The sequence below is a fragment of the Seriola aureovittata genome, chromosome 3 (genome assembly GCF_021018895.1).
Source record: "Seriola aureovittata isolate HTS-2021-v1 ecotype China chromosome 3, ASM2101889v1, whole genome shotgun sequence".
Taxonomy (NCBI): domain Eukaryota; kingdom Metazoa; phylum Chordata; class Actinopteri; order Carangiformes; family Carangidae; genus Seriola; species Seriola aureovittata.
In genome coordinates this window covers 30,688,271-30,742,245 of record NC_079366.1, presented here as the reverse complement: position 1 = coordinate 30,742,245, position 53,975 = coordinate 30,688,271, and the positions used below count along the sequence as shown (strand labels likewise).

Below are 53,975 nucleotides of genomic sequence, written 5' to 3'. Positions count from 1 at the left end.
CAAACATCACACGAGAGGGAGTGATGCAGTTCTGAGCGATGTATTAAGCAACAACAGATGATGATTTGTTTGTTTATTTAATTATTTGTTTGGTGATGTCAACACAAATAGTTCTGCAACTGAACTGTTGCTAAGCAACACAGACACTGTCCTGCACAGTGACACTAGCTGCTACCTCGTCTCCTCGTTCCCTCAGCGTCCAGGCTTCTTCCTTCATCCTCTCCTGACGACCGCACATCGTTTCAGTCAAATAAAATTCTAATTTCTGGAAAAGTTTTCGTCTTTGTTCGTTACAATCTAAGATCGATAACGACCTTAATGAGACGCTGATTAACGGTTGATAGAACAGCTGTGAAGAGGAGTGATACATGCAGTTTGACCTCTTGAGCCCTAAGGATGCTGGGAGGTGCGTCTCACCTCCACTGACACACAAGATAGATCAAGACCAGCTCCACAACCATCAGGTCCATTTGCAAGTGCTTGGTCACTGTGGATGGGAAACACCTCATAGAACTTATTCCATGTGTCAGTCACATTGTGACTGTTACTACAGCTGAGTAAACTGTGATAAACCAAAGGAAAAATTTAATTTTTTTTTAGAATTTATTTTAAATTAGACGGTGGATGACACCATCATGACAACGGCCCCATGCACTGATTTCATCCAGCAACTTCACGACTACAGCTGGTAGAAATACCTCAAAGCACAAACTCTAAGGTTTCAGTGGGGACGGGGCCGGGCGGACTCTACGTCTGGACACGTGGACAGCCAACATACCCAACGCGTGCCAAAGGGGTTTTTTACCTCTTGAAAGGAAATCTGGTGCTACGTGCACACACTGCAACCGTTGGCCATTTCGTTTACCCTGCGCATCATCACTTTCTGCCTGTGTGCGGGAAAAAAACAACTAGATTGTATAATGTCTCGGCTCTGAATCCAGACCTGGTAGTAACAGTGATCCGATCACAGTGGTCAGCTCCAGGTGCGTCAGTTCACACCTGATTTAAATGCGTCTCCACGTGCGTCTGCATTGACCACCAGTGATCGGATCTCACTTCCTGCTTCATATGAAAATAAACAGGCATGTGCTGCTGTTCTTAGCCAATCAACAGACGGGTCCGTTGTCAATGTGCTTGTGTGTGCGCAGTGGCGATTCTAGCTTGAATGGTGCCCCCGGCACGTGACATGACGTCATTGACTTAATGCGCAAAAAAAATGTTGGCATGAGTTCAAATGTTTTATCTACACACACACACACGTGCGGGGAAATGTGATCCAATCACAGGTGGTCAATCGAGACGCACGTGGAGACGCATTTAAATCAGGTGTGAACTGACGTAGAGCTGACCACTGTGATCGATCACCTGAGACGTTAATACCAGGCCTGTATGAACACCTCTCCTCCAATCAAACGACTCGGTCGGGATTGTTCTATAATTAAAAAAACACCACACTGATGAAAATGTGCGCCACAAAACAAATCATCAAGAGTGCGTGAACTTCCGGCGCCCCGACCGCACGCGGGACTGGAACCCTAAACTATACAGTCCATCCACTGCAACAGGTCCAGAAAACATGAAATAAAAGACCCAAAACTAATATAAACGAAGCAGTTATAATTCTGTGGCTCATATTGATAGTTAGGAAGGATAAATCAATGTGTTACAAACCGTTTCTTCCTCCAGATGAACTCGTTAATTAGGAAAGATGACATCCTTTCATTCAACAAAAAAAGCCCGCCAAATCCGGGAGAGACTGTGTAATATAAAAATCGATATAACAACTAATAAAACGACAGGTTTGTCTCACCGGGCCACGACAGCAACCGGAAGTCCCAGCTGTGTGGAGGTAGCCAGCATCCACACACCTGCTGACCATCAGCCTCATTATGTTTGTACCTCTCACCTGATTGGCTGTTGCCCCTGCATACTTCCTGGTGTCCTAGAGTTTTTTAAATGTTCACTTAGAAATTTAGGGTTTTCTCCTTCTCTTAGTCTCATACTTAAGGAATCACTTAAAGACCTTAGTCCTTAGTGACCAGAGTTCACCTGGTGAAGTTCCCGTCAAAACAAGAGGACGACGAGATAACAATCACAAGTGCTAATGGCAGCAAATCAAGTCTCCATGGAAACAGTAGAAGTTTACGGCTGTAAAATCCCTTTCACTGCTGTAAATTCCTTCACTGTTTCTCCTTAAAAGGAAAGCTTCTGAAGAGATTCTGTGCAACACCCTGAGGTAACTCCCTCAGCGAAGGAGAAATTAAACCTTTAGTGTCAAACTTAAGCAGAAAACTTCAGGTGTTTTGTGCAGCGTCTCCGCAGGTACGAAGACATTTTGTCTTAAAGCTCGTCCACAGATCGGAGCTGGATCTGTCTCCCTCCATGAAACCTGATCTGTAGAAAACAAAGTTACAAGCTGAATTTCACGGTCAGATTTCTGAGTATTCAGAGAGCGAACATGTTTTCCATTCCTCTCTCGCCCCTCCGACTCTCTCATGAGTTACAGCCCAGCTGTTTGAGCCGAGTCCATCAGCAGCTCCCCGAGGACTCGGACGACCACGATGACGTCTGATAACAAACTTCATTTTCTCACCCTGAACTCACAGCGGGGAGAAAGAAGTGGCATTTAAAGGGAGTAAGGCCTCCTTCAAAAAGTTCAGAAGGTGACTTAAGGTTTTCCACACATTGACCTCTGACCTCTTCTTCCACTGTTGTTTAAAGTTACCAATAAGAACCAGACACATCGAGTGACAACATAGAAACTCATGTGCTTTCATCCAGGAATTTAAGGGGTTTAGAAACTTAAAATAAAATTGTTATCGTGGACGATTCATCAGCTGATTCCATTGATTAGAGACACAAGAAGGTTGGGAACCGCTGCATCATAAACTGGAACCAATTTAAAATGTTCATGTTAGAACTGTGATATCAGATTTAATTACTTCTCTGGGTTAATTGACTGATACTGTTGATTGTTTTATCGGTTTATTGATTGATGTATTTCCTGTAAATCACAACTCAATCATCCACCAAACATTAAATCTGACAGAAGAGAAAACACAAAACACATGGCCCTTTCACCTGCGGTCATGTGATTAATAATTTAATATTGTACATCAGAATGACGAGGAAACAGTGGATCATTGATCTGTGAATGATAGTCAGTGGTTGTGTTGGTCACAGTCCTCCTGAGTGAACGTCAGTCCAGTCTTTCATCATCAGCTTTCTGTCTGAGCGCCACCTCCGAGCGGACGGCGCTCTTCATGGCTCTCTGCATCAGCCAGGTGGACACGTGGATGGTGAGGAAGGCGCCGCCCGCCGCCCACAGCCAGTTCCTGCGGAGCCAGCTCTGAGGCTTCATGACGCTCTGCATGGAGGAAGACACAAAAAACTTTATTTATACAGCACACAGTATACAAGATTACCCACTGTACAGGACTGGCATCAATTTTACAATATCAATCAAAAACTTAATTATTTTCATTATCATTAAATAATTATTAGTAATTTAGTCAATAAAAGACCAGAAAACAATGAAAATGTCAGAGTGTCTGAGGGAATAAATATCAATCAGTCTGAAACTGACACTGAAAAACCTCCTGATCAATAACAGAAAAAGAAACACTTACATTGCAGAAATGGATGTTCTTTCAGTTGATTAATGTCTAATAAATCAATTTAATACATACATCTAATACAAATTAACGATACATTTTTCATTTACTTACCTTTTCAGTAAATAAATAAAAGAATTTTTCATTTTGATGCCTGAATTTTTAAAGATGATCATGCAAAATGTTTAAATCATCGATGCTTCAAATCTGATGCTGATTGGCTGCAGCCTCAGACCTGCAGGCAGGACTCGTCCGATTCCTCGGACCCGGATCAAGACTAAAGGAGACCGGGTCCCTGAGTTCTGCAGCTCCCTGCCTGAAGACCTGAGACCTGCAGAGTCAGTAAAATAACTACCTTTTCAAAAAGACCAAGTTGTTTATTTCCCCCTTTTTATCTTCATTTTATTATTTTCATTTTATGTTTTTATTTGTTCTCTGTATTTTCAGTGGCCAGATTTTATTTTATATATAGTTTTTTGTTGTTGTTATTTTTTGTGAATAAATCTGATCAAAAATGTCCCCATCAGATGTACTGTATGTATTCTGTGAAGTAAAATGACGTCCTGAGAGATGAACTTGTTGTGGGTGAGTGTCCTTACAGCAGCACCTTGTGGCCGTTAGAGGAACTGCAGCTCTGACTTCAACAGTAGGAAGCTGGACTCATACCTGAGTCCGGCTGGTTCACTTGCTCTTGGCGGCGGCAGGAGAATCTGCAGAAGCGGCTTTGGAGTTTAAAACGTAGGTGACGATGCCGGGCTCAGGGATGTACTCCTGCTTCGCTTGGTGCAGCAGAGAACTCGACTGCAGGTTGTACCAGCCCCAGTGCATCAGACCCAGAGTTGTGCCCATCACAATCAAGACTTTGTTGTTCTGCCAGAACTGCCTCAGGCCCATGACTGAACGGCACTGAGCTGAGAAACACAAACACAGATGAGGGTCAGTTCCGCCTTGATGCAGAATAATATGATTCCTCTGTCCAAGGAACAGCTGACTAAAATGATTTAGATTCAGAGTTGATGTCCAGGACAGTTCCTCTGCTTTAATCTTCTCATCATCACAGGGATGATATATTGTGATTAACTTTCTCTTTATTTTACAATCTTGGAATATCCAGGGGTCAAAATCATTTCATTGTGATCACAGAATTATTTGTCAAAGACCTTTTTATTGGCTTTTTAACAAATGCACAGAATGCATATTTGTATAGTGTAGTATGACAGGTGTGCCAGTGTAGCACTGAATTGTTATATAAACATGTTTAAAAATAAACATATATATGTCAACTTTACATAACGTGCCCGTATTAAAAGTAGCACAACATGCAACTTTAACCCCTTCAGCCCTCTTCAGCACCAGACCTCTATACAGCCCAGAATTACTTGTATATAAAAGGTTCTTCTCCACTGGAGTTTTACAGAGAGCAGCTGGAAGTCGGGTTTTGCATTTAGAAAAGAAAGAGAGGAAATAAATCAACAACAAAGGAGGGATTTAGAAATGGATACATTTCTATAAACAGTTTTACTAACAAAAATCAACTGAACAACAGATAAAAAGAGGAAATTAATCCTTAATTTGACCGAAGATTTCTAAAATATTCCAGGAAAGGTCTCCACACCTTCGGGAACCTTTCTGTGTAAAGTGGGTTTTGATCTCGATCTGGTCTGACGTGGTCTAGAGGTGAAAAAAGCAGTGAAATCGAACTATTTACAAGAATAAAAGTGGGTTTCAAACAGCGTTAAAGCTTTTACTGAAATGTCTAAAAACGCTTTCACAACAAAAGACTGACAATCAGTCGCTCAGTGTTGTAAGTCAAGTTTCTCTAAATTTATCTCCTCAATCAGAAGCTGACGTCAGAGTTGTGTAATACTGTTCACCACAATTATAAACTTTTTTTTGTAAGATAAAAGACTAGAGATTTTTTTTATATAACAAACCTGTTTATTTTAAGACTAAGAAAAAGGGTAGACTAATTAATAACTAGATAGAATAAGTAAATTAATTAATGACAATGCAAATATTTTGATAATCAATTCATCATTTCAAGTTTTTTTCCCCCAAGCAAAAAAAGTGAGAGAATGTGATTCTCTTTATCTAAAGATAAATAACATCTTTTAAAGTTAAATTAATATCTTTCAGTTTCCAAAACAAAACATTTTAAGATGCAACAGAAAAGTTAAGCGATTTGTGACTGTGAGAAATTATTTTCTGACAATATATAAACCAAACAATGATTGAATAAAGATTTTTTACCTGACAACAACATAAACATTAGTTTCAGCCCTTGTGTAGATACTTATCTGAGACACACTTGTTCGTACTTGTATATTAGGGCAGCAGCTAAAGATAATCTTCATTATCGATTAATCTGCTAATTACTTTCTGGTCACTGTGACAGTTGTATCATGTTTAATAACCGCAGCAGACTCTTATCTAAGCTGCTAACATAGCTAGCTGTGACGCGCTGCTAACATAGCTAGCTGTGACGCGCTGCTAACATAGCTAGCTGTGACGCGCTGCTAACATAGCTAGCTGTGACGCGCTGCTAGCTGACCGTTAGCCGCGCGGTGAGACTCGTTAACTGTCTGTTTCACGACGCTGAGACACAGAAACTTAAAACTTTACCCAAATTTAAAAAACTCAAACAAACCGAGTTGAACAAACCTGTCGTGATGTAACTGAACCGCTCACCTTCACCGACCCGCTGCCTCTCCTGCGCCGACCATACTGTCCAGGTCCGGGTTGAAGGCGAGCGACGAGCTGCCTGAACCGGTTCACCTGCAGCGCTCAGGCCGAAGTGAGATAGCAGTCTTTAAAATAGTCTTTATAAATCATAAAATGTCTTCATTATGATTTAATATAGTTTATTACACATAAAATATTCAGTGACACGTTTAAAACGAAACCTTAAACTGCGGCGGTGATTTTAAAACATGTTTTGTAGTCAGGCAACAATGTAGGGGGCCTACACAGATCACGTGACTCAGGCGGAGTTTGCCCGGGATTTTGCCTTCCAGGCTCGTGGAACGCAGTTTTCTTTATTTTCAAGAAATGAATAAAAAGGTCAATAATGTCCAGGCCAGAGAAAACTTTATAAACTTATCTCTAAATATAATTTATTTTAGTTTTTATACTTTTTAAAATTTGTATAATTTGTTAACTGAGAATGTTGTGGTATTGCTTGTATGTATTATCTTTACTATCATTATTATTATTATTATTATATCCAAACAGAATATGGTTTTCCTATAGAAATGAGTAATTGATGTTAATGTAATTAAAGTCTACTGTATTTAATTAAATAATCTTCTTAGGAGTCATGATATATTCTTTAAAATGTCTGTTACTTGATCTGTACAACATCCGAGGTTGTGATTGTTACTGTTCCATGTTTACAAAATTAAACATTCGATTTAGAAAAAATTAAAAAAAAAAAAAGGAACAGTAACATCTTGACAGAACTTCTTTAAATTTGGTACAAGACTCAAGGATGAACTGATTAAAGTTTGGTGGCTAAAGGTCAAAGGTCAACATCACGGTGACCTCAAAAAACACTTTTAAGCCATTACTCAAGACTTCACACAGCAACTCGACACAATTTCCCAGAAATAGTTCATATTAATATGACTAGATAAACGGATGTAATCTGGAACTAGTCTGAGTGGAGGAGGCAGACAACCACGAGGAGGTGAGTCTAGTTTTTCATTGTTTTGGGTTATTATTATGTTCATTCAAAATCTGATTAATGTTCACCTGATATATTTTTATGTGCAACAGCAAATGTAATATATTAGTAGGGTAATTTATGTTTACAATGATTTAAACTCACACAGGTATTCTGGTCGTTTGGTTGAGACCCAGACAGCCTGCAGTGTGCAGCCATGTTATGATGATGTGTGTTTCTGTATTTCCAGAAAGAAATTAAGTAAATGAATTCTTTTAAACTCATGCACACCTGGAAGTCCATCCTGTTTCCAAGTGTGCAACATTTTTTAAATAGTGTGTTGGACTTAAGGGCATCTAAAATGGCAATTTTCCTAAAGTCCGTTTGCTCTGCTCCGATTCAGTGATGAGTGTAAACTTGTAGATTCGGTTTATTTTCACACGGAGAAAAATTCAAGTGAACCAAAATGCATCATTACAGACCAGATGAACACGTTCCCTCGTCTGATTGGTCAGATTGTCTGGAGCAGGAATAAACACAGGACGAAGGTTACAGGAACCATCAAGCTCAGACTTGTGGGTTCACCTGCTGCTGGAGTCAGATCCAGTTCAGAGCTCTTTCACACCAAAAATAAACTGCTCCAGAGTTCGTCTGGGACCGGACCAAGACCACCTCCTCGAAAGGGTCTTGGTGCGATTGTGTTGGTCCTCACCTGAGAGCGATTATTGTTTTCACACCTGAACAAACAAATCGTACCGAGGGGGAAAACCAACCAGGGTTCGGTTTAACTGGACTAAAAAGTGCAGGTGGGAGAACGACCTAAATCTTCTTCATTTAAAGGGCATCATGTTAGCTCTGCTGTGGGGCCACCTCATGTTGGGGCTTTTTCTTTGTCCTGTGAGAACAATTGTAATTATGAGCCACTATATTATGACTTACGAAAAGCGTTCGTGTGTGTTTTGTCAGCAGTGTGAGTGTTTTCTTTCCTACAGTGAACACAGGGACACTGAAGAACAATGCAGTGTAAACCTGAACCCAGGGTAAAGAGGTTCAGTGAAGCTGGTGTTGAAGGTGTGGATGTGGATCAGTGCATCAGAGAAGACTCTGTAGAAGGACAGAGTGCCAGCAGGATGGTCCACATACACTGCTACTCTGTTCGAGACAGAGGAGGAGGAGGAGGAGGAGGAGGAGGAGGAAGGAGGGAGGTCTGTTCTTTTGAGGGGGGAGAAGATGCCGGATAAGGAGGAATTGCGAACTTCTCTTTTGTTGTGACTGGCACAGTAACCGTCGGCATCAGTGTAGATCAGACTCCAGGACTGATTGTTTTGTCCAAACGCACAGTCATCACCGGCTCCTTTCCTTCTGATTCCTCTGTAGGTCACTGATAAATAAACTCTTCCATTCAACTTGACCTCCCAGTAGCAGCGTCCAGTCAGAGCATCTCTACACAGCAGCTGAGGCCACAGCTCAAACCTGTCCGGATGATCATGGTACAGCTGCTCCTTTGACACGATCGACACCGTCCGGTTGTTGTCAGACAGTTTGAGGTTTGTGTTCACTGTGTTTGTGTCCAGTGTGAGTTCACAGGCGTCTGATGGAGAGAACAAGACACAACACAGCAGCAGTTTATCATCAAAACAACTGATGGATCTTCTCTCAAACTGAGAGTTGACTGCAGATACACAAGCTTTTTATTTAAACATCTTTAACATGCGCTGCCTTGTTTTCATGAATCTAAGTGAGGACACACTTACACTTCCTCAGACCAGGTTTCAGCCTCTGCTCTCCACCATGCTCCAACCTGGAAGAGGAAACAAAGTCAGACTGAACCTTCAGAAACTTCCTCATCAATAATTTGTTCTTTTTTTTCCCGGGTTTTTACATGCATAATATAATTAAAACAGTTAATAGCAAAAACTACACAAATTGATAATATCCTACAATTAGCTGAAGATATACAGATGTTCAGTCTGAAAAGAGACAACAAGCTACAAATAGTCAGACAATTGAATGAATTGAATTTATATCTGGAGTTAAAGTGATTTCAGTTGGGGATGTGTTCACAGTCCTTCATGGAGAAAGCTGATTGTCTAAATGTAGATCTACGATGTTATATTTTGCAGTTGCCATTCACCACGCTTCTAGTAACTCTTCATAAACTTCACTCTGTTAAATAAACGTTAAACACCGAGGAGGTATTTTAGTCTGTTCATACCTGAGAGTCTCCAGTCTACATTGTGGATTCTTCAGTCCAGCAGACAGCTGCTTCACTCCTGAGTCTCCTGGATGATTGTAGCTCAGGTCCAGCTCTCTCAGATGGGAGGGGTTCGATCTTAAAGCTGAGGCCAGAGAAGAACAACCTGCCTCTGTGACAAGACAGCCCGACAACCTGGAGACACACACACACACTCCTTGTATGTGTGAATTATTTCATTAGAATAATTGGTCATCAATTAAAAAAAGGAAGTTGAATCCTGACCTGAGAGTCTCCAGTGTGCACTGTGGACTCTCCAGTCCAGCAGAGAGCAGCTTCACTCCTGAGTCCTGCAGATTGTTGTTACTCAGGTCCAGCTCTCTCAGACTAGAGGACTGGGAGCTGAGAACTGGTGCTAAATTCTGACAGCATTTCTCTGTGAGCATGGTGTGATTCAACCTGAAATAAACGAATAAAGAAAAATGTCTCAGAACAATAGGACATGGTTCAGTATATTTAACAACTTAATTTGTTGATAGTTTCTATGATTTAAATTGCTAACATTTTATGATATGATCATGGCCAAGATTAGGCAGATTATTGAAACTAAAGAAATAGCCCTGTGTAATAAAACAATAATAAAAAAAAAAAATATTAAAAAAGATTTGTTTCAGCTGTAGGTTTATCTATGTGGTATGCAAAACAAAAATAGACCATAAAACATTTCATATTTGAAACACAATACGGTGTTAATTTTGTCACCTGCAGTAATGACTGATGTTTGTATATTTTAGCTAGCTAGTTTAAGCTACGACTATCACATAGCATTACAGTGTGATCTGACCTGAGAGTCTCTATTGCACAATGTGGACTTTCCAGTCCAGCAGAGAGCAGCGCCACTCCTGAGTCCTGCAGGATGTTGTGACTCAGGTCAAGCACTCTCAGACTAGATGACTGGGAGCTTAGAACTGATGCAAAGTCCTCACAGCATTTCTCTGTGAGTCCGTTTTGATTTAACCTGATAATAATGAATAAAAATAAAAACATTTTCATCAAGATTCAATGTTATTTATCAGTCAGAATATATACATACACTAATCTAACTGTGGTCAACATTTAAGCAGACCTAAAAGTATCAAAAGACTTAAAAGACAATAGAGATTAAATGTTTTAGGTACAACACAGTATAACAGAAAAGCATCAGAGTGTGATCTGACCATAGAGTCTCCAGTGTACAGTGTGGACTCTCCAGTCCAGCAGAGAGCAGCTTCACTCCTGAATCCCGCAGATCATTGTTATTCAGGTCCAGTTCTCTTAGTCTAGAGGACTGGGAGCTGAGAACTGATGAGATTTGCCCACAGCAATCCATTGTGAGCCTAGTTTGATTCAACCTGATATGAAAAGAAAAAAACACATTTTCCTTTTTGTTTTACTTCAACATCCCAAATATGTTTAGTGTAAGTGAGCTACATTGACCATGAGAGCTCAACACACTGCAATTGCAATAAAGAGTATTTAATGTTTTGGGTACAACCCAGTATTACACAAAAGTAGGACACTGTGATCTTACCTGAGAGTCTCCAGTGTACAGTGTGGACTTTCCAGTCCAGCAGAGAGCAGCTTCATTCCTGAATCCCGCAGATCATTGTTACTCAGGTCCAGTTCTCTCAGTCTAGAGGACTGGGATCTGAGAACTGATGAGATATGCTCACAGCAATCCTCTGTGAGCCCAGTTTCATTCAACCTGATAAAATTAAACACATATTTTCCTTCTTGTTTTACTTCATCGTCCTAGATATCAGTTCAGTAGAAACCAGAGGAATATCCCTCTGTTGTACAGTTTCTCAGCAGAACCCATGTTTGTTTCACCAATAGGGAAACACAATGTCATAGTTTGATCTAACCTGAGAGTCTCCAGTGCACAGTGTGGACTCTTCAGACCAGACAGTAGCTTCACCCCTGAGTCCTGCAGGTCGTTGTTACTCAGGTCCAGTTCTCTTAGTCTAGAGGACTGGGAGCTGAGGACTGAGGCCAGAGCTCCACAGCTTCTCTCTGACAGATTACAGCCGCTCAGCCTGAAAGAGAGTTAGTGATAAATTAATCACATTCATATGGTTGGTCTCACTGTGTTCATGAGTCAAGCAATTATGTGTTAAGGTCCTGGGTGACAACAACATGTTTCTTTACCATTACTGTTTTTTATTGTCTACATAATATATAAGTATAATATATATATATATATATATAATTTATAAAACTTTCAAAAAATACAAAAAACTTTTTTTTTTCGTCTGTGAAAACGACCCCCGAGAGGCAAGTGAAAAAAGATTTTGGGGGGCGATCTTTGTTTTTTTTAATCTGTAGAGATACAATCACACTGTAGAAACAATTTGAAAGTTCAATTAATCGACTAATTAATCATCTTGTCAGTTGACTAAGTGTTTCATTAGTTGAAAACAACCCTACACGTGATACTGTTAGTATCTACAGTTATCTGTGCACCTACAGAGCTTTGTTAGAGGCTTTGACCACTGGCAGCAGCCTCAGAAGAGCCTCCTCTGAAGCAGAGTATTTCTTCAGGTCAAACATGTCCAGATGTTCTTCTGAGGACAGTAAGATGAAGACCAGAGCTGACCATTGAGCAGGAGACAGTTCATCAGTGGAGAGACGTCCTGATCTCAGGGACTGTTGGATCTGCTTCACTAGAGAACGATCATTCAGTTCATTCAGACAGTGAAACAGGTTGATGCTTCTCTCTGGAGACGGATTCTCATTGAGCTTCTTCTTGATGTAGTTCACTGTTTCCTGATTGGTCTGTGATCTTCTTTGCTTTTCAAACAGATCTCGTAGGAGAGTCTGATTGGTCTGCAGCGAAAGACCCAGGAGGAAGCGGAGGAACAGGTCCAGGTGTCCGTTCGGACTCTCCAATGCCTTGTCGATAGCAAACGCGTGGACTTTTGTTATAGATGATCTGCTGAAAATCATTCTCACCTGTTCGCCACACGTTTGCCCCAGCTCAGACAAAACGTTCTTGTTTCTGTTAAGGAGCGCCATCTCCACATAGAGAGCTGCCAAAAACTCCTGAACACTTAGATGGATGAAGCTGAACATCTTGTCTGCATCATTCCTCCTCCCACGTTCCTCTTTAAATATCTGTGTGAACATTCCTGAGCACACCGACGCTCCGCTCACATCAACGCCGCTCTCTATCAGGTCCTTCTCGTAGAAGATCAAGTTGCCCTTTTCCAGCTCATAGAAAGCGAGTTTTGCCAATGAATTAATGTACTGAATGCACTTTTTTTGGTCATATCTCTGTTTTGTCTGATGAATCTGAAACCCCAGGAACTCTGCATACATCTCAGTCAGGGTCTTGGGCAGCTCTCCTTCCTCTCTGGTTTCCAACACCTCCTCCAGAACTGTAGCAGTGATCCAGCAGAAGACTGGGATGTGGCACATGATGTGGAGGCTTCGTGATGTCTTGATGTGGGAGATGATGCTGATGGCCTGCTCCTCATCTCTGAACCTCTTCCTGAAGTACTCCTCCTTCTGTGGGTCAGTGAACCCTCTGACCTCTGTCACCACGTCAATGAAGTCAGAGTGGATCTGATTGGCTGCTGCAGGTCGTGTGGTTATCCAGAGGCGAGCAGAGGGAAGCAGATTCCTCTTGATGAGGTTTGTCAGCAGCACGTCCACTGAAGTCGACGCGGTAACATCAAAGTCTGGGTTCTGGTTTTTACTGGTGGAGCAGTCCAGTTCTAGGCGGCTCTCGTCCAAACCATCCAAAACAAACATGAGTTTGAATTTACTCTTGTCGTAGTTGGTGTTTCCCGACGACTGCAGAGTTGTGAAGATGTGATTAAGAGCTTCTTCCTTGATGTCTCTGGTCTCTCTGATACATTCACGAATCAGCTCTGCCAAACAAAACTTTTGTCCCCTCCATAAATTTAATTGTCGGAAAGTAAACGGGAAGATGAGCTGCACGTCTTGATTGGCTCTCCCTTCAACCACGTCCAACACAAACTTGCGCACAAGAAATGTTTTGCCAATTCCTGCAATCCCACTGGTCAGCACTGTTCTGATGGGTTTATATCTTCCAGTGGGGTGTTTGAACATCTCATTAGGTTTAATTGGTTTTTCTATTTCTGCTGGTTTCTCAGCGTTCTCAATTAGCCTGACCTCGTGCTGTGTGTTGATGTGTGTGTCGCCCCCAGCTGTGATGTGCAACTGTGTGTAGATATCATCCAGACGCTGCTCATCCTTCTTCTGTGCCCACCCCTCCTGTGCACACATAAACGTATCCTGGAGGTTTGATTGAAGCAGTTGTTGGTAAAATGAAATGGGTTGTGGCTCTGGTACTGGAACAATCACATCTGTGTGAGATAAGTAAATAAATAAATGAGGCTTAGCACGCCTCTTTTCTCGTTGCAAAATGCATAAACGTCTTGTGCTGACGATGAAATTTATTTCCTCATTGAAATGAAACTGATGTAATAGTATAATGTCAACACTTCCCTCACGTTGTCACACAGGATGACACATTAACATCCTCTTCTTGTTGTTTGTTGTACTAGTTTACTGAAAAAATGTTCAGTAATTTTTCAAAATAAAATACATTTTTGTTGGAATATTTGAAATTTAACTGTGAAATATTATTGCTTATTTTTCTTTACTCTCAGAATCTAGTTTTTATTGATTTTATTAGAATTATTGCAGCAGTTCCTAAAGTCATCCCTCATTGTGGATGTGAAGTCCTCACTAACTTTAAGTATTAATCTTTTCTCAGGTGGTGAAGCTCTTAGCGATGTGTAGCTCAGTTAGCATTCATACTTCATCTACCTGTTGATAGGTGCAAATTTATCGTAATCACAAAAGATTTACACAAGAACTAGTTTGTTTGCTCTTTGAATTAAAGTGATTTTGACACTTGGTAAAAATAAATTTGCTTCCCATTCAGCCTGAATACACTTTTGGCAGTAGAGGTGGTTGGTGCCCCTGATTCAATAGTGTTGCATTAAATCAACTCATCAAAAAGATTTAAGACCTTTATAATGTCACACAGAATTAAATGTTGTACTTTTTTCACTGGTCTAAGAACGACAGGTAGAAATGAGGCCTGCAGTTAATTAATATACATTTCTATAACATTTGTCAGCTTTATATAACTGCTAGTAATAATAATGATTTAATGATGATTATAATAATAATGATCACCAATTAAAAAGTAAGTAATTAATTAAAGATAATAGCGTCGACACATGCCAGGGACCAGAGCAGCTTTACCTTCAGTCTGAGAGGAGGACGATCGTCTGTTCTCTCCGACGTCACTGATCTTCACTGAGACACACAGATATTATATTAGACTTATCACTTCAATGAGAGTTTGTTTCTATTTTTATTGATAAATCACAAAAAACTGGAAAAGCACTAAAACCATGTACTGCTTTGATCAATACAGATGCAGAATAAATCAGTGGCTGAAAGTTAAATTATTTTTTTTGTTCCAATGATGAAATTAAAGCCGATAATTATGTTTGATGATGTGATCAAAAAATCAACCATCAAATATTTTCTACAGGTATTTTTTGCGAGTTCGATACGAATTCAGTTTTCACTGGTGCCTCCTGGCAAAAGCCAAATATCAAAACTTTTTTTAACCAATAATTGTGAAATGACAGTATATTTGTGACCTATACATTCTTTACTTTTACTTATTTTGCTGTTAGTCTGCACATGTATCATTTCATTTTGAGGATTGTGTTGCACGTGTCAACCCACAAATAAAGTTGCAGGACAGAGAGAGTGTGAGCGACTGACCTTCTGTTGCTGAGCTGGAGTCCGACAGACTCTGCACCAGATCGTTCCTGTTCATCTTCTCTAAAACCGTCCTGCTCACCTCCAGAGCTCCATGAAATCCACAGGTCTGCACCATCAGATCCACCGTGTCCCGCCGCTCTGCCTTCTCCAGCTTGGACACTTTGATGGTGTGGTAACCTCCCATGATGTCCGGCTGCTGCAGATACCATTTGAAGTCCTTGAATTCCTTGTCTCTTAAATCCTCCAGAGACATCAGAAGTTCCTCTGGCAACATTGTGGCTCCCTGCTAAAATCAGGACGTAATGTCAACCTGGAGGAAAACATCTGTGGGATGGAGTTATTGTACTTTTAGTCTGGCCCGTATACTTCCACATCCAGGCAGATTCTGACTGTTATCCTCCAGTACTGACTAACAGCCGAATGATTTTTTGTTTGTCCCCAGAATTGATCCAGATGTGGAAGTAGCATCTGACAATCATCATCATGTATAAAAAGACGAAGACTCTTACCTGTCCCTGGAGGTTTGGAGAACATGACACGAGTCCAGCTGCTGCAGTTAAATCAGTTAAAGCAAATGGGGAGTAAGGAAATGAGGAAAAAAGTGAAGTTCCCGCTTCTGCTTTTCAGGTTCCTCTTTTCATGGGAGTTCCTGAAAGAAATGCACACGACATCAACACAACTGCATATTTTGTCTTTGTGTTCAGTTAACTCTTGTTGTTGTTTACCTTTACCAGCTGATGTGGTCTCTCAGGTCTCCAGGTTTTAAACATGCGGTCAGACAAAGATGCAGTCAGACAAAGATGCGGTCAGACAAAGATGCAGTCAGCTGATGTAACAGAATTTATTAATCACAGAGTTTCTGTAAATTGCACCAACTTTTAAAAAAAACTGCTGGTTGCTGTGGGACTTGAAATTTAGATCTAATTCCAAGACAAGTAACCTCAGATTTAATCCAGGGAGTTCATTTCCTCAGGTCACTAAACAGTATTTTTCTTTTTGTCTTGAGGCCCACTAGTATCATTTCAGTTTTGTTCTCATTTAACTTTTGAACTAGTTTAACACACTGAAAGACAAACCTCCAGGATGCCGTGTCGCATCGACACCTTACTTTCATCAGTTTAGTGTGAGGTTGCCGATTACTTTAGTCAGAGCTGTGTTGAGTTCTGTGGTTTGTTCTAAAGCCTGACTGAAACTGGAATCACTCCAGGTAATTGTTTTCTTCAAGAAAGGAGTTTATTTGCACCGAAAGAATCTTTTCAGGTATCTAAGAGTAGAAACAGTGATGAAACTCCTGGTGGGACGATGTAATGTAATAATAAACCTGATAATTCTGCTTTCAGTTTGAGAACAAGATGTAAATTCACGCAGGTTGACGTCATTAAACACAAACTGTGTAGAGAAAATGGCTGCAGTCCCTCCTCCTTCCCCGTTTGCTGATGTAGTTCTGCTATCAGTCCACTAGATGGAGCACATTACCACACCGTCTGCACAGGGTGGAGGAGCACCTGTATTCAGACTCTAAAGGTAACCTACACTAAACAACCTTTCACTCCCTTCACTGACCGTCAGCAGCTGTTGATGATCCTAAAGATTTTGTGGAGAGCAGGTCAGTTCAGCTCATGTGTTTCAGACCAGATCAGAAAAAAGAAGATGGCTGCTGCCCAGACCTGATACAGTAAAATCAGATATTAAATATGACTAAAAATAAAATCACAGAATATGACTGAGTTCCTGTTGAACTTGTCCGATTACCTCCTGTCACTATTCATTCATCTTCAAACTAAATATGAAAGTCAGCACTTTTAAAATTTGACCTCAAGTTAAGAGTCACAACGCAAACCTGTCCTTTTGTTCTTTGTTCTGTAAAATAGTACACTGACATACTGTATGTGTGAAGCTGAGGACCAGCTACAACAAAAATAACTATTTAAATTCATCACAGATTTATTTCCTCGCATTTAAAACAAATGTACACAGTACACACACTGGAATATTTGTTTAAATATAACATTGATTTTTACATTTCTACACATAAAGACAGTCAAACAAATGTTTTTGGTCATCAGGTTGATTTAAATATGTTTGGAACAGAAATTATAACATGTCGAGCAGTTCGAAGTGATTTGTTTTGTAACTTTGAAGACGCCTGCGAGAATAAAGGTTTATCTACACAGGAAGTGCTGTCCGTCTCACATGGACATCGTGTAGGTTTTTGATTGGTTGATTTTTTCTACACAAGAGAACCAGCTTCCTCCGGTGAACACAGAGACACTGACGAACCAAAGCCCCAGAACCCGAACGCAGGGTAGACAGGTTGAGTGAAGGTGGTGCTGAAGGTGTGGAGGTGGATCAGTGAGTCAGAGGAGACTCTGTAGAAGGACAGAGAACCAGCAGGACAGTCCACATACACTGCTACTCTGTGAGAGACAGAGGAGGAGGAGGAGGAGGAGGAGGAAGGAGGGAGGTCTGTTCTTTTGTTATTGTGCCACACAGTGTAACGATCACCATCAGAGCAGAGGAGACTCCAGGACCGACCGTTCACTCCAAATCTGCAGTGATCCCTGTTTCCTCTCCTTCTGATGTTTCTATAAGCCACTGCTACATCAACCTTTCCTGCCCACTCCACCTCCCAGTAGTGGCGACCAGTCAGACCATCTTCACACAGCAGCTGCCAGTTGGCAAACCTGTGCAGATGATCATGATGCGGCTGTTGCTCCTTTACTGTTGTCACCGTCCGGTTGTTGTCAGACAGTTCGAGGTTTGTGTTCACTGTGTTTGTGTCCAGTGTGAGTTCACAGGCGTCTGATGGGGAGAACAAGACGGCAGCAGTTTATCGTCAAGACAACTGATGGATTCATTGTTGGTTATTAAAATAAAAACCTCTCAGGGATTCAACCTTTTGGATCTTTCAAACCGAGAGTTGACTGCAGATACACAAGCTTTTTATTTAGACATCTTTAACATGCACTGCCTTGTTTCCATGAATCAAAGTGAGGACACACTTACACTTCCTCAGACCAGGTTTCAGCCTCTGCTCTCCACCATGCTCCAACCTGGAGGAAGAAACCAAGTCTTAATTAGTCCAAGTCTCAAAACACAGTTACAAAGTGCTTCACGAGACAAGATAAAATTGAGGACAAACAATAAAAGAATAAATGATAAAATTTGAGATATTAAAAAACAGTTGAAATGTTTTGCACCATTGGGGGTGGGGGTGTGGGGGGGTGTAAGAGAAAAGTGTGATAGTGAAGTTCAGTAAAAATAAATTCGATTTTTAAGTGCCTTTTCAGGAAAGCACACACCCCAACCAAAATCTTATCAGCATCACTGAAACAACCGGTTCATGAGAAGAAATGTTGGGCTGATAGAGAAGCAGTGTGAGCTGTTGTTGTCTGTTCATACCTGAAAGTATCCAGTCTACACTGTGGATCCTCCAGTTCTGCAGACAGCAGCTTTACTCCTAAGTCTCCTGGATGATTGTAGCTCAGGTCCAGCTCTCTCAGATGGGAGGGTTTGGATCTTAGAGCCGAGACCAGAGAAGAACAACCTGCCTCAGTGACAAGACAGCCTGACACCCTGTAGACATAGACATAGACAAACACACTTAGACAACTGACTTTTCTTTCAGCTTGTAACCTATATATTTGTTGAATAACTGGTTAACTGGTTAAATCCTGACCTGAGAGTCTCCAGTGTACAGTGTAGACTCTTTAGACCAGCAGAGAGCAGCTTCACCCCTGAATCCTGCAGGTCGTTGTTACTCAGGTCCAGTTCTCTCAGTCTAGAGGACTGGGAGCTGAGGACTGAGGCCAGAGCTCCACAGCTTCTCTCTGACAGATTACAGCCGCTCAACCTGGAGGAAAGTTAGTGATACAGGACTGTGACACTGTTTCTATGATTCACAAAGCATCACACTTCTTGATTTCACTGAGTCAAGTTAGAAAAGCCATCACTCATTAGGGTTTTGATTGAAGAAACTGAAGCCTGACCTGAGAGTCTCCAGTTTACAGTTTGGACTTTTCAGTCCAGGAGAGAGCAGTTTCAAATCTGAATCCTGCAGGTCGTTATTACTCAGGTCCAGTTCTCTCAGTCTAAAGGACTGGGATCTGAGAACTGATGAGATCTGCTCACAGCAATCATCTGTCAGTCTGGTTTGAGACAACCTACAAGAAAAAAATCTTTTTTGTTTTAGCTGCTTCATTTTTGAGCCATGCTCAGGGTCATTTAGGAGGACAAGATTCAGTGTAGTTGTCAGCAGGTAAAGTTATCATTAGGATCTTATCAGTACAACTCATTATTTTTTAATTATATTTTTCAAAAAGGAACTTAGATTTTTTTGGATTATAATGTTAACAAAAGTAATTTTCCAGCAAAACTCATACCCTTGTAAAAAAACGCAGCTGTCTAAGTCTACAAGAATTTGTTGAATTTTAAGATATAGTTAATTAGGCAAAGCAGTTAGGCTACACACAGATAGCTCCACTTTAGCTTGTTCATGATAATTCAATTTTAGCTTAACAAGCCTATTATACTAAAACATACAAACAACAAGTCTTATGTTGAAGTCTGTCCACCCTCTAATAGTGTTAATACTGTTTCCCTGTCATGCTATCTGTAGGCTGAGATATTAATTTAGGAGTACCAAAGATGGGGGGAGGGTATGATAGATGGCAAATGTCACTTCCTAATAAATGACTCAGTAGAAAGTGAAGGAATATTTCTGCATTGTAGAAGGATTTTAAGAAAAAAAATGTTTTGTTTCAGCAGTGGAGAATCACAGTGTGATCTGACCTGAGAGTCTCCAGGGTACAGTGTGGACTCTCCAGATCAGGAAACAGCAGCTTCAGTCCTGAATCCTGCAGATCATTGTTATCCAGGTCCAGCTCTCTCAGTCTAGAGGACTGGGAGCTGAGAACTGATGAGATCTCCTTGCAGCTTTTCTCTGTGAGTCCGGTTTGAGTCAACCTGATACAAAAATTCATGGAAACAAAAATTTTCTTTGTGTTATAGGTGGTAAAATTTCAAAGACTGTTCAGTGTCGGCAAGCGCAAGTTTGAAGTAGAATACACTATTACACATCAGAATGTGAGCTGACCTGAGAGTCTCCAGTGTACAGTGTGGACTCTCCAGTCTAGCCGAGAGCAGCTTCACTCCTGAATCCTGCAGATCATTGTTACTCAGGTCCAGCTCTCTCAGACTAGAAGACTGGGAGCTGAGAACTGATGAGATGTCCTCACAGCATTTCTCTGTGAGTCTGTTTTGATTCACCCTGATAAAATAATCAATGAAGAAAAAATGTCTTTGTGCTTTAGGTGATAAAATTCCAAGGACTGTGCAGTGGCTGTAAGCACAACACCATTTGTTCTGTTAAACAGGAACATTAGCAGTATCCTTTATGATTGACAGTGCTCTCAGCATTATTGACATTGAGAAGACAGTAGAAATAAGGGGAACATTTTTGTTCCATCACAGACAACACTATATATTGGACATTATACAAAATGCACTATTACACAAAAGCATCAGAGAAAAAAGCATGTGATCTGACCTGAGAGTCTCCAGTTTACAGTGTGGACTCTGCAGTCCAGCAGACAGCAGCTTCACCCCTGAGTCCTGCAGGTCGTTGTTACTCAGGTCCAGTTCTCTCAGTCTAGAGGACTGGGAGCTGAGGACTGAGGTCAGAGCTTCACAGCTTCTCTCTGACAGATTACAGCCGCTCAACCTGAAGGAGAGTTAGTGACAAACAATTTTTCTATTGGCCAAAATGTAAAAAGCTTCACAGTAATATGGTGGCCTTCTCTTATCAATGATCACATTAATTGGTCATAATTGGTGAAACCCTAACCCTACATGTTTAATTAAGTTTTCTTGAATCCTACACATGATAATTATCGTTAGTATCTACAGTTATCTGTGCACCTACAGAGCTCTGGTGGAGGCTTTGACCACTGGCAGCAGCCTCAGAAGAGCCTCCTCTGAAGCAGAGTATTTCTTCAGGTCAAACATGTCCAGATCTTCTTCTGAGGACAGTAAGATGAAGACCAGAGCTGACCATTGAGCAGGAGACAGTTTATCAGTGGAGACACGTCCTGATCTCAGGTAATGTTGGATCTGCTCCACTAGAGAACGATCATTCAGTTCATTCAGACAGTGGAACAGGTTGATGCTTTTCTCTGGAGACAGATTCTCATTGATCTTCTTCTTGATGTACTGAACTGTTTCCTGATTGGTCTGTGAGCCACTTCCTGTCTGCGTCAGCAGGCCACGTAGAAGAGTCTGATTGGTCTGCAGTGAAAGACCCAGGAGGAAGCGGAGGAACAAGTCCAGGTGTCCATTAGGACTCTGTAAGGCCTCGTCCACAGCTCTCTGGTAGAAGAGTGTTGGTTCGGGTTTGTTTCCGAACAGTTTAGACCACCAGGAAGTTGATTGTTCTTCTGACATCAGATTGAGTCCAGACTTGATGAAGGTCAGATGGACATGAAGAGCAGCCAGAAACTCCTGAACACTCAGATGGACGAAGCAGAACACATTGTCCTGGTACAGGCCTCTCTCCTCTTTAAAGATCTGTGTGAACACTCCTGAGTACACTGAGGCTGCTCTGATATCGATGCCACACTCTGTCAGGTCTGATTCATAGAAGATCAGGTTTCCTTTCTGCAGCTGCTCAAAAGCCAGTTTTCCCAGAGACTCAATCATCTTCCTGTTCTCTGGACTCCAGTGTGGATCTGACGCAGATCCTCCATCATTCCTGACGTTCTTTCTTTTTAGCAGAACCACCAGGAAGTGGATGTACATCTCAGTCAGGGTCTTGGGCAGCTCTCCTCCCTCTCTGGTTTTCAACAGCTCCTCCAGAACTGTAGCAGTGATCCAGCAGAAGACTGGGATGTGGCACATGATGTGGAGGCTTCGTGATGTCTTGATGTGGGAGATGATCCTGCTGGCCTGCTCCTCATCTCTGAACCTCTTCCTGAAGTACTCCTCCTTCTGTGGGTCAGTGAACCCTCTGACCTCTGTCACCACGTCAACACACTCAGGAGGGATCTGATTGGCTGCTGCAGGTCGTGTGGTTATCCAGAGGCGAGCAGAGGGAAGCAGTTTCCCCCTGATGAGGTTTGTCAGCAGCACGTCCACTGAGGTGGACTCTGTAACATCAGTCAGGATCTCAGTGTTGTGGAAGTCCAGAGGAAGTCGACACTCATCCAGACCGTCAAAGATGAACACGACCTGGAACTGATCAAACCTGCAGATTCCTGCTTCTTTGGTTTCAGTAAAGAAGTGATGAACAAGTTCCACCAAGCTGAACTTTCTCTCTTTCAGCACATTCAGCTCTCTGAAGGTGAATGGAAATGTGAACTGTATGTCCTGGTTGTCTTTGTCTTCAGCCCAGTCCAGAGTGAACTTCTGTGTTAAGACTGTTTTCCCAATGCCACCCACTCCCTTTGTCATCACTGTTCTGATTGGTCCGTCTCTTCCAGGTGAGGCTTTAAAGATGTCTTCTTGTCTGATGGTTGTTTCTGGTCTGTCTGGTTTCCTGGATGCTGTTTCAATCTGTCTGACCTCATGTTCATGATTGACCTCTCCAGTCCCTCCCTCTGTGATGTAGAGCTCTGTGTAGATCTGGTTCAGAAGGGTTGGGTTTCCTGCTTTAGCGATCCCCTCAAACACAAACTGGAACTTCTTCTTCAGGCTAGATTTGAGTTGACGTTGACAAACTGCAGCAGTAGTTCCTGAATTAAGACAAAGCAAACAACAGCAGTGAGTGGATGTTGGTGTAAATGTGAGAAAGCTGATGGTGGAACGACTCTTACTGCTCTGCAAACTTTCAGCCAGATCATCCTGCTTCATTCTCCTCAGGAAGTGTAAGGTGATCTCCAGAAATGCTTCTCTGGTGCTCGTACTCTGCTTTCCATCCTCACCGTCCAACACCTCCTCATCCTCATTCGTCTTTAAGCATTCTGGGTAATCTGGACTCAGAACCTTCTGAAACTTCTTCAGCTCGTTCTTTACATAATTGACAATGTTCTGCTCAAGATGCTGGAACAAAAGCATACATACAATTTCAAATTAGGTTTGTTTTGCTTATTTTCAGTAAAGTAAAGTAAGTAAAAGTTGTGCTTTAACATTTATTCACCATATATATGGCGTCCAGGTCTGTCGGATGCTGCTGGACAGACTCATCACGGGGAAACTCAAACTTTTGCTGCTCAACCCTAAAGAAAACATAGTATGATGTTTCCATATTCCAACAGACGTGTTTTCAGATATTTCTCTTCAATAAATTACATGACTTAAGCGATTTAAAAACAAGATTTCAGATGCTGCTGAAGATGGCTGCCTCAGTGTCGCACTCTGGTACTTTTTCTGTTTGTGTGTTGTTTTCATTGCTCAAATCAGTTGACAGATTCTTTTTGCTCTTTTCAGAAGAACTGCAGAATAACAAACTCATCTGGTTTAAATTCTTACTTTTCTGGAGCAGAGTTTTCACCTCTGAAGTTAACAGGTTCAATCATGGACCAGTTGCTCTTCATAGACAGACAGTCGGGTATTTGCTGATGAACCCTGACAGAAACAGGAATGACAACAGAAGAACTGTTTAAAACTTATAGAGGAACAGGATTTTTATCAGCGGGTAAATGTAAAAACCACACAAAATCTATGACACGAAAACTTAAACCTTTGTCATCTGTGTAGCTGTTATAACTTATGTTCAATTTGCTGATGAGGAGGCAAAAGGACAAACAGCAAAGATCCATGAGTCGACCCTTGTGTGACTCCATAGAGAATGTGCCATTTACTAAAACTAAAATAACCTAGTGAGACACTTAAATTTTGATATCACAGCCGTGATTTGACCCAGTAGAGAACAGTATGACAGAAACTAACACACCTGTCAAACCTGTAAACTACAAACTTCTCCACTTGAGCACTGTATTCTTTATTCTTTATTTACAAGGATAGCCCCTTGAGATGTCCCATCTCATTTTCGAGGGGGTCCTTACAGCTGATACAAAACCAAACGAAACACAAAAACGACATCATAGTAGGAAATCATAATAAAGGTAAATACAACACAAGACAATTAGACGCAGAGACAACCACACTCATACACATGTACACTCGAACTTTGCTCCCATAGTCACCCCCCCTTCCAGCCCATACCATAATCAGAGACAATCAGCGAACCATCTGCGAAAATACAACTGCAAGGTGACAAGAATGAAGATACATATAATAAACAGCATAAGGGAGAGGAGAGAAGAAAAATAAATAAATAAATAAAAATAAAATAAAAAATAAAAGAGAGAAAGATCAGAAACAGGAGCAGGATGTTTGAAGATGAGTAAGAAGAGATGATTTGAAGATATGGAAAGAGGTAATAGACCTGAGTGAACGGGGAAGATTGTTCCAGTCCTATTTCTTTGTTGATTCTGGGTGTAAGGAAGAAGGGATGATCCGTATGCCTTAAGCTGTACTGTGAACTAAAAGGAATTAGGTAATGTTTCAGATATGAAGGGAAATTGAAATGAATACACTTAAAAATAAACAGTGACCAATGGAGTTGCCTTCTTGACTTGGGGGCCAGCCAGTTCAAAGAAGTCCTAAGAAGCCATCTTCAAAAGCTTTAAAACAGCAGTTTCAAAGCTTTTCACACTTGTTCTTCCTGACGAACCCGTCTGACTTTATCTTCTACAACCCAGACTCCCCGTTAAATTCAGTCTCAAATAAAGTTTGACAGGGTGGCCTGACCTCACCAGTTCCCATTCAACCCACTCTTCATCCCATTGTGCTTGACATCTTACCTGCTATTCCAATAAATATGATTTTTTAACAATTCATTGATTATCAGAACTGTTGGTCATTAACTTTCTGTTAATTGACAAATCTGTTAATGAACTAGCAACAGATGTAATGAAGTACGGTACGTCTGCAGAATAACAAACTAATCAGGTTTAAATTCTTACCTTTCTTGGTGTCCATCTCCGAAGTTAAAAGGTTCAAGCTTGGACTCGTCACTCTTCATGGACAGACAGCTGGGTGCAGGACAGTCTGGTCTCTGCTGATGAAGCCTGATAGAAACACAACAGACAGACAGTTTAAACCCCAAGTGAAGTTTTTTAATCAGCAGGTCAAATCTAAGAACAAGATATAAAATGAAAGGAAGGATATAAAAATTAACCAGGAGTGGACTCTCCATAGAGCAAGTCTTATTCACTCACGTTAAAGTAACTAGTTAATAGTTTGATTTTGTTTTTTTTGCATCCACTTGGATAGTTTGCTTTTGGCCAAACGTATCAGCAACTGAACTTAAAATGGAAAAGAACAAGGTGAAAAAGAGCGTCAGGTGAAACAACACCAGCAGATTCAGCTTCTGCTCTCATGTTGAAAGGTTTTAGGTCCTGCCGCCGGAGTGACCATGGCGATTAAAAAATGACAGATTTCCATAGTTTGAAAATTACTGGGAACATTTGGGAAAAGTTAATTATTACATGACATGATGAGATAAGAGGCGTTGGAGAAGGTGACAGCAGTGTTCTCTGAAATGATCAACATCAACAACACATTGTGTGAATGTTGCAAAAGAAACGTTCTGCCAACCATAACACAGAACATGATGCAGTGCTATGGGAACGTTCCCTGCGAGCTGGGACTACGTTGACTTACTGAGTTTTTGAAGGAAGTTCTCCTTCAGACAGCAAAGATGGATCCATGGACACACAGCTGGGTTTAGGTTCAGGAGAGTCTGGTCTCTGCTGCTGCTCTGGCCTTCAACACAACACACACACACAGAGGTTTGAGTGTGAATAATGATGGAGCAGTGATCTGAGTCATGGACCGTTAGAGATCCTCATCTCACCTCTGAACTTTGGTCTGAGTCTCACACAAACACAACCTGCTGTCAGCACTCACACATTATTCCTCGTCATTCCTCTCAGTCACATGACGAACATACAGATCTCTGACTGGGAGGAAACTAAAAACAAACTAATTAGTTAACTTAAAACCTTAAAATTGTTTAAGTGGAAAATACAAACTCAGAATGTGATGAAAAACATGACCATATTATGAAAAGTTCCTCTCCGGACATGTTTGAAACTCTGTAAAAGTACTCTGCTATCATTATCATATTTGTTTAACATGGTCTTGTGTTTGTGACATGTGTTTTGGTATTAGACCACTAGATGGAGCCCATCACTCGCACCATCTGCACAGGGCTGAGGAGTTGCCAGACTGTTGTGGAGACAGCTTCATGTAAATATTTACATTGCATTATTGTGATACTATAGATGATGTACTTAACTGATCCTAAATAAGGAAATTATGGCATCTGTGTAAAATGTAAATGATGAACAAATCACTCAAATACTTGTTGCGACGTTATTCTTTCTTCTTCTTCACTTATTTTCACCTTTTAAAGTGCACCTAGGCTCATTCTGAGCACTATTATTAATCTTACAATAAACAGCAATGTGCAAAAGTTTCAAGCATTTGAATAAAGTGAAGACGTTTTTAGAAATAACACCATGAACTTCATGTGCAGTAATCAAACATAACCTGTGACCCCTCTCGGTTAAGACACGTAAACAGGAAGTGCGCCTGTATTCTGACCGTTACGGTAACTAAACCGTTTGTGACTGTTTTCGCTTTTTTCAAACAAACAGACATCCGTTACCATAAAACACATTTTCAAACTGATAACTAACTAATCGTGTAACAGCTGAACCCAGTTTTCAACATTTAAATGAACGTTTAGTCGTTAAAAGCTCGAGGAGCCATCGGGCGGTCAAACCTGTGGTCAAACAGCCTGGACACGTCTCAACGTTCAACAGTTTTATTTACACAAACGTCGGTGTGAACACGAACAAAAGGCTGAAACTGTCAGACAACAAGAGTGATTTCAGAAGAAAAGACAGAAAACTTACATTAAAAACACACATTCACCGTCGTCTTAGCAGGTGGAAATCATCTGCGTCACAACGAGGTTTTGAAAGTGAAAGTTTGACAAGTGACAACATCCGTTGGAGCCCCTGCAGATATGGGGAGGCAGCCCCGTGCAATTCAACTATATCACTGGTTAATTTTCTTCCATTAATAAAACACATTTTCACACAAGCATTTGGGCAATAAGATCTTACTGAAAATATAGTACTTATTTGTGTAACTGTTTTTTTGTTTTTAATTTTTAAAGGAAAAATCTAACTTCATCTAAAACCCATATTCAAAGTTATTTTCAATGTTAAAAAAAAAGTGATATAAAATACCAAAAAAAAGTGATATAAAATGTACATGTTACTAGACAGGTTTAACTGCATAAAACAATTACAAAAACTTTTTTATAATGATTTTTTTCTTAATCTTAGTCTTCTGTTCTTTTATCAGCACACTGCTGCGTCTTTGGGCAGTTTGTTCAGGTAACCAACATAGATATAAAAATGTAGATACCTCATTGGCTGGCACTTTGTGTCTCTGCTGTAATATATCTGATTCGATCTGCCCCCAGTAACTGCATTTAATCCGAACAAGCAGCTAGTATCATGTTCAACTTTTCTCATGGTCAATTTCTCACACACACACACACATATATATATATATATATATATATATATATAATATATATATATATATATATAGTCTTTGCGTTTAATATTTCTTTACACAGGAGGAGACCATCCCTCCAACACTGAACACAGGGACACTGAGGAACCAGGTCGCAGCTCAAACCCAGGGTAAAGAGGTTGAGTGAATGTGGTGTTGACGGTGTGGAGGAGGATCAGTGTGTTAGAGGAGACTCTGTAGAAAGACAGTATGCCAGCACGACAGTCCACAAATACTCCTACTCTGTTAGAGACAGAGGAGGAGGAGGACGGGGGAGGGATGTCTGTTTTCACGCCACTGTGCCAGAAAGCGTAACCATAACTCCCAGAGCAGAAGAAACTCCAGGACTGATCATTTCGTCCAAACCTGCAGGCAGCACTGTCTCCTCTCCTTCCAACCTCTCTGTAAGTCAGTGCTATATAAACTCTTCCTTCGCACTCAACCTCCCAGTAACAGCGACCAGTCAGACCATTTCTACACAGCAGTGGCCAGCATCTGTCTCGATGATCAGGATACAGCTGCCCCTCCGTCACTGTCACCGTCCTGTTGTTGTCAGACAGTTTGAAGTTTCTGTTTATTGTGTTTATGTCCAGTGTGAGATCACAGGCATCTGAGGGAGAGAACGCAATAGATATTTTCATGACAGACATTTTGACTTGTCAAATGACATGACATTTATGAAATAAATTATATGAATAAATTGTTAAATATATAAACAAATGATGAAAAAACAAAAAAATTTGTGAAACTGAGAAATTACTAAAACTCAACTTATTATGAAATATTATTGAAATCACTTTATGTGTTCATGTTTATTTTAATTCCCGTCTGTGTTGTTTCCTGACAGTCTGTCACCTCTGTATTGTCGTCCAATTAGTCCTCTGAATGCATACAGCAAGACCAGAAGTATTTAGACGTTTATACTTTTTTTTTTCCTTCAGGCTCTGAGCTTTAGCACATTCAATTTGAAATAAAATGTAGTGGAACAAATAAATAATAAAGTGGAAACAGCTGATCACTCATGCAAGTTAAATGTTCGATACGTCAGAATTTATATAGAAAAGGTGTTTCCATTTTTCATTAAGCATATAAACTCTTTTTCGAAAAAGGCGAAAATCACCTCAAAACCTTTGTTGCGTAATTTAGTGCTTTTTCAAACTTCCATTTCCATCAATTTTTCCAATGCAATACTTCAAATTGTGTATAAAAAATACACTGGAAACACCGATAATTACTGCCTGAAGTCTTCTATCCACAGGTATCAGCAGCTTTGTATCTTCCCTGATGATTTCACTCCAGCTTCCTTCAGCTCTTGCTTGTTGTGGGGTCTCTCTACTCTTCTTCAGTAAGAGGAATGCAGCTCAAATCGGACTGAGGAAAAGCTGTCCAATAAGTTTTGACGTATTGGGCTGAATTTGAGCACAGAATGCCTCTGGCAGTGGGATAGTTCCATTGTAGATCTCCCTAGGCTACAAATACCTACAAATTTTCATACATCTGGGTGAATCCTACTGCAAGGGCTACTGTAAAACATGACATTCCTCTGTTGGCAAATCATCAAAATTCACTGTGCTGCCACCGACACGCCGTTCAACGACCCTGAAAAAGCTTAGCAATTTAACAACGCAAAGGTCTTAAGATTACATGAACCCAATTTGAGGTTGACCTGATTCAAATTCTAGGAGAAGTTTGTTAAAGTACGACGACTGAAAATGTCAACAAAATGGCGGACTTCCGGTTGGGTTTAGCCAGTGGGTCCAGAAAGCTTTTTTGCAGATTTCAAGACAATACACATGCCTACCAATTTTCATGCATCTAGGTCAAATTTACTGTGGGGGTTACTTTGTTGGAATTTTCTAGGGGGCGTCCTTGAGCCATTTTGCCACACCCACGGCCAACACCCAAAGCGAGTTAAGCCACATCTGATGCATGTGCTAACTTTTGTTAGTTTTCGTGAACCCCTTGCCCCTCAAAAATGCTGAAAGCCATTAGGGGGCGCTATAGAGCTCAAATCAAACTACTCATGAGTATAAACATGTCTGCCCGGTTTTGTGAGTTTTTGAACATCCTAAAGGCCTCAAAATGTGTTTGAAAAAGGAAAATCCAAAAAAGCCCACTTCCTGTCTGGTTAAAAAAAAAAAAAAAAATGGACTAAACCCTTTATGATGCGTCCAATAATCCCTCTGAATTTCATAAACATCCGAGCCGGAGCCCATCTGTCACGCCCAAGCCCGATCACTATTGAAACTTGCAATTATTGACTGCCCTAAGGTCTGTGCCAATTTACATGAGTTTTCAAGTATGCTAAGGCCCCTCAAAAATCAATTATTCCATAAATAATAATAATCCTTCCAAAGACAATAGGTTCCTTGAACCTCCGGTGCTCGGCCCTAATAAGATAATGACTTTATTGGATCTTGAATCGAATTGGATCTTTTTCTCTCATTTGAGATAATTTATTCCAAAATGTCCTTTTTCAAAAGTAGAAACCTTCCCCGTGACACCTTTATTTTATTCTAAGTTTTATTTCTTAATGCCACATTTCATGGCAGCAATGTCACCACCCTCTCACTTTTCAGCCAGTCACAATCCCTCTGCCTTTTAAGCTAGCAAACTCAACAACTGCTACCATATTTAGCCAGTTAGCACCTGTGGCTAGAGCAACAATAATATCAACAATTAAATGTGACATTTTGAAATAAAAGTGTTAGTAGGAAAATGTTGACATGCAATATAAGCAGACTTCTGCTTATTGTGAAATAAAAATGAACTATAGAGTATTATGTATGTATGTATTATGAATATAAAAATGATAAAATATTTTATAATTAATAGTTGAGTTTTAAAAACTGCTAAAATTATTTCACAAATTTATGTTTCATATCTATATTTTAACAATTTTTCATGGGATTATCTATTTCATATTATTTATTTATTTAACTGAACTGAGCACTCTGGGCTCCATATCCATGTAAATAATAACATTAACAGTGGCTCCTTTCCATCAAGTCATGTCAGTGAGTGAACACGCACTATAAAAGGGATAATACATGGTATGTTGTGGGTTTTTTTTAAGATCTTTGGTGATTTTGGTGAATAATATTGACTAATTCCAGCCTGATGTTTAACATGTGCTACCTTATTTTCATTAAATAAATCTACACTTACACTTTAGCAGATTCAGCCTCTCTTCTTCATGTTCCGCACTGGAAGCAAGGTGAGACAAGTTTATTTGTATGGCCATTAAGACAAAATATAAAACAAACATAAGTCAGTGTATTAAAAAAAGACTATAAATAGACACACAGGAAAAAACAGAGCCAGAATAAAATCTCATAAATCTCATCATCAACAATCTACATAAACTTGCCCCTCTTACTTCTGATCTACACACATTTACATTGCACAATCTGTAAAACTTTATTTGTATTGTACCTTTCATACAGGTCAGTACAATTCAAAACGCTTTGCAGATGAAACTATACATTTTACACTTCCCCTTCCTCTTGTCCACAACTACACCAAATTTCAGGTTGATGTGTAAAAGTTTTACAGCACTATTAGTAAGCAAGTAGCAAGGCATCTATAAAAAACTTCTACTAAACAGTTAAAATCGGAATTTCAATAATTCAAGAAATCTTTTTTTCTTTAAATTGTATATTAAATTATAAAAAGCCTCCTTCTTTTGAGTGGCTGTATATTTTACTTACTAAAAATCTGGTTTATACAGCATTTAATATTTGACAAACAGAAACAACAGTGTGTTATAATGAAGCATAACAGTGTCATCTGACCTGCAATTTTCTGGCGTAACCTGAGGACTCTCCTGTCCAGCAGAGAGCAGCTTCACTCCTGAGTCCTGCAAGTTGTTTTTACTCAGGCCAAGCAAACTTGAGGACTGGGAATACAAACCTGTAACCAGGGTTTGACGGGTTCTCTGCTGCAGTCTGCAGTCACTCCATCTGAAGAAAAGTTAGTGATGAATCAAAACGCTGATAGTGTCTCTGTTTTCATTCTGTTATCTCGACATAAAAAAGCTCCACGATCTTGACATAACAAAGCTCCGTTATCTCAAGATAACAGAAGAACTGCACTATTCAAATTATTACAATCATGAAAAGTACCTCACATCAGTCAATCAGAGATTAGTATCACAACATGCCAAGTTCTTAGAAGGGTTGGGACAAAATAAACATGAGGCACAAATTAATAATGAGAAGAACAGCTGAAACGCTAAGCACCGGTTTTAAGTTCAGTGTAATGTGTTAAATGACTGTTGTTTGTTAAAGTTAAAAGCTGGGTTTTATCAGTGACTACCATTTGAAAACAGGAGAGTGAGCTGTGTTTTGGAGCTGCCTTTTTTAGTTGGAAATTCTACTAAACTACGCAGATGCTGTGTGCACAAGGGCAGGGCCTTAGGACAGGTTTCTCCAGCGCATATCTCACTGCTGGATGTAGGGTTTGAAACGACTTGCTAACAGCTTTCCGAGTTCTCAAGAATCAATGAGTACAGAGAAAACGCTTGCTTTGCACAAGATTCAAATGACCTCCAACATGCACGCCAATGATATGGTACCATAAAGTTATTTTGTTTTTCTATGTAGGTCACCAGGACATACATACCTATGTGAACCCATGTTTAAGTATTAAGAAAATCTTACATTATGGCAGTGAACCCTTCTGTTTCAATGGTTATTCATGTTTAGTAGAAATATGAATTATGTGGTAAAAGTATGAGTTTTGAGCTCACATCAACAGTATAGCTATACAATAAGCTAACCAGGCTTCTCTGCACTCCAGTCAGAGTAATAGCTAAGACTTGTTAGTTATAGTATACACATCCATATTTTACATTTTAGTAAACCCTCACCAATTTTCCACAAAAGGAAAGGATTATCACATATGAAGATTTAATGCCATTACAATCCTGTCACAAAATTAGAACTGAGTGGGTGGGCTACAAAAGGTGGTGATTTAACCTGATATTTTCTGGCATACACAGAGGAGACTCCCATCCAGCAGAGAGCAGCTTCGCTCCTGAATTCTGAAGGCCATTGTCTTTCAGACTGGAGGACTGGGATATTAAAACTGCAGCCTGGTCTTCACAGCTTCTCTCTGACAGATTGGAGTCACTCAACCTGAAGAAGAGTTAGTTGATGAATGATAACACTGGTAATATTGCTGTTTTCAAATGTACAACATTTCTGTCAGTTCAAACTTCAGCAGGTACTTGTATCTGATATCTGTATCTGATACCTGATGAAGTGCAAGCAGACCAAAACATTGTAAGTTTATAAATATTAAAGTAGTTATTGAGACAGTGTGAAGCATTTTTTCATGTTTTATTCAAACTTGCTTTCCACAATACACCTGTCACATATGCTGGTGTGCAGAGATTTTTTCAGATTTTTTGAGTGTATCTACTTACCACATTTTAAGGAATGCCCTGTCTGCGCCAAACACTCAGATAATTAATCATTTATTTATTGATTTAAAACAAAGTTGAATGCTGACCTGCAAGTTTGTGTTCCTGGACTTTGCAGATTGTTTTCATTCACATCCAGCTCTCTCAGACAAGAGGAATGGGAGTTGAGAACCAATGACAACTCCAGAAAGCTATTCTTCGTGAGCCTGGTTTGACGCAACCTGATAAAAATGAACAAATTTAAAGAACATGGGTGTTTAGTAGCTTTCTGCTGCTGTTTTGGACCACCTGAGGGGACCCAGAATGGATAAGGGAAACAAAGAAGGATGCATCTCCAAGCACTAGTGAAAAAGTCTTGTTTGATACACACTATAAGTTACATTACAAGACTTGCACTTGGAGATCCTTCAGTGTTTCATGGTATGTCCACATACTAACGGGCACTGCAGAAAGAACTATTGAGAGTAACTAAGTGAGTAAGTGAAAGTTCATGGTATCAAATAAATTTGTGCAATGTTTTAATGCATTTTATCAACTGTAAAAATATAAAGCTCTGTTTCATGAATAGAGAATATGTATATTTCATGCAATGTCAAAAACATGGACCATACACATTTAATGAAGGAGGTACAAGACAGTGTTACACAACAGCATCACAGTGTGGTCTGACCTGAGAGTTTCTATCTTGCAGTTTGCACTCTTCAGTCCAACAGATAGTTGCTTTACCCCTGAATCCTGTAGGTTGTTGTTATTCAGGTCCAGTTCTCTCAGTCTAGAGGACTGGGAGCTGAGAACTGAAGACAGAGCTTCACAGCTTCTCTCTGACAGATTACAGCCACTCAACCTGAAGGAGAGTTAGTGGTAAAGACAAACACTGATACAGTTTGTTTTGAACAATGAAAAAAGTAACTTTCATGGGATGCCTCTGAGCCAAATACTTAATCAGTCATTTGTAGATTGATTAAAGAAAAAGCTTAACCCTGACCTGAGAGTCTCCAGTGTACAATGTGAACTCTCCAGTCCCATAGAGAGCAGCTTCAAGCCTGAATCTTGCAGGTTGTTGTTACTCAGGTCCAGCTCCCTCAGAGTAAAGGACTTGGAACTGAGGACTGCTGAGAGACCCTGACAGCATTTCTCTGTGAGCCTGGTCTGACTCAATCTGATAAATAAACAACAATAAATATTATTTCTCTTTATGGCTTAGGAATTTAGCCATCCAGATAAATTCAGTGCCAGTGAAAGGGTTTGTTGTACTCATCATGGCATTCAGGGTATGCTGTGGCATGTTAGTAGCTGGTAAAAGCCCAAGGGCTTAATTGTCATTTACACCATATCGCCCACCCCATTGGAGATTTTGTATGTTGCATTGAATACAAAAACTAGACTATACAGTATATACCGGTAATCAAGATGCAATACAGTGTCACAACAGCATCAGTGTGGTCTGACCTGAGAGTTTCCAGCTTACAGTTTGCACTATTCAGTCCAGCAAACAGCAGCTTCACTCCTGAATCCCACAGGTTGTTGTTACTCAGGTCCAGTTCTCTCAGTCTAGAGGACTGTGAGCTGAGAACTGAGGCCAGAGCTTCACAACTTCTCTCTGACAGATTACAGCCGCTCAGCCTGAAGGAGAATTAGTGATAAAGACAAACAATGTTCAGTGCAAAAACTTTGTCTTGAAAGAGAATTTTAGTTGAGTAATTATTTCCATGATTTTTGGTCATCAATAAGAACTATATAGTAGAGTTAACCCTGCCACAGCGTCCATGATTAGAGTCCAACTGGGAACCTTTGTTACATATTGCTGTCTCTCTAATTAAGGCAAAAATGCCCAAATTATAAAAACACAGATTGTTTCAGCACATTTTACATGGCTGTATTAATCTGTGGTAGTGTAATAACAATAAAGAAATTCTAAACTAAGAATATTTCTGTTAAAATTATTAATTAAATATTATTATGAATATCAGTTGTGTAATACGCTTATTAACTGAGACCAATCCTACACATGATAATTATCATTAGTATCTACAATTATCTGTGCACATACAGAGCTTTGTTAGAGGCTTTGACCACTGGCAGCAGCTTCAGGAGAGCCTCCTCTGAACCAGAGTGTTTGTTCAGGTCAAACACGTCCAGATCTTCTTCTGAGGACAGTAATATGAAGACCAGAGCTGACCATTGAGCAGGAGACAGTTTATCTGTGGAGAGACTTCCTGATCTCAGGTAATGTTGGATCTGCTTCACTAGAGAACGATCATTCAGTTCATTCAGACAGTGGAACAGGTTGATGCTTCTCTCTAGAGACAGATTCTCATTGATCTTCTTCTTGATGTACTGGACTGTTTCCTGATTGGTCTGTGAGCCACTTCCTGTCTGTCTCAGCAAGCCACGTAGAAGAGACTGATTGGTCTGCAGTGAAAGACCCAGGAGGAAGCGGAGGAACAAGTCCAAGTGTCCATAAGGACTCTGTAAGGCCTTGTCCACAGCTCTCTGGTAGAAATGTGTTGGTTCAGGTTTGTTTCCAAACAGTTTAGATCGTAGCTGGGTTGATGGTTCTTCTGACATCAGATTGAGTCCAGACTTGATGAAGGTCAGATGGACATGAAGAGCAGCCAGAAACTCCTGAACACTCAGATGGACGAAGCAGAACACCTTGTCCTGGTACAGGCCTCTCTCCTCTTTAAAGATCTGTGTGAACACTCCTGAGTACACTGAGGCTGCTCTGATATCGATGCCACACTCTGTCAGGTCTGATTCATAGAAGATCAGGTTTCCTTTCTGCAGCTGCTCAAAAGCCAGTTTTCCCAGAGACTCAATCATCTCTTTGTTCTCTGGACTCCAGTGTGAATCTGACGCAGGTCTTCCATAATTCCTGACGTTCTTCATTTTTAGCAGAACCACCAGGAAGTGGATGTACATCTCAGTCAGGGTCTTGGGCAGCTCTCCTCTCCTTCTGGTTTTCAACACCTCGTCCAGAACTGTAGCAGTGATCCAGCAGAAGACTGGGATGTGGCACATGATGTGGAGGCTTCGTGATGTCTTGATGTGGGAGATGATCCTGCTGGCCTGCTCCTCATCTCTGAACCTCTTCCTGAAGTACTCCTCCTTCTGTGGGTCAGTGAACCCTCTGACCTCTGTCACCACGTCAACACACTCAGGAGGGATCTGATTGGCTGCTGCAGGTCGTGTGGTTATCCAGAGGCGAGCAGAGGGAAGCAGTTTCCCCCTGATGAGGTTTGTCAGCAGCACGTCCACTGAGGTGGACTCTGTAACATCAGTCAGGATCTCAGTGTTGTGGAAGTCCAGAGGAAGTCTACACTCATCCAGACCGTCAAAGATGAACACGACCTGGAACTGATCAAACCTGCAGATTCCTGCTTCTTTGGTTTCAGTAAAGAAGTGATGAACAAGTTCCACCAAGCTGAACTTTCTCTCTTTCAGCACATTCAGCTCTCTGAAGGTGAATGGAAATGTGAACTGTATGTCCTGGTTGGCTTTGTCTTCAGCCCAGTCCAGAGTGAACTTCTGTGTTAAGACTGTTTTCCCAATGCCAGCCACTCCCTTTGTCATCACTGTTCTGATTGGTCCAGCTCTTCCAGGTGAGGCTTTAAAGATGTCTTCTTGTCTGATGGTCGTTTCTGGTCTGTCTGGTTTCCTGGATGCTGTTTCAATCTGTCTGACCTCATGTTCATCATTGACCTCTCCAGTCCCTCCCTCTGTGATGTAGAGCTCTGTGTAGATCTGGTTCAGAAGGGTTGGGTTTCCTGCTTTAGCGATCCCCTCAAACAAATACTCCTGCAGATTAGACTTGAGTTGACGTTGACAAACTACAGCAGCAGTTCCTGAATTAAGACAGAAGATAACAGCAGTGAGTGGATGTTAGTGAAAACGTGAAAAAGTGGATGGTGGAACGACTCTTACTGCTCTGCAAACTTTCAGCCAGATCATCCTGCTTCATTCTCCTCAGGAAGTGTAAGGTGATCTCCAGAAATGCTTCTCTGGCTCCTCTCTGCTCTTCCTCATCCCCATTCTGGCTCCCCAAGCATTCTGGGTAATCTGGACTCAGAACCTTTTGGAACTTCTTCAGCTCAGTCTTCATAAAAGTGACAATGTTCTCCTTAAGATGCTGGAAAGGAATAACAGTCCTGAGCATAGAAACACCCCTCTCATGTTGTGAAAGCTGCATTGGTCTGAAGATTGCATTACACAGGCAGCTGTGACCAAAATGAATCAAGTGCAAGTTGCTGTTGGACAGTTACACACCATAAATACAGAGTCCAGGTCTGCCGGATGCTGCTGTACAGACTGACCACGGAGAAACTCTGAGCTTTGCTGCTGAACCCTGTGGAGAAAACAGAAAGATGTCTGGAAAAATTAAACATATATGTATGGTTGGATGTTTCTTTGAAGAACATTTGATCGATTAGATGTTATAGTTTATATGTTTTGACATCAGTGACAACACCATTATAGGTTCTGTAAACGATTGTCACTGCCACAAGATGTTGCACTAGACCAACATCTCAGACCGAAAAAAAAACACTTTGTCAGCCACCAAGGTGTTACGAAGCCCAGTGAAGGTGTCCACTAAACACACAAGAAGTACAGCTGAATAAAGTCACCCTGTGTACAGGAGAGCCCAAAAAAGCACAATCTAACCACAACCATTAGCCCATGCTAGCATTGTCATGACATGCTGCATGGCAATGCTGACAGTTAGCCAGCTATAAATAGTGACATTTATAATATTTATAATATTGGTAACAGCAAGTTAGCTAACGTTATCATGTCTACTGTAGCCGTCACTAGAGAAAACAGACATGTAACATTATGAACCATCAATTAACTTGCACATGGAGGAGAAGATCCTGTTCGGAGTCAAGCTGGACCCTTTAGCAGCTCGTTTGGTTCTTGTCTCAGTAAAGCCAGAACAGTTTGGCTCCACAGTTGGACTGGGAAAGAAATTCAGACTTGGACTTCGCTGGGAACGCAGTTATACAAATTACACTGAAGGAGCCAGTAAAGATACTGATGCAGCTGGTAAAAATGGGATGTTTTGGACCTAGTTGGACCTAGTGGGACCTGTGCTCACAGCCGAGTACTGTGCAGCTCTATTGGCATTCGCCAGAGTTCACCAGAATTGGCAGGTCCACCATTGGTACCCCTTTCTCTTCACAGATGAGAGCAAGTTCACACTGACCACATGTGACAGGCGTGAAAGAGTCTGGAGGCACCGTGGTGAACATTATGCTGCCTGTAACATCATCCAGCATGACCAGTTTGGGTCACTGGGTCAGTGATGGTCTGGGGAGGCATATCCTCGGAGGGTCACACAAACCTCTATATCATAGCCAACAGTACCCTGACTGCTGTTATGTATCGGGATGAAATCCTCAGAAGGACTGTCAAACTTTATGCTGGTGAAGTGGGCCCTGGGTTCCTCCTAGTGCAGGACAATGCCGGCTTCATGTGGCCAGAGTGTGAAGGCAGTTCCTGGATGATGAAGGCATTGATGCCATTGACTGGCCCTCATGTTCCCCTGACCTAAATCCAATTGAGCACCTATGGGACATTATGGATCAGTGCATCCAATGCTGCCAAGTACCGCCACAGACGCCACTTATCCAGGTGTGGGAGGAGATCCCACAGGACAACATCTGTTGACTCATCAGGAACATACAGATCTGGGAGTGCATACAGGCACCTGGGGGCCACACACACTACTGAGTCACATTATGAGTTGCCGTGATGAAATTCACACAAGTTGGAGCAGCCTGTGATTTCGATCTTTTACTTTGATTTTCCGTGTGATTGTGAATCCAGCCCTCAATGGGTTGATGATTTTGGTTTCCATTGACCGTTGTTATGTAATTTTGTTCTCAACAAATTATTCAATGTACATCAGATAAGATTTTCAACTTGAATAATTTGTTCGTCAACACATCATCCGATATGTGATTTAAGTGTTCCCTTAATTTTTTTGCAGTGTATTTAATGTCTCACCGGTACTTTAAAGAAAATGGCCCCACCAAAGCAAAGCCCTGCACTGTTTTAACGCAGGGGGTTGTAAGTGAAATTTTCAGGGGAGGTATAGAATGGTGCACACATGCCACACATCAAAAATGTCACATATCCACCAGCAGGTGGCCCTGTAATAATCAAGTATACGTTTTCTCAAAAACAGCTTGGTCTAGAGTCAAAATCTGTTCTTCATGCCAGTCTCTCTATTAATCAGCATCTTTACTCCATTGGAAATCTGCTCTAAAAATAGTAAATTTCTTTTTTAAGGCAAAGGTTGTTCATTTGATTCATACAGAATTTGCAATACATCTACAGCCAATGCTGTAAAAAAAATTTAAAAAAAAGGTGGTAAAGAAATTTCATTACATCAGTCTGTTTTAAAATATACACTTAAGTTCAATTTTACATAAAGGCTTATAAATTAAAATTGGCCGAAGTGATTGTAAACAAACTGTATAGTATGTGTTTGGATGCTAAGTCCCAGCTTTGATACAAAATCATGGGATATTCTGCCTCTATGGGGCGCCACAAATGAAAAAAGTTAATATCTTTTTTCTATCATTGCTTAAGTTAGCTTCTGATTCAACAGTTAAAGGGAAACGTACCTTTTGATACTGAGCAACCAATTCTGCATTTTTTGCACAATGTACTGGTATGAAAGTGTGTTAGATATTGTGGTAAAAGCCTTGAGACCTTTATTCTACTTAGATTTTGCTGCATTACACATCAGATCAGGTCTGGATCAAACCCACTGTACTTAAGACTTGTCAAATGTTGACAAGAACAACCCACTGATAATTGTTTAAACTGTGCTTAAAACAAAGTTTAATAATTATTCTAATAGTGAAAACACAAAAAGGACTACACTGTATTTAGTATAACCACTATACTTAGTTTGTCAAATGTGGACTAGATTACCAATGAGGGTGTAAGGGTTTCAGATTTGTGAAAACTTTATTTTATTCATGATAACACAAAAACCATGTCTGGATGTACTGTATAAAATCACTTGTTTGCTAGCTAGTGCACTATACTTACTATTTTATTACAGTTTCAGAATGCTCCGTTGAGTTTATGCTCTTTATAGCTGTGTTTCCCCTGTTTGTACCTGATGGTACACCGCTGCTTAAATGTGACCACCGCTGCTGATTTTCTTTATTGTTTTAATAAGAGAGGAGAGGGAGGACAGGGCTGTCTTGTCTCTTTACAAATTAATATTATAATATTCTGCAATATGAAAACTTCTTATCCAGGACAATTCATACACCTGTGAGTTAAGCATATAAACAAGACACTTTGCACTTACCTCGGGCCTCTTGGAACAAATATTATGTGTGCACAAAAACGTTGCGTACGCCATCTTTCACACTCACGGTCGGATGTATCAAGAGTGAAATGAACGAGAAAATCGCGTTCCTCCATTGTTATCATGGTGTTATCCACTGTCTAATTTAAAATCAATTCTAGGTGAGGATAAGAAATTACATTTTTCCTTTGGTTGACCAGCCCATTTATCTGTTTGAGTCATTTACTTCTGCCGATAAACTAATGCATAAAGTTGGAAAGATTTGGATAGTCTCACGGTTTGCCTGGCACATCGCTGTATTCTATGCAGTGGTGGATGTAATAATACTCTGGAAACCTTTTTTTCTCATTTCAATCAAGAGGAAGTGCATAAACTGGTTCTGGTGCAAGACATTTCACCTCACCGCATTAGAGGCCTTCACACACTCTTACTCAATTTATTATTATTGATGCCAGAGGACTCGCACTCGCTGAATTGCCTCTTTTTGGCCGACTTATCGCTTGGTTTTGCCATTTTCCTGATTCTGAAGTGAGGGGTAGTGCAGGCATTTATACTCATTAGCATATTGAATTCATGTCATAGAGAGGGTAGAGTGTAGTTTTCGTGCATGTGCGCTCAAATCCACGACAATTGGGTAAGGTACAAATGTACAAAGAATGTAATGTGTGTTGACTCGTGCGTGCTCACGGTTTCATACATATAGCAAGTGCCAGGTAGATTTCAACAATGAAGGAAGCAATGCTTCAGGATTATCATTCACAGAAGGTCAAACAGCAGGGGCCGACTGAATCAATGGCCCTTGGGCAATTATTGAGCTAACACTAACGTTATATAACATCAACTTCTACTGTAGCAGACTGTCTGATGTTGAGTTTCATAGAGGTAAGTTTTATTGAAATAACATGAACAGCAGTCCAAACAAGAAATATGACTTCCATGGGTTGTAAGTGGCATCAGATGATGCAGGGTTATGGGAACGTTCCCTGCGAGCTGGGACTATGTTGACTTACTGAGTTTCAGAGGGAAGTTCTCCTTCTGAGGGAAAAGATGGATCCATGGACCGGTGGCTCTTGATGGACACACAGCTGCGTTCAGGTCCAGAAGAGTCTGGTCTCTGCTGCTGCTCTGGCCTTCAACACAACACACACACAGAGGTTTGAGTGTGAATAATGATGGAGCAGTGATCTGAGTCATGGACCGTTAGAGATCCTCATCTCACCTCTGAACTTTGGTCTGAGTCTCATGTTCCCCACACAGAGTGGCTTTAGAGGGAGGGGCTCCCTCCTCCGTCTCCTCCCGCTGATCCATGGCAGAGCCCCCACCTTCACACAACAACATGATGTCAGAGCTCACACATTATCATCACAGGTTGCAGGATTTCTGCTGCTGTCTTCAACCCTGACAGGAAAATTATATTTGTGACCCAATTTCCGGTATGTTTCATATTAGGATTTTCTTTTACTCTTCTACACTATTCACAATAGAAAAATAAAATCCAAGTGTTAAGCATCATTCTTCTTGTCATTCTTTCCACAGATATAAAGGAAGATGTTAACCGCACCATTTACATTCAATTTTGGTGAGTCGTGCTCAAATTTAAATAAAATAATTCACTTGTCCAAGTATAAAGCTGAAACAAATTCTGCTCTCTCATCTTGGTGAAACAAGTCTGTACTTATTTAGTGACGAAGAGACCATGACAGATAATGTATAATTTTGAGAAATAAGCTTTAATTTTATTTTTTAATCAGAAAGCAAAGGATGAAGGAAACACATAAATGATTTTTTGTATTTTTGTATGTAGTTTTATTGTAAGGCAAATTTTATTCATATAGCACCATTCAGACACAAGTAGGGGTGTAACGGTACGCAAAACTCACATTACATAACATTACATAACAAACATACATTTCTTTAATCTATAATGAATTTAAGTTGTAAACATAAACATGTAATTGTAAACTTGTAACCGAGTGGCCATAATTTTCATTGGATGACTTGTTATTTGTTGAAAACAAGAAATGAACATAAAGGCACATTTCTTAATAAAAGTAAAAAACCTAAGTCTTCTAGGTATTATTGATACAGCTGCGATCCAGACTGAAAGTGTTTGAGACGGTTTTCAAATAAATAAGAAATAAATCATACAAAAATAAAATAAAGATCCATTAAAGTGATGCTTTGTAGAAAATGATTGATACATTCACTCTATTCTCATGTTTTTAGTTCAGAAAGATGGATGTATCATCATCTGCAGAAAGGGCAGATCTGTTTTTTACCTTTATTTTGATAGCCACAGTGAGATAGAGACAGGAAGGTACGGGAGCGAGAGGATGACATGAAGCAAAAGGCCTGGGGTCCGATTCAATGGCCCACAGTCCTACCAACAGTGGCCCGGGGCGGGACTAAACCTTTATGGAACAGTTCTACCAGGTGAGCGACCCAAGAAAGGACAGATCTACTGGTGCTAACAATGTCTCCTGTGACACACATGGGTACAGCTAGATTTTATTCATTTGGATTTGAACCGAACAACACGGCACAAATACATGAACCATTAACAAGCCAAGCAATTGAAATACTATTCTTTTCTTCTTCTCACATCATATTACAAACTAAGTTATCTACATAATGAGCTGAAGCAAGAAAAGGACTCTTACCTGTTTCCTGTCTGGAGGTCTGGAGAATATCTGAACCTGTCACAAGCATCAAAGTCCAGTTGCCCTTGCATCAATGAGGAAGTGAAATTCCATCTTCAGCTGTTTCAGCTTCCTCTTCAGGTCATGTGAAGTCTCATTGTGGTAACTCACTGTAACAGAATCACATGATGAAGACAGGTTAAGTACAGCTGTGCCCATCTACACAGTACATACATTCCCATCAGCACATATCATCATATATATCTTCATATTACACTCAGTATTACTTTTGTATTTGTTTGACCGTTGTCCACGCAGTCCCTACTTTAGCTAATCTAGCTAAAGCTGGCAGCAAAAAATGGACCCATCGTACAGCCATGGGTCACAGTCAGCCTGACTAAACCGGATATCTTGGTTATTGGTTTGTAAATTATGCTGACATTAACACGTTAAACTTCTCATACAAACATGTTGTTCAGCCAAACCATGTTCAAGGTCGCAGAATGTTACTGAAAAAGCCAAAATGTATGTAACGTATTTTTAAAGTTAATGGTGGCTTTAATCAGATGATGATATTAGGCTTCTATAGTAAAATGTTCAGTCTTTATAGTACAAGATTCCCTCTTCATGCTACAATCCCTCCACTGCAGCTCAGCAAAACACACAGAGGGAATTTCATATTACTGCGAACCTCTGACTGGGAGGAAACAAATGAAGCCTTCTGATCCCTAATTCATGAAAATACTACATACACAAATCTGACAGTTTACACAATAGGTTGTTTTCTGAGTTTTTGTTTTCACATTAACATTTGAGAAAAGGTATTCTGAACCTGAACCTGAGTGTGCTGTGTTAAAGGCTACGCCAACATATTATTTTTGTCTCCACAAAGCTCTTAAGGACACAGGTTCAATTGTGCCTGGATAGAAAAAAATACAAGCATCCATTTGAAGTTGTAACTTTCTGTCCTTTACCTGGTTCCACGGCTCGGGCACAGATGGAGTGGAGCAGGACGGAAATCTTGGTTTTGCTTCAAGGCTCAGCCAGATGTTCCTCAGGCATGCAATGCATGCAGATGTTTGATCACCACCAGCTGCCATTGAGCCTGACAATGGAAGAGTTGTATTATTATTACCACAAACACCCCAGGATCAACTTATCCTTCTCCTTAAGCTTTCATTTTTAGGCTAGCAATGTCCAATTAATAAATTACATGACTCTCATTAACAGTCAAAGGTCATTTTACAGATCCTAACTGTACTAAGGGACCGGTTTTGGAAATTAGCTTCAGCTACAAAGACATGTACAGAACATTGAACACCCCTCCTGCACTTTTACATGTGTTTCTGTGTCTGTCCCTTACGAATAAACCAAATAAATAAAAAAGAATAAAATGATAACAGATCATATTTCTGTTAGAAACAAGTGTCTTGTCTCAATGTGCGCGCTTCACACTAGCTATTTCGACTGCATTAGCACGTTCGGCAACATGCAGTGCGCTGTACGTACCCGGATGCTGCGCTCACAACGGTTAAAAAGCCGAGCGAGGAACAACGGACACTTCTCACCCGCCATCTTGGCTGCAGAGCAGAAATGGAGGGACCGCCAACGCGTCTTCCCTCCTTTGAAGCCAAGGCGGGAGTGCACTTGTATTTCACTGTTCCGTTACTGTAAGCTAGCTCCGAACTTTGCTAACAACACATCAGGTCAGCTAACATCAAATAAAAGTCAAGTCTAATGCTTTAAGAAGGATATTTACCAATTAAACCACCGCGTTACCTATTTAACCTGAGCTTACTGTGGTTTTCGCCTCATTTATACCTCTTTTTTTAAACGAAAGCTCAGATATGATCAGAGCTGCACAGCCGTTGACGTTTCTGTCAAGATACTGTCGTTGTCTGTTGAGACCAACTTCCTTTCAATATAAAGTGCTGCTGTGCAGACGGGAAATACCAAAGTAAAAGTTGTAGAAAAAAAACTTCACACATATTTATCACAAAACAAACAATATAAAAAATGTAATTTAAATGTAAGAAATAAAGATGATTTTTTTTTATATATACGTTTACACTGGCACTGAGAGTAAATCATCATCAAACCAACTCAGATCAGATGTAATGGGTGAAAAAGTAAGTCAGGCAGTTGGTTTCTATCAGGAAATGAAAATAGCCTCAGACCAGACAAACAATAATAACCACGTGACTTTTCAAGTTAATGTGAGGAATGGTTTTCAGATCCCATAACTTGATTCCCCTCTGTTGGGAAGGTTTATTCCTCCACTGTGGACTTACATTACCCTGAGACTTAGCACGTTACCCTCCTGGTCAACAGCTGTTTGTGGTGCAGAGGGAAGTTCATTACCCCATAAAACAGGGACTAAACTAACTATAACCAATGAAACGTCTGTAACTGCTGCATGAACAGCTAATGAATTATTGATAATGCAGTATAACATGGCTGTAATCATATTTAATTGATTACACATAGGGCTTTAAACTGTTCATACACATACACATTCCTTAAATAATACAAGGCTGTATTGTCTGATTACAGTGTTGGTTGCAGGTGAAGTTATTTCCAGATATATTCGTAGACTGTGTGTTGCGGTGACACGTTGTGTGTTTGTTGCTGGGAAGGCGTCAGGTGCTGCAGACGTGTGAAGGTGGGAAGGCCGGCGGCTGCCTGATAAGGAGAACACACTAACATCAAGGCTACGCCGACACGTAGAAATGTGTTCACTAGAAAGTGTAGTTAATGAATGACTCAAGACACTGAAGTCTTTAAGTTTAAAACCTTTCAATATCCACATAAAACTACATCTATCTATCTATCTATCTATCTATCTAGATTTAATTTTAGATGGATTAAATTGTCATTTTGCTCATCAGTCTTCACTCAATGATTCATGATGTTTTTAGATTTTTTTTGAATTTGTTAAAAATCAAAAACTAAAACTTTTCATTTACAAATGCTCCTTTAGCAGCAGACTTGGTTTAGTCAGTTCAAGCTTTCACACCTGGATTTGTGCAGATTTGTGTCTCGTTCTTCCTGTCAGATCCTCTGAAGCTCCGTCTGGATGTGAAGTGTCGTCAGGTCTCTCCACAGATGTTCTATCTACAGTGTCTATGGCTCCACGTTATATATAACAGCTGTCTACGAGCAACGCTCCAGATCTATAAAGACGATCAGACTGAACAACTGAACCTGATGAGGCAGAAAAACAGAGGGTCGGATGATTACGTATGTTGTTTTTCCACCACAAGAATAATTAAATAATGTACTATTAAATGGAATTTGTTGTTTTTGTAAATCATTATCACCATATAAACAAATATGAAATAATTATTCTGCTGTTCTGTTTTTAAATCAAAATCTTTTTATGGGATTAAAGAGAAATATCTTTATTCTTCAGCCCCGACTGTTGAGGGCGAGGTCTTGGGGTGGGGGAGTAATGGCAGAGACGGGGGTGTGTGTGTGTGTGTGTGTGTGTGTGTGTGTGTGTGTGTGTGTGTGTGTGTGTGTCCCAGGGGTCAGCGTGGTGCTACAGTACTGACTCTCACATCTCTCCTCAGCCTGGCAGCCTCCATGTGTGTTCATCTCACAGAGGTAAGGAGAAAAACTTTAATTTTGAAATATCATGTTAATAATGCAGGTGTGTGTAATTCTGAGGGTCTGGGTGACTGAGTGAGTGTGTGTTGTGTTTCTGAGCTGAACCGCATGTTCACAGCTTCAAATTCACATGTTGAAAATCACATGAATTGAAATAACTGTCATACGTGTTGAGACGAGGAGACATGTCTTTAACGTGTCGGATATTTGGAAACAATTTAAAAGCACAAAACTGGATGTTGAAGTCTTTCAATCTGGTTGATGAACGGAGACAACAGCTCCTGTCAGACGAGGAATATTCTTTTTTCTTTTAGTTAAACTTTTTCTTTTAGCTTCAATCGAAATGTCATAAATTAGCGTTAATATGAGGATTTTACAGTGAATTACTAAAGATATCTCCTCAACAGCCTTTATGTGTGTAGGTAGACCAGAAAACAACTTTTTTATGCATCAAGAAATATTATTTCTGTGATAAGAGAAGTGATTATTGGATGTTTCTAATGTTTATTTGACATTTTTTTCACTTAATAAGCAGAAAAAAATAGATCTTTTAAAATCTGCCTCCAAAATCTGACAGAGTTCAGACAAATGTCAAACTATTGATTATTTTATTGTTTATTATCTTTCACCACTTCTTGTTCTTGCTTGTGTTACGCTGCAGATGAAATGTTTCTGTTCCCACACTGAACTGTTGTTTGGTTGATTATTGATGGACATACTGGAAACTTGTTGCTGTGATGTCGACGCTGTTTGAGCAGGAACGGTTTCTGATGAGAAGCGTATGTGGAGCACAGCGAGGGGCCGACGTGCGGGGACACATCTGCCGGCCGCAGACCGAGAGGTCGACGACGCTTTGAAGACGACAGGGAGCGCTTTTTAACTCGCAGACGCTGCGAAGCCTTTTGGAGTGCACCTCAGCAGAATCAAATCACATTGTCTTTATTTTTCTGTTTTCCAAGGCGGGACAATGGAGCAGCCGAGGGGGTCCGTGTTCAGTGTCCACTGTGCGCCGCTTCGACACCCCGCGGCTCTAATTGATGCTTTGTCTGTCCACGTCTCGCCTCGTTAGCGACCTCGGAGCCCGCAGGCCGGAACAAATCCAACATGTCATCTGCACTCAGGTCTGTCAGTGTGTGTGTGTGTGTGTGTGTGTGTGTGTGTGTGTGAAGGGGTGTATTGTGGTTGTACATTTCTAAGTCACGTTCACTCTCATACATGTTCCACTCCAAGTGATGTATGGGTCCTTTAATTTCCAAATAATCTCCTGAGAATTACTCTTTAGATTAACTAAAGAGTAATGTGTTTGTTACATTATTGCTAAATGCTAAGCTAATACAACCTTGAGACTTTTATAGAGGATGGCAGGTGAGTTGAACATGCAAGATGTGAAATGTGTCAACAAACAAACAAATAAACAAACAAGAAATTCAACATAAATGAAGAATAAAGTTTTCAGTCATGAATAAATGAAGGTGTTTAAATGGCGCCAATTCTTTCACCTGGAGGCAACAATAATAAACTCAACAAACCAACTGAACCAACTAAAATCACAGTCAGTGTGAGACTGTGATGTTTTAATCTTTCCTCCAAATCTCCTCTTTCTCTCCTCCCTTCCTTCGGTTCATCAGAGCGTCCTCTGCCGGCTGTGAGAAAACAGACAAGACCGATCTCCATGGTAACATCTGTGTGTGTGTGTGTGTGTGTGTGTGTGTGTGTGTGTGTGTGTGTGTGTGTGTGAAGGGGTGTATTGTGGTTGTACATTTCTAAGTCACGTTCACTCTCATACATGTTCCACTCCAAGTGATGTATGGGTCCTTTAATTTCCAAATAATCTCCTGAGAATTACTCTTTAGATTAACTAAAGAGTAATGTGTTTGTTACATTATTGCTAAATGCTAAGCTAATACAACCTTGAGACTTTTATAGAGGATGGCAGGTGAGTTGAACATGCAAGATGTGAAATGTGTCAACAAACAAACAAATAAACAAACAAGAAATTCAACATAAATGAAGAATAAAGTTTTCAGTCATGAATAAATGAAGGTGTTTAAATGGCGCCAATTCTTTCACCTGGAGGCAACAATAATAAACTCAACAAACCAACTGAACCAACTAAAATCACAGTCAGTGTGAGACTGTGATGTTTTAATCTTTCCTCCAAATCTCCTCTTTCTCTCCTCCCTTCCTTCGGTTCATCAGAGCGTCCTCTGCCGGCTGTGAGAAACCAGACAAGACCAATCTCCATGGTAACATCTGTGTGTGTGTGTGTGTGTGTGTGTGTGTGTGTGTGTGTGTGTGTTTTTCCAGCTCCTCGGGTCGACTTGTTAATCTCTGCAGGCAACTGTGACGTCACACGTTTCCTCACAATGACCTGCAGAGATGATCCAGTCACTGCTGATCACTCTGCTCTGATCAACACTTGGCGCCCCCTGGTGGCAGCTGGAGGTAACTGTTCATGTTCACACACCTGCCATCAGTGAGTTACAGGACTAATGAAATACAAAAAGATAGAATCCAGAGGAAACAGCTGTGATTCAGCTTAATCTCAGCTGGCAACTGTGAGTTTTGAGCATCTCGCAGCTCCAGTCGAGGTTCACCTGAACGCAGCACCATCACCAAAAATATATCAACAGGGTTTATTTTGTTGTTGAAGTTTCTCTGTGTCTCATGGTCGTTAATATAAAGTCAGTAAACAGCCACTCAAAGGGTCTTTTTTAATTTTTTTTATTTAAAGGTTTCAGGTGCAATAAAGGGAAAGTTCATCCAAACTAAGAATAAAACATGACTGGGAGAGAGTGAAAAAGTGTTATAATAATAGCTTTTTTGTTGTTGTTGTTGTTGTTTTGTTTTTGTGATTTGAGTGGACTGAGCCTTGATGTGATGTTTACAACTTTTAAAATATATTTTATAGTTTTTCTGACATATTTTTTCTCATGTCTGAGGTCAGTGGTTCATCAAGTTTTTTTGGTTCAAGAAGTCAAGTCGTCAGTTTCTGTTTCACTGTTTGTCATCATGAAAAAAAAACACATTTTGACTTATTTTCTGATAATTTATTAAGGATTTTTAGACGAAACTAACTTTTGTAGATAAGCATGTTATGTTTAACTTGCACTTCAGTTGTATTGTCATATTCATATTGTGCATTTCCTGTATTATTCCTGTTGTTGGGGCATAAATCTGTTCACACAGTCACACTGAAGGGACAAAAAACAACTCCTTTTAATGTAAATCATTCAGTTTTTGGGTGGAGACTCTGTGCATGTAGAGATGAGTATAACTGGGTATCTGTGGAGTCAGAGTGACAAGTCCAGGGTCCAGAGTCCAGAGCTTTCTGATGTTGATGATACTGCATCAGGAACTGATTGGAAAACAATGAGAGGCCATCAGTTCCTAATGCACTGCCTTCAGCATCGAAAGACGCTCCACACCGTGAACACACGAAGGACATGAAGGCCTCATCACCGACCTGCTTCATCACAACCAGCCAATCAGAGCCAGGAATGTATTTTGAATTGTACTTTGTATCCATGCTAGCAGCACGGCTGTGGTCAGTCCTCTGCTCAGGCTGAAATATCTCAACAACTATTGGAGAGTTTGTGATAAAATGAGGTGCAGACGTTCATGTTCCCCTCAGGATCAACTGTAAGAACTTTGCTCATTCTCAGGTCACATTTTAAATTGCTCAGTACTTTAGTTTATGACCACATACCTGCAGAACTAGTGACATTCCCATCAGCCTCAGGTACACTCAGGGTTTGAATTACGGGGTGGGGTGGGGGGGGTTGACTCCCCCGGTAAAGACATGGACGCCCCAAAGGAGGTAAAAACAACAGTCCGGGGGAGTTGAAACATGTATATATTTTTCTTACCTGTAATTATAACTATCACAATATATTTCCCATATTCATGCTTGGAAGAATCTTGTGATAAGATTTCAGACACCCCTCAAGTGGACCGTACCATTTCCTAACCCTGACGTTAAGTCTTGTTTACATCCTGCTCCTCGCGCTGCGTTTGGGTTCCCGCGCGATAGTGACGGTAAATGTAAGTTTCAGTATCAAACTATCCAGTAAGTTTAAAAGACTTTACTGTCTTACCCAGTTTCTGAATGAGATTGTTTGAAGTATCTACAGATGAACACTGAAGTCATCTTGTTTCTAACATTAGCCTTCAGTTTAGCTAGCTAATGTTAGCTAGCTGATAGCCCCCATTCATTTCCAGTGTTAGCTTGTCATTTCATTATCAATATCTAATGTTAGCAAACACTGGTGCTCAGTCACGAGCAGTGGGATGATGGAGGGTTAGTTGTTGTAGAGGTAAGTTTTAACATCAATATAAAGTTTATTAATCATGTTAATAGTCTTTTGTGTGTCTGGTAGTTTTCTTTTACCTTTTTGGTTTTAGGTTTTTAGGAAACTCCCTCTTTATTTTCACAGAGTTTTATCTAGTTTGATCATTGAACAATATTAAAATACATCTGTGATGAAGGCTCAGTAATTGTATTAGCCATGATGGAAATTAATTAGATATATTTCAACCTTTCGGCTTCTTACATCTTACAAAAAGCAGTGTTTAATCAGATGTCTGAGTTGTTCACACTCCAACAAATAGTGATGTTTCTCTCTAAACTTCTCACATGGTTTCATTTCCATGAATGTTGAAGTGATCAAATATCTCACCAGGATCAAAGATTAGAAAGTCTAAAAACTGAAAACACATTTGTGAACCAGGACTTTGTTTTTCCTTCTTTCCTCTCTGATGAATCGTGTGATGACCCCCTGCTGGCAGTTTTGCATTTTGTTCTGCTAAACCTCAACATGTTAGCATTGTCATTTTGTGCATGTTTGGCAAATAGCACAACAGCCTCATAGAACTGAAGGTGTATAGAACCTATTGTTTATTATCTAGTTGTTGTGATGGAACATTTTGTTTTCTAAATTAATATTGTTTAACATTTTATAAATCCCTTTGTTTCCATGGTTGGACCGCAATTCTGAGTGAATCTAACATTCGTTTTCTTACTTTTATTTTCAACTTGTAGAATTGAACATTGATACTATAAAGTATTAGAGTTTGATTCTTGCCAGACTCTTTCTTTTCCTTTTTTGCTGTATTTTTGTAAAATGGTGATTTCATTGTTGTTTTTATTCTAATGGCAGACTTGTCAGAAACTTCAGTGAAGAAGAAATTAATGTGATGTTAAAGGAAATTAGTTTCTTAGGTGAGAAAATGGCAGACAAAAAATGTAAAGAAGACAAATATGCATAAAACATTTTATTTGCATAGTCTTCATTTGATATCAGAAGATATTGTACGTGTCAGGTCAGTTATGTATCACCTAACTCAGAACTTAGTCAGGTTATTGACAGCTGAACATCAGCAGCAGGTATTTGACAGTATTAAAAAAACAGTCTTTAATGACGACTCCCACCTGTGTCAGGTGTGTCACAAGCACACGATAAAGATAGTTCTACTCTAATATACAGTTGAGGTTTAAATGAAAATCAGAAAGCACCAATCCACCCTCGTCAGTCTGCAGCCTCCCCACAGGCTGCAGCTACAACTCATGTCTTAACCAACGAGGAAGAAAACCTGATCAGTCCTGTGACGTTGTTGTTTCGTCTTCTTGGTTCATTTTCTTCAGCTCAATATTTGCATCTCCGTCCGCGTCACTCTGCCTGTGTCTGAACAGGAAGTGAGAAAAAGAGAAATTTAATGAAAACTATTTACTGTTGTTGTTGATGTTGTTAGACCAGCTGATACAAAAGGATCCATCTTGAATTTGTAACCAGTCCTCCAATCCAATCGGTCGTTCTTTTCAACCCTCTGATACGACCCTCAGTACCCATGGTTACAATAATAAACACGTGGACTGTTCCTACAGCGGCGTAACTACCTTTGTTGTTATTGGTTACTATAGCAACAGTCATGGCTTGATTACGTTTAGGAAAACATGGTGGTTTGGGTTAAAATAAGCACTCCCTCAACATTAGACGATCTTTGTTGTCATGGTTACAGTAATAACAACGAACGGTCATGGATAATAATAACAACATGGGAATCGAACACACCGCTTTCCTGTGTCATGTTCATCCATCCACCAACACCTCCCCCTGACGTGGACTCTGTCTGTCTTTATATCACGTCACCGACACTTTTCCCTTCGCTCCTGTCATCATCACTATGGCCACTAGATGTCGCCTAGCAAGAAAACCTAACTATGATGTCATAATAACCTGCTGCACAGACGACCTGTGGGCTCGTGTCTTTACAGGAGGACAGTCTCTGAATTTTAGTGAAGTCAGCACGTAAGCATCAGCAAACTCTTATTTTCCAGACATATATCATATTCATTGTGTGGCCCCCCCCCCGACAGAATGGAGGTACAGTAGAGGTACCTCCGTTCTGTCGTTGCTGTTTTTTCAGAACTTCTCTTTACAATATGACCAAAATGACCTGGTTTTGGACCTAAATCTGCTTCTTTTTATACATCACATGTTCCTGTAATGGGCATGTTGACTGCATGTGTTAGCAATTGTGTTGTATTTGTGTTCATAAGGACAGAACAGAAGATGCCTGAGTGGCTGTACCTTCCCTCCTCGATGTCGAAAATGTTTTCGGGCAGACGGATGTTGAGCGTCTCCGGCAGCAGGAAGACCAGGCCGCCGCTCACTATCCCTGTCCCGGCGAAGATCAGCGGCGGCAGAAAGAGCCAGACATCCTCCAACAGCATGATCATCGGAGCCAGAGAGCTCCCGATCCGACAGAGGCAGGAGGTGTAGCCCAGACCGCACTGCCTGTCCAACAACAACACAACCTCTCATTCACTGTCTGAGGACCTGAGCACAGAAAGGTGGGCCCAACACCTTGGTCCAGAACAAGAACCTTTCACCTTTCCTGAACACCCCTCCTATGAAATTTCCTGATTGCATTCATGCCAATATTAAAACAATACTTTCACATTAATGCATCAGTAATAATAATCCAAATGGTCCGTGTACTTTCATTTTTTTGTTTTAAACCAAAAAAGTCTTTACATTTTTGTTATCAAATCCCATGGTTTTTCATTTCTTTGGTTTTTGGTTTGAAACAAAA

General features: G+C 40.4%; 4 protein-coding genes across 5 annotated transcripts in view; all 4 read right to left on the bottom strand.

The window, feature by feature from the left end:
• Window positions 1-7,687: 7,687 nt before the first annotated feature.
• On the bottom strand, window positions 7,688-15,557 carry LOC130164665 (NACHT, LRR and PYD domains-containing protein 3-like). Its single transcript, XM_056369550.1, has 11 exons — window positions 15,284-15,557; window positions 14,750-14,803; window positions 11,976-13,839; window positions 11,374-11,544; window positions 11,040-11,213; window positions 10,687-10,860; window positions 10,314-10,487; window positions 9,755-9,928; window positions 9,491-9,664; window positions 9,030-9,076; window positions 7,688-8,866 (listed from the first exon to the last, which is right to left on the bottom strand). Exons 1-11 carry the CDS (start codon window positions 15,555-15,557, stop codon window positions 8,262-8,264), a joined length of 3,885 nt encoding a protein of 1,294 aa, XP_056225525.1. The 3' UTR covers window positions 7,688-8,261.
• A 1,646-nt stretch (window positions 15,558-17,203) lies between these two features.
• LOC130164365 (NACHT, LRR and PYD domains-containing protein 12-like) lies at window positions 17,204-27,290 on the bottom strand. Of its 2 annotated transcripts, none has more exons than XM_056369053.1 (15): window positions 27,205-27,290; window positions 25,946-26,047; window positions 25,246-25,350; window positions 23,747-23,842; window positions 23,415-23,493; window positions 23,092-23,317; window positions 21,207-23,010; window positions 20,832-21,005; window positions 20,379-20,552; window positions 20,075-20,248; window positions 19,273-19,446; window positions 18,963-19,136; window positions 18,686-18,859; window positions 18,290-18,336; window positions 17,204-18,085 (listed from the first exon to the last, which is right to left on the bottom strand). In XM_056369053.1, coding segments are annotated over exons 1-15 (4,077 nt in total). In that variant the 5' UTR covers window positions 27,207-27,290; the 3' UTR covers window positions 17,204-17,513. The 2 variants fall into 2 exon arrangements, with proteins under 2 accessions (XP_056225028.1, XP_056225032.1); XM_056369057.1 differs by lacking the exon at window positions 27,205-27,290 and adding an exon at window positions 24,666-24,762 and having other exon boundaries at window positions 25,946-25,980.
• Window positions 27,100-44,706, bottom strand: LOC130164657 (NLR family CARD domain-containing protein 3-like). Its single transcript, XM_056369539.1, has 15 exons — window positions 44,246-44,706; window positions 43,293-43,441; window positions 41,852-41,954; window positions 41,643-41,762; window positions 37,569-37,647; window positions 37,227-37,431; window positions 35,353-37,147; window positions 34,752-34,925; window positions 34,288-34,461; window positions 33,973-34,146; window positions 33,392-33,523; window positions 32,857-33,015; window positions 31,672-31,839; window positions 31,046-31,083; window positions 27,100-28,487 (listed from the first exon to the last, which is right to left on the bottom strand). The coding sequence occupies exons 2-15, from the start codon at window positions 43,339-43,341 to the stop codon at window positions 27,934-27,936; spliced, it is 3,924 nt and encodes a 1,307-aa protein (XP_056225514.1). The 5' UTR covers window positions 43,342-43,441; window positions 44,246-44,706; the 3' UTR covers window positions 27,100-27,933.
• Window positions 44,707-52,208: 7,502 nt separating this feature from the next.
• The window catches only part of slc22a7a (solute carrier family 22 member 7a), a 7,982-nt gene continuing 6,215 nt past the window's right edge, over window positions 52,209-53,975 (bottom strand). The window contains exons 9-10 of the mRNA XM_056369421.1: window positions 53,471-53,677; window positions 52,209-52,564 (exon numbers count right to left, since the gene is read on the bottom strand). Of these exons, the coding sequence (XP_056225396.1) occupies window positions 52,477-52,564; window positions 53,471-53,677 (295 nt within the window). The 3' untranslated portion in view covers window positions 52,209-52,476. The remainder of the gene's footprint in view (window positions 52,565-53,470; window positions 53,678-53,975) is intronic.

Coding starts and splice junctions, on each gene's coding strand:
- LOC130164665 (XM_056369550.1), bottom strand. CDS start 15,557: ATGTTGCCAGAGGAACTTCTGATGTCTCTGGAGGATTTAAGAGACAAG. Junction 9,929..10,313: donor TGTGCAATAGAGACTCTCAG/GTCAGATCACAC, acceptor CGTTTATTTCAG/GTTGAATCACACCATGCTCA. Junction 8,867..9,029: donor GAAACCTGGTCTGAGGAAGT/GTAAGTGTGTCC, acceptor TCTCTCCATCAG/ACGCCTGTGAACTCACACTG.
- LOC130164365 (XM_056369053.1), bottom strand. Junction 25,351..25,945: donor GAACTTCCTTCAAAAACTCA/GTAAGTCAACGT, acceptor TGTTTCTATCAG/GCTTCATCAGCAGAGACCAG. Junction 23,318..23,414: donor ACCTGGACGCCATATATATG/GTGAATAAATGT, acceptor CTTTTGTTCCAG/CATCTTGAGCAGAACATTGT.
- LOC130164657 (XM_056369539.1), bottom strand. CDS start 43,341: ATGCTTGTGACAGGTTCAGATATTCTCCAGACCTCCAGACAGGAAACA. Junction 34,147..34,287: donor TGTACACTGGAGACTCTCAG/GTCAGGGTTAAG, acceptor ACTCTCCTTCAG/GTTGAGTGGCTGTAATCTGT. Junction 31,084..31,671: donor GTTACGCCAGAAAATTGCAG/GTCAGATGACAC, acceptor CCTTGCTTCCAG/TGCGGAACATGAAGAAGAGA.